This window comes from Prionailurus viverrinus, chromosome B4 (genome assembly GCF_022837055.1).
Source record: "Prionailurus viverrinus isolate Anna chromosome B4, UM_Priviv_1.0, whole genome shotgun sequence".
NCBI classification, from domain to species: Eukaryota; Metazoa; Chordata; class Mammalia; order Carnivora; family Felidae; genus Prionailurus; species Prionailurus viverrinus.
In genome coordinates, this window is record NC_062567.1 from 72,921,123 (window position 1) to 72,982,070 (window position 60,948).

General features: G+C 46.8%; 3 protein-coding genes across 6 annotated transcripts; 1 reads left to right on the plus strand and 2 right to left on the minus strand.

Moving 5' to 3' along the window:
- Window positions 1–18,816: 18,816 nt before the first annotated feature.
- On the plus strand, window positions 18,817–30,591 carry CCDC65 (coiled-coil domain containing 65). Its single transcript, XM_047865508.1, has 8 exons — window positions 18,817–19,158; window positions 19,987–20,154; window positions 26,274–26,443; window positions 27,119–27,257; window positions 28,194–28,391; window positions 28,587–28,805; window positions 29,923–30,075; window positions 30,191–30,591. Exons 1-8 carry the CDS (start codon window positions 19,027–19,029, stop codon window positions 30,506–30,508), a joined length of 1,497 nt encoding a protein of 498 aa, XP_047721464.1. The 5' UTR covers window positions 18,817–19,026; the 3' UTR covers window positions 30,509–30,591.
- Window positions 30,592–30,972: 381 nt separating this feature from the next.
- FKBP11 (FKBP prolyl isomerase 11) lies at window positions 30,973–34,234 on the minus strand. 2 transcript variants are annotated; one of them, XM_047865509.1, is made up of 6 exons: window positions 33,941–34,225; window positions 33,693–33,758; window positions 33,201–33,288; window positions 32,903–32,936; window positions 32,473–32,543; window positions 30,973–31,211 (listed from the first exon to the last, which is right to left on the minus strand). In XM_047865509.1, exons 1-6 carry the CDS (start codon window positions 34,070–34,072, stop codon window positions 30,994–30,996), a joined length of 609 nt encoding a protein of 202 aa, XP_047721465.1. In that variant the 5' UTR covers window positions 34,073–34,225; the 3' UTR covers window positions 30,973–30,993. The 2 variants fall into 2 exon arrangements, with proteins under 2 accessions (XP_047721465.1, XP_047721466.1); XM_047865510.1 differs by lacking the exon at window positions 30,973–31,211 and adding an exon at window positions 31,221–32,081 and having other exon boundaries at window positions 33,941–34,234.
- Window positions 34,235–41,499: 7,265 nt separating this feature from the next.
- On the minus strand, window positions 41,500–60,465 carry ARF3 (ADP ribosylation factor 3). 3 transcript variants are annotated; one of them, XM_047865513.1, is made up of 7 exons: window positions 60,261–60,465; window positions 59,009–59,051; window positions 50,541–50,624; window positions 46,302–46,542; window positions 45,380–45,490; window positions 45,014–45,138; window positions 41,500–44,459 (listed from the first exon to the last, which is right to left on the minus strand). In XM_047865513.1, exons 4-7 carry the CDS (start codon window positions 46,447–46,449, stop codon window positions 44,298–44,300), a joined length of 546 nt encoding a protein of 181 aa, XP_047721469.1. In that variant the 5' UTR covers window positions 46,450–46,542; window positions 50,541–50,624; window positions 59,009–59,051; window positions 60,261–60,465; the 3' UTR covers window positions 41,500–44,297. The 3 variants fall into 3 exon arrangements, with proteins under 3 accessions (XP_047721469.1, XP_047721467.1, XP_047721468.1); XM_047865511.1 differs by lacking the exon at window positions 50,541–50,624; XM_047865512.1 differs by lacking the exons at window positions 50,541–50,624; window positions 59,009–59,051.
- Between the last annotated feature and the right edge of the window lie 483 nt (window positions 60,466–60,948).

Sequence of the window (60,948 nt, forward strand, 5' to 3'; positions counted from 1 at the left end):
GGGGTGGGTGTTTATGTGTGCATGTCGGAGAAGTGTTCAGGGCAGAGGCAACAGCAAGTGAGAAGGCCCTGTGGCAGGAAAGAACAGTGGGGACAAAATTGTGAATGAGGGGAGAACGGGAAGAGATGAAGTTGACAAGGGAGGCAGGGGCTAGATCTCATAGACTACGGTAGGAGCTGCTATCTTACCCAGTCCCTTGACCTTGCCTCTTATCTGGTGCCTGCTCCTGCGTCTCCAGTCCTGGACCCCTAGGATTTGGTTTCTGGCAGCTCTCCCCAGCTGCAGAGCCTCACCATTCCCCATAGCGCCTCCCACTGCCCTGGGCCCTCCCACGTAGTGGTTGCTTCTAGTACTTTCTCAGTGTCCCAGGAGCTGCAATGGTGGAATTCTCATCTGTCTCATGTGGGAGGCCCAGATTCAATGCTTCACCCTTGCAACTGCCTTTCCTTTCACGAGGCAGCATAGTTTAGCGGTAAAGAGCGTAGACCCTGGAGCCAGCCTGACTGGGTTCAGATGGTGTCTCTGTCACTTCCCTGATCTTGCCAAGTTACTTAACTGCCTCAGTTTCTCCATGTGTGAAATGAGGATGATGGTCGTGCCTATCTCCTAGGAATGTTATGAGTTAATATTTATTAAGTGTTTAGGACAGTGCCTGGCAGGTAGTAAGTACAATATGAGTGTTTGTTAAATAAAATAAAATAAATCACTGGCAAGAAATCATTGCAACATCAGCTTCCCTGTCTCATCCTATGCTCTCCCAGTTCCCCACCCCTAGGCCTCCAACCAGGGGCCAAGCCTACTTCTCTCTCTCCTCTTCTGCTTTTCTGGCCATGGTTGCCTCTGCCCACAACTCTGTACTTTAAAAAGTAGGCAGAGCTGAGTTTACTGCAACCCAGCCCTGGTCACCCAAAGAATAAAAGGTCCTAATGGTAGGCTGCAGTCAAATCAAGGTACACTCGTGATACTTCCCCGCCTTTCCCCACCCAGCTGTTTTCAGAAGTTGAGGGTGTTCTGAGAACACTGAATATATCGCTGAGAGGCGCCTGGGTGGCTCATTTGGTTAAGCATCTGGCTCTTGATCTCAGCTCAGGTCTTGATCTCAGGGTGGTGAGTTCAAGCCCCACATTGGGCCGTGCTGGGAATAAAGCCTGTGTGTGTGTGTGTGTGTGTGTGTGTGTATCACTGAGCCCCATTTATTTCCTGGGCCCTGGGCCTGATCGCCAAGACTGAGTTTAAAGCTTCTCCCACCTGCTCCCCTATGACCCTATGCTCAATCCAGGCTCATTCCCTGCCAGCTTTCTTATCTGTGTCCTTGAGGGCAGCAACTGTCTCCCTGTTCTCTGTTGCATCCCAGGCCCTACCTAAACTGGCACTTATCCCTCCAGCCTCATTTCTTTTTGGTCCCCTTCCTGGCATCTCTGAGCCAGCCACACAGGCCTGCTGTCAGCTTCTCAGGATTGCTGTTTTCCCACCAGGGCCTTTCCATGTGCTCTTCTCCCAGCCCCAAGTCTTCTCCCTCAGGTCTTTGCCTGGCCGGCTCCTACTACTTCTTCAGGTCTCAGTTTATCCATCACTTCCTCCAGGAAGCCCTCTGTAAGGCCCCTGGTCTAGGCCAGTGGGTCTCCCAGCACCGGGATTTCCCTGCTGTATTTTAACCATCTCTTTACTTATCTGTATTTCCCATTAGATGTCAAACTCAGGCAGGGCAGAGATCATGTTTCTCTAGTTTGCTATTGGATCTTCAGTGCCCAGCACAGGGCCCATAATAGACAGAGTTTACACCCTGGGGCCCATGGATGAGCTTCCAGGGGTTCACAGGGCTCCCCAAATCATATGAAAATGTCTATAGATTTGTAGTGCATTCTTCCTGGGAGAGAGTCTGTATTTTTTATCATAATCTCACAGGATGTGTAACAACCCCTCCCGCCCGCGCCCCCCCTCCCCCAAAAGGTTAAGAACTTTTTAGGCATCAGTAAACACTAGTTTTTGGTTGGATTCATCCATCCATGAATATAGTTGTTGACGCTCAATGAACAGTTATTGAATGGATGACTATGACTCTTCCTCAGGGTTAGGATGTTTTTAATATTTTCAACGGATCGAGTAAAACGTCCGAAGAAACCTTTGCCAGTTCAGCCCCTAGCTCTGCGGCCTTAAATACCCCTCCCCCAGTGGGGCCCACAGCTTAAGACCAAAGCTTGAGCGCCTCCCAGAACCCCTGCCAGAACCCATCTCCAGTCCCGAAATCCACCTACTGCGCCTTTGCAGCCTGTCAACTGAAAATAATCCTGGTAAGAGCAGGGGTGGCGGAGCAGGAGTCCCGCAGAAGCTTTGAATGTGGGAGACTCTGCCCCCTGCTGGCTGCCTTGCTTTCCTTCAGCGCGCGCTCCAAGAATGAGGTCAGAGCAAGAAAGAGAGAGCCAGGTGAGTCAGGGGGCCTGGGCAGGGGGCGCCCCCCCCCCCGACCTTCTCCCCCCACCCCCAAACCCCGCGATGGGCAGTCCTTCCTGTCAAGATTAGGCTTCATTTTCAATCAAGTCAAGGGCGGTAGCTTCTGCTTTGGGGCCCCCACTGCTTCCCTTCCCAAGGGTCCTATCTTCTCCCAAATTAGAAGTTTAGGGAGGGCCGGGGGCGCAGTGGGGGTGGATGTTCCTCTGGAGCTCAAGGGAGGTCCAGTCACTCAGACTTGGCTTTCTCATGGATCCATCTCTTTTCCCGGAGCCTGGCTACTGCCGACACCTTTGGATCCTGAGCCAATTCTCTGCATCGCCTGCCTACACTTGGCTGGTGGTGTACCAGCCTCCCCACATCACCATGGAAACAGGAGCCTCTGCGTCCATCCCGGAGCTCATTTGTGAAGCTATGGGAAGAATCTGGATGCTGGGGTTGTGCTGGGGGTGCTGCTTAGGAAAGCCAAAGAGATAGCGTTCACAGAAATTGTGGAGAGAAGGAGAGACCTTGAGACACCAGGGTGGGGGAGGGATTGCTTTGTAAGGGTTATTGGAATAACTTGTATCTTGTGAAGACAGGTGGCTTCCTTGACAGGCCATACATAACTGCAGTTCTCTCCTGGATCACTGGTCAGTCCAAACTGACCAACCCCTCCCTCCCCACGGATGGCCCTTTGTAGCGCGGTAAACTTGCGGGACTTACTTGACCCCCAAGCACCACTCTTCTCATCTGTAAATGTAAAATAAAAATAACAGCAGCACTTACTTAACAGGGGTCTTGCAAGAATCCGATGAGGGGACGCGTATACAACACACAAAACAGTGCTCAGCACATGGTGAGTACTCAAAAATATTGTTATTGTTGTACATGCTGGCATTGCACATGTATCGGGACTTGTCATTTGTGTGTCTCTAGCTACACTGGCAGCCCTTCAGTAATAATACCCTAATACTTTACAGTTTGCAAAGTGCTTTCACACACGTTCTCTCAGTTGTCCCACCTCAGTCCTGAAAAATAGGGATTAGCCTCCCCACTTGGCAGACAAAGATGCAGATTCAGAGTTTAAGCCTGTCCAAAGGCTCAGCTCTCACCTGATGCTAAAACTCAGGGTTCTGTAAAGCCTGAGCGCTCTGCCCTATTCATTCATCTCCCTTCTGTGTGCCTCTGTGCCCAGCACTGCGCCACGGAAAGTCAGTATCTCATTGTTCAGTGACATCGATCCTGGAGCAGGAGTCTCAGGGAAGAGCTGATCCTGAAGTGTAGGCATTGAGTTGGACCGTGAAGGAAGCAGAAAAGTCTCGATTGAATCTGTAATTTAAAACATTCCCACAGAAGGGGAGTGACTGCTAATGGTTTGGGGTTCTTTTGGGGCTGGTGAAAATGTTCCAAAATTGATTGTGGTGATGATCGCACAACTCTGTGAATGTACTAAAAACCATTCGAATCGCACACTTTGAAGTGGTGGAATTGTATGGCATGTGAATTACATCTCAATAAAGCCCATATTTTTAAAATTCCCACAAATCAAATACCAGGCCCAGAGGTGGCCCCAAGGAAGTCCACCACATATTTAAGGAAAAAATAATGCCAATTGAATACAAATTCCTCCAAATAATAGAGAGAAAGGCTACTTCCTCCAACTCATTTTATAAGGCAAGCATAACCTTGATACCAAAACTGATAAAGACATTTTAAGAAAGGGAAATTAGATTCATGATCACAGATGCAAAGTTCTAGAAGCAAAGTCTAGACTATAAACAAATACTTATCTAGCCATTTACAAAAAGGATGATTTATCATGATGTTCACCTCAGCAAAAGGTTATTTTAACATCTGAAAAGCAGTGTAGTTCACTGTATGCACCAAACATTGAGAAAAATGAAATAATTTTGTCCACATATATGGACACTCGATTTGTGACAAAGGGGACAGTGCAGAGCAATAGAGGCAGAAAAGTGTTGGGTAAAATTCAACATCCATTCATGATTTAAAACAGTCAAATCTAGGGGCACTCAGTCAGTTAAGCATCTGACTCTTGGTTTCGGCTCAGGTCAGTTCATGAGATGGAGCCCCGGGAAGGGCTTTGCACTGACAGCACCGGGCCTGCTTGGGATTCTCTCTCTCACCCTCTCTCTGCTCCTCCCCTGTGCATGTATGTGCATACACATGCGCACACAATCTCTCTCTCTCTCTCAAAATAAATAAACTTAAAAAAAAAAATAAAACAGTCAAATCTAATAAACTAAGGAATTAGTGAAAACTTTCTTTTTTTTTTTTTAATTTTTTTTTCAACGTTTATTTATTTTTGGGACAGAGAGAGACAGAGCATGAACAGGGGAGGGGCAGAGAGAGAGGGAGACACAGAATCGGAAACAGGCTCCAGGCTCTGAGCCATCAGCCCAGAGCCTGACGCGGGGCTCGAACTCACGGACCGCGAGATCGTGACCTGGCTGAAGTCGGACGCTTAACCGACTGCGCCACCCAGGTGCCCCAGTGAAAACTTTCTTAATTTGATACAGAATAGCTTCAAAAATCCCTGTGACTAAACATCACACATACTTAGCAGTGAAATGCTGAAACTTTTCCCTTTGAGATCAACAACAAAATGCTCCCTATTATTTTTCTATTCAATTTTGTTTAACATTGTCCTGGAGGTCTTAACTAATGCAGGAGGGGGGGGGGGAAAGGAACAAAGGATTCAAGGAAAAGAAGAAATAAACTTGTCATTATTCACAAATGATATAATTGTGATACAGAAAATCGAGAGAAATCTGTAAATAAATTATAAGAATTAAGAGGGCAGTTAAGCAATATTGCAGAATACAAGATCAATTTTCAAAAATAAATGTTTCATATAAATCAATGTCAGCAACAAGCAGAAAAAGTAAGTTATAAAATATACCATTCACATTTGAATAAAAAATATCAAATATCTAAGAATAATTCTAACAAAATATGTTGAAGACCTCTAATAGGAAACCTATATAATAATATTAAGGGAGATTAGGGGCACCTGGGTGGCTCAGTCAGTTAAACATCTAACTCTTGATTTCAGCTCAGGTCATGATCTCAAGGTTGTGGGATCAAGCCCTGCATTGGGCTCTGTGTTGACAGTACAGAGCGTGCTTGGGATTCTCTCTCTCCCTCTCTCTCTGCCCGTCCCCTGTTTGCACATGAATGAAGGCATGTGCACACACTCTCTCTCTCAAAAATAAATGAATAACCTTAAAAAATTTTTGTAATCTTTATTTATTTTTGAAAGAGAGAGAGTGAGAGCAGGGGAGGAACAGAAAGAGAGGGAGACACAGAATCCGAAGCAGGCTCCAGGCTCCAAGCTGTCAGCACAGAGCCTGACACGGGGCTCGAACTCACGAGCCATGAGATCATGACCTGAGCTGAAGTCGGACACTTAACCTACTGAGCCACCCAGGTGCCGCTGAATAAACTTTTTAAAAAGAGAGAAATTAAAGAAGACCTAAATAAATAGAGAGATATACCATGAACATGGGTTGGAAGACAGTATTATAAAATGGCAATTCTCCCCCAACTTATCTAGAGATTCACTGCAATCCCCCATAAAATCCCAACAGGGTTTTTTAAGAACGGAAGCTAACAAGCTGATTTATACATTTATAGAGAGATTCAAAGGGCCAAGAATAACTGAGACACTCTTCAAGAAGAAGAAGATGTGAGTCTTTGGTCTAGCATATATAAAGACTTATAATAAAGCTATAAGGATTAAGACAATGTGATATTGGTAAAAGAACAGAGAAACTGGCCAACAAAATAGAATAAATAACTGAAACACAAACCCACATGTGTATGTACCTTTGGTTTATGACAAAGGGGATAGTGAAGAGTGGTGAGGAAATATCCCCAAGGCTTATATAACATTACAATATACAAAAATCAACTGGGGGTGGCTGGCTGGCTCAGTCGGTGGAGCATAGGACTCTTGATTTCAGGGTTGTGAGTTTGAAGCCCATGTTGGACATAGAGATTACTCAAAAATAAAATCTTAAAATTTTTTTAATTAAAAAAATCAACTTCAGGTGAATCATAGATATAAATGTAAAAGGCAGAACAATAAAGCCTCTAGAAAATAACGCAGGAAACTATTCTCATGATGTTAGAATAGGCAAAGACATCTTAAACAGTATACAAAAGGAAACAGTAAGCCTATGGAAGAAGACTGACACATTTGCCTACACTAAATTTTTAAAATATTCCGTGGGTTATACAAGCAAAACATAATTAAAAGGCGAAAAGGGAAAGGGTTAATAATATAGTATGTGAATTAAGTTTTATAAAAAAGAAAGTGCACTGAGAGATGTATAGAACTGTTGAATCAGTATATTGTACACCCAAAACTATTATATAACACAGTATGTTAATTACATTTGAATGAAAAAAAAAAAGGAAAAGAAAGTGAAAAGTTAAGCCGCAAAGTAGGAGAACAAATCTGGAACACATAGACTGACAAGCGACCTACACTCAGCCCATAAAATGAAGTATCACAAATCAATAAGACAAAGACATAAAACCTAATAGAAAAATGAGCAAGAAATTCAAATAGATACACCACAAAATAGGAAGCCCAAATGGCAAATAAACCTTGGAGAGGGTGTTTGACTTCATTAATCATCAAGAAAATACACACCCACTGACAACACTCAAAGTAAAAAGTCTGAAAATATCAAGTGGTGGGGAGGATGTGAAGCCACAAGGGTTCTCATACACTGCGGGTAGGGGTGTGAACTAACACAGACGCTTTGGAGAACAGCTCAGTTCTATTCTGATAAAGTTTAAGATTTGCATAGTCTGGGGGTGCCTGGGCGGCTCAGTTGGTTGAGTGACCGACTTCAACTCGGGTCATGATCTCGCAGTTCGTGAGTTCGAGCCCCGTGTCGGGCTCTGTGCTGACAGCTCGGAGCCTGGAGCCTGCTTCCCATTCTGTGTCTCCTCCTCTCTCTGCCCCTCCCCTGCTCATGCTCTGTGTGTGTCTCTCTCTCTCAATAATAAATACACGTTAAAAAAAAAAAAAAGATTGCATAGTCTGTGAACTGCTACTTGTACACACCCATAGAAATACACGCACATGTGCCCCCGAGGAACAAGTACAAGAATTCTCACTGCCCCATTTTTCCTGATAGCGCTAAACTGGAAACAATGGAAATGTCCACTGACAGAATAGAAGTAATATACAAGTAATACAAGCTTATTGATTTTATTTATATACATTTCAATAAAAGGCAATACCAGGGGTGCCTGGGTGGCTCAGTCGGTTGAGTGTCCGACTTCGGCTCAGGTCATGATCTCGCAGTTCGTGAGTTCGAGCCCCGCGTCGGGCTCTGTGCTGACAGCTCAGAGCCTGGAGCCTGCTTCCCATTCTGTGTCTCCCTCTCTCTGCCCCTCCCCCGCTCGCATTCTGTCCCTCTCTCAAAAATAAATAAACATTAAAAAAAAATTTTTTTTTAAAGGCAATACCAAACTGCAGTTTGTTGACCACAGATCCTGGGACTTCTCAGCCTCCATAATCACGTGAGTCAATTTCCTATAATAAATCTATCTATCTATCATCTATCTATCTATCTATCTAATCAATCTATCTCTTATTGGTTCTGTTTCTCTGGAGACCTGACTAATACAGATTTTTGTCAGTACTGAGAGTGGTTCTAGATAAACAGAACTTTAAAGTTTATTTATTTATATTGGGAGGGAGAGAGATGGGGGGGCGGGCAGAGAGAGAGAGAAAATCCCAAGGAAGTTCCACACCGTCAGCATAGAGCCTGACTTGGGCCTCGAACCCATGAACTGTGATATCATGATCTGAGCCAAAAATCAAGAATTGGACATTTAACTGACTGAGCCACCCAGGTGCCCCTAGATAAACAGAACTTTAAAACTGAGGGACGCCTGGGTGGCTCAGTCAGTTAAGCGTCTGACTTTGCCTCAGGTCATGATCTCACAGATGGTGAGTCCAAGCCCCATGTTGGGCTCTGTGCTGACAGCTCAGAGTCTGGAGCCTGCTTTGGATTCTGTGTCTCCATCCCTCTCTCTCCCTCCCCCACTCATGCTCTGTCTCTGTCTCTGTCTCTCTCTCTCAAAAAAAAAAAAAAAGATGAATTTTCTGGTGGACACCTGGGTGGTTCAGTCAGTTAAGCAAGCGCCCAATTCTTGATTTCCGCTCAGGTCAGCTTGGGATTCTCTCTCTCCTATTCTCTCTGCCCCTACCACTCTGTCTCTCTGTCTCCCTCTCTCTCAAAATAAATAAATAAACTTTTTTTTTTGTTTTTAAAGATGAGTTTTCTGAACTGGTTCTGGGGTTTCTGGAACTGACTCTATAATCTGATTAGATATAAAGACACTAATAATTCTATTTCCAGTAGTAGAGAGAGCACTGATTGTCCATGGCATGATCTGGCGACAGAGATATGCAAAATATCACCATTGGATATTCCTTTTTTATTAACTAATTTATTTATTTATTTATTTATTGAGAGAGAGTCCTGTGCAAGCAGGGAAAGGGCAGAGAAAGAAGGAGAGAGAGAATCCCAAGCAGGCTCTGTGCTGTTAGCACAGAGCCCCGCTGAGGGCTTGATCTTACAACTGTGAGATCATGACCTGAGCCAAAGTCAGATGCTTAACGATGGAGCCACTCAGGCGCCCCCACCTTGGCTGTTCTTTTTTTTTTTTTTTAATGTTTATTTTATTTTTGAGAGACAGAGAGAGAGTGCAAATGGGAGAGGGGCAGAGAGAGGGAGACACAGAATCAGAAGCAGGCTCCAGGCTCTGAGCTGACAGCACAGAGCCCGACGCGGGGCTTGAACTCAACTGTGAGATCATGACCTGAGCCAAAGTTGGACGCTTAACCGACTGAGCCACCCAGGCGCCCCTTAATCAACCACTTATAAGAAGCAAGGACGTGGGTGATTGTGTATATGCTACTCTAACATTTTTGGTAAATTAACAAGAACAAAGAAATTAGCTTCTTATTCCTATTGTTACTGTATGAAATGAGGAAAGAAAAGGAAGAGTTTAGAGATTCAAATTCTAAACTCAAGTGCCACATAAATGACCTGAAAGGTACTTATGTGTGTCCTCAAAGAGACCTATGTCTTCCAGCTGCCAGGTGGACATTGCTGAAACTCAAACACAGAATCTCATCCTGCTGAACTACCACACAAGTTGAAATCCCAGCCTCACAGGGTGTCTGCTGTTAAAGCAAGGGCATTGGTTTAGGAAGGAATGGGATCTTAAAAGTGGGAGTGGGGATGGCTTCCCTACCCCGATCTGAGTTAATTAACCTCGCATTGCCTGGGGAAATAGTAATGGCCTCCCCTGAGGTAGTGGCCATGCAAGACAAGGTCTATCCTCCTCAGGACCCACACCCACAACCCCTCTCTGCTTTAGATTTATAACTAGACTCAAGTCCCAGCAGGCCCCTAAAGGTGAGGTACAAAGAGTGACCTATGAGGAGGTATATTATACTCCAAAAGAACTACTTGGCTGTTCTAACTTACGCTGACAGAAATTTAGAGAACATGTGTGAAATGGATAGTAAGGGCGTGGGATGATGATGGAAGGAACATAAAATCCGACCTAGCTGAACTTGCTGATATGAGCTCATTAAGCACAGATTCTGCTGCTGCTTTTTTTTTTTTTTTAAAGTAGGCTTCATGCCCCGTGCAGGGCCCAATGAACTCACCACCCTGAGATCAAGACCTGAGCTAAGATCAAGAGTAGGACACTTAACCAACTGAGCCATTCAGGCGCCCCTCAGCTTCTGCATTTAATGTTGCACCCTAGCGGGTTACACAGGATTTTAACAGTGTGATTCGTTGCCTGAAACATGGACCAAAAGGTGACCCACACTGAGCAAGTTGGAAATGCCAGACCTGCCTTGGTTTAAGGTAGAGGAAGGGATTCAAAGGGTTAGGGGAACTGGGATGTCATTTAAGATCTACTCACACACACTGGGAGGTTTCGGATGGAAAACAAAAAACAAAAAAACAAAAACCAACCTGTGAGGAGAGCTTTGCGATTGTTCTTCTCTGTCTGTAAGACCAGACCTTACGGAGGACACTGCAGTCTCTGAATTGGTAAAACTAAATGCAAAGGGAGTAATTGGATCCTGGGGTGGCAGGAGCCAGGTGGTTGCACTCAACCACCCAAAAGCAAGGTGGGAGTAGTTACCATAATGAACAGCAGAGCCAAACCAGAAATTAGAACAGTCTGACCTGGGGTGCTTTGCCGGCTCAGTTGGAAAAGCATGGAAATCTTGATGTCAGGATTGTGAGTTCAAACCCCATGTTGGGTGTAGAGACTACTAAATAATTTAATAGGGCCGCCTGGCTGGCTCAGTTGGTAAAGCATGCGACTTTTGGTCTTGGGGTTGTGTACGGACTACTTGAAAATAAAATCAATCGGGACCTGGGTGGCTCAGCGAGTTAAGCACCTGACCTGAGCTCAGGTTATGGTTTCACGGTTCATGAGTTTGAGCCCTGCATCGGGTGAGCTCAAGGCCTACTCTGGGTGAGCTTGAGCCCCAGTTCTCTCTCTCTCCCTCTCTCTCTGCCTCTCATGGGATTCTCTCTCTCTGCCCCTTGCTCACTTGTGCTCTCTCAAAAAACAAAAAATAAGTAAAATCAAATCAACCAATCAATCAACTTAAAAAAAAACCCACAACAGTCTGACTTACAAAGAATTATGGCATTGGCCAGTCGATCATGGTGAGATGTAAGAGAGAGAGGTAAGAAGCCTAATAAATTCTCATATAAACAGAAAAGTTCTAGGTCAAGAGAACAAAATTCTAAAAATAGAATTTTTAGAAATAGAATAGAATTTTTTCTGAATCATAAAAATAGACTTTCCAGACTTGAGCCAGTTTACAGACCGGTACCCCCTGAATGAAGGGGAAGGTGGATCCTCCCTCAAGAAGAGTACACTGCCCAAAATGCATACTGTTAATCTTTCTCCTAGCCTTCCCTCCCCAAACCAATGGCCTTTTATCAGGGTAACTGTGCACTGGGGGAAAGGAAGCCATCAGGGACTACTGGCCACTGGCTGTGAACTGAAACTAATTCCAGGAGACCCAAAATGTCACTGTGGCCCACCAGTCGGAGTAGGAGCTTATGGAGGTCAGGTAATCACGGAGTTTTAGCTCAGGTCTGTCTCACCGTGGGCCAGTGGGCCCTTGAACCCGTCTTATGGCTAATTTCCCAGTTCTGGTTACGTAACTGGAATAGATGCACCCGGCGGCTCCCGGAATCCCCACACTGGTTCCCTGACCTAGGAGTGGAGGGATAGACCAAGTGGAAGTGACTACACCAGCCTCTTCCTAGGAAAATCATAAACTAAAAGCAATCCCTGGCGGGATTGCAGAAATTAGTGCCATCAAGGACTTGAAAGATGCAGGGGTGGTGATTCCTACCACATTCCTACCACATTCAACTCATCCATTTGGTTTGTGCAGAAGACAAAGGGATCTTGGAGAAGGACAGTGCATTATCACAAGCTTAACCGGGTGGTGACTCCTTTTGCAGCTGCTGTGCCAGATGTGGTTTCATTGCTTGAACAAATTAACCTGTCCTCTGGTACCTGGTGTGCAGCTGTTGATCTGGCAAATGCGTTTTTCTCCATCCTTATCATTAAGGACCACGAGAAGTCATTTGCTTTCAGCTGGCAAGGCCAGCAATGCGCCTTCTCTGTCTTACCTCTGGGGTATATCAACTCTCCAGCCCTATATCATAATTTACTTCACAGAATCTTGATCACCTTTTGTTGGAAAAGACAATCTCATGCCGGCGGTCTTTCCACCCCTGTTTGGCCACATAAGAATGGATCTTGGGCCAGAATCTCTTTCTTTTTTTAAATGTTTGTTTATTTATTTTGAGAGAAAGAGAAATAGAGAGTGAGCAGGGGAGGGGCAGAGAGAGAGGGAGGCAGAGGAGCCCCACGTGGGGCTCGAACTCATGAACTGTGAGATCATAACCTGAGCTGAAATCAACAGTTGGATGTTTGGGGCACCTGGGTGGCTCAGCCGGTTGAGCGTCCAACTTTGGCTCAAGTCATGATCTTATGGTTCGTGAGTTCGAGCCCCGCATCAGGCTCTCTCTCTGCTGTCAGTGCAGAGCCTGCTTCAGATCCTCTGTCCCCCTCTCTCTGCCCTTCTCCCCCTCGCTCTTTCTTCCTCAAAAATAAAGAAACGTTGAAAAAAGAGAGAGAGTTGGATGCTGAACTGACTGAGCCACCCAGGCGCCCCTGGGACATTTCTTACTAAGAGATAAAGAGCCCACACAGCCTGTACTGGGCTTATCACCTTGGGTGAAAGTATCTTTGCATGTTTCATGCTCAATGTGTACTCCTTTGGTCTGCTTAAGTGTGAGCATCGATAGCTCTCAGGCATGCCCCTGGCTATTTCAGGCTCCATGGGTGAGGGGGAGATGTCCTTCTGTGCACCAGAGGGGTGCATGTCGGTCAATTGCCCTGCATTGGCTGCCAGGAGGCACCTGCTGGCCATGGGGGACCAATGCCCCATAAAGCTGAATGAAGCTGATCTTGTTCTATCTCTTCTCTGTGCAAATAAAGCGTTGTTTCATCCAGTGCTTGACTGCATTGTGTCTTCCTGGTTGACTCTGACACCCAGATGCAGTGGGCAGAAGTGTTTGGATTTCTGCCAGTTGACTGCACTGTGGCGATCTTTGCTATCCTCCATGTAGCTGGAGCCTTCCCTTAACACTGGTAACAAGTGCATGAGGTTCTGCTTAACAACTGTCCCTTCCGCAAGATAGCACACGCTTGTCTTTTACATTGGGGACATTACGCGGATTGGTTCTAGTGAGCAAGAAGTAGCAATTACTGTAGATTTAATGGTGAGACATTGGTATGTCAGAGGGTGGTAAATGCATCCAACCAAAGTTCACGGTCCTGCTAGCTCAGTGAGATTTCTGGGGGTCTAACGGTGCAGGGCATGCTGAGCTAGCCCTTTGAGGTGAAGGGTAGCTTATTGCATCTGGCCCCTTCTATAAAAAGAGGCACAACATCTTCCTGGGCCTCTTTGAATTTTGGAGGCAACATATTCCCCATTTGGTTGTATTATTCTGGCCCATTTACCAAGTGACCTGAAAAGCTGCTGATTTTGAATGGGGCCCAGAACAGGAGAGGGCTGTGCCTCAGCCAGCCTGCCGTGCAAGCCGCTCTGCCACTTGTGTCACGTGATCTAGTAGATTTCAGGTGCTTGAAGTAGCAGCGTCAGGCAAGGATGCTGTTCAAAGACTTTGTCAGACCCCTCTAGGTGAACTGAGGCACAGGCCCTCAGGATTTTGGAGCAAAGCCTTGCCATCCTCCACAGATAACTACTCTTCTTTTTCAAAACAGCTCTTGGCTTGCTGCTGGGCCTCCGTAGGGACTGAGTGCTTAACAAAGGACCAAGTTACTTTGCGACCTGAGCTGTCCATCATGAACCGGGTGTTGTCTGACCTACCAAGCCATGATGTTGGGCAAGCAAAAGAGCATTCCATCAGCACGTGAAATTGGAATAGACGAGACTGGGTCCAAACAGGCCCTGGTGTCATAAGTGAGTCACGTGAAGACGTGGCCCAAATGCCATGGTTCCCCACTACCTTTTCTCTTCCCTCAGGTGCAGTTCCCTCTGATCACTTGACAGAGGCAGAAAAAACTCAGGCCTGGTTTCTAGATGATTCTGCACATATGCAGGCACCACCCAAAAGTGAACAGCTACAGTAGAACAGCCACTTTCAGGGCCATCCCTGAAGGACAATGGTGAAGGGAAGTCCCCCCAGTGGGCAGAACTTTGAGCAGTGTACCTGGTTGTTCACTTTGCCTGGAAGGAGAAATGGCCAAATGTGTGATTAGACACTGATACACAGGCTATGGCCAAGGTTTAGCTGGATCGTCAGGGACTTGGAAGACACACGGCTGGAAAATAGGTGACAAGAACATTTGAGAAGGTATGTGGATAGACTTCTCTAAATGGGCAAAAAAACAAAATAAAACAAAACAAAACAAAACCCAAAAAAACCCCATGAAGATATCGTGTCTCATGTGAATGATTACCAAGGGCAACCTCAGCAGAAGAAGATTTTAATAATTAAGTGGATAGGATGATGCATACTGTGGATACCAGTAAGAGTTTTTTCCCACCCACTCCTGTCATCACCCAATAGGCTCATGAACAAAGTGGGCTCGTGAACATGGTGGCAAGGATGGAGGTTATGCATAGGCTCGGCAACATGGACTTTCACGCACTAAGGCCAACCTGGCTGTGGCAATCTCCTAGTGCTCAATCTGCCAGCAGCAAAGACCAGCACTGGGCCTCTGACATAGTATTCCCTTGGCTTAATGGGTTGATTACACTGGACCACTTCCGTCATGGAGGGGGCAGTGTTCTGTTCTTACTGGAATATTTACTCTGGATACAGATTTGCCTTCTCTGCATGCAATGTTTCTTACCAAAACTGTCATTCATAGGCCTACAGAATGCCTTATCCACTGTCATGGTATTCCCGACACAGCATTGTGTCTGGTCAGGGAAGTTGCTTCATAGCAAATGAAGCGTGGCAATGGGTATGCTCGTGGAATTCACTGGTCTTCCCATGTTCCCTACCATCCTGAAGCAGCTGGTTTGACAGAAGACTCAGTTAGAGTCCCAGCTATGTGGCAATACCTTGCAGAGCTGGGGCGACATTCTCCAGAAGGCTGTAAGTGCTCTGAATCAGCACCCAATATATGGTGCTATTTCTCCAGTAGCCAGGATTCACAGGTCCAGGAATCAAGGGGTGGAAATGGGAGTGGCACCAATCACTATTATCCACTAACAATTTTTTGCCTTTGTTGCTGCAACCTTATGTGCTGCTGGCCTAGAGGTCTTAGCTCCAAAGGAGGAATACTTCCACCAGGTGACACAATAATGATTCCATTGAACCGGAAGTTGAGACTGTCATCCAGCCACTTAGGACTCCTATCCGTCTGAATCAAAAAGCAAAGAAGGGAGTCACTGTGCTGGCTGGGACTGATCCTGACTACCAAGGGGGAAATTGAACTACCGCTCCACAATGGAAGTAAGGAAAAGAATGTCTGGGATACAGGAGATCCCTCAGAGTGTCTCTTAGTATTACTATGCCCCACGATTGGGTCAGTGGAAAACTATAACAGCCCAATTCGGGCGGGACTACCAATGGCCCAGACCTGTCAGGAATGAGAGTTTGAGAACAATGACCAGTGGAGGGGCCTGCTGAAGGCAAACAGAATACAGAATGGATAGTGGAAGAAGATAGCTGTAAATTGACACCTACAACCACATGACCAGTTACAGAAATGCAATTTCTGTAATTACAGAACTGTAATTGTCCTAACAGTTTCTCCCTGTTTTGCTATGAATACATGTGTGTATAAAAATAAAATCTTGGGGTGCCTGGGTGGCTCAGTCGGTTAAGCGGCCGACTTCGGCTCAGGTCACGATCTCGTGGTCCGTGAGTTCGAGCCCCGCGTGGGGCTCTGTGTTGACAGCTCAGAGCCTGGAGCCTGTTTCAGATTCTGTGTCTCCCTCTCTCTCTGACCCTCCCCCGTTCATGCTCTGTCTCTCTCTGTCTCAAAAATAAATAAACGTTAAAAAAAATTTTTTTAATAAAAATAAATAAATAAATAAATAAATAAATAAATAAATAAATAAAAATAAATAAAATCTTTGGGGGCACCTGGGTGGCTCAGTCAGTTAAGCCTCCAACTCTTAATTTTGGCAGGTTGGGGTCATGATCTCACAGTGGTGGGATCCAGCCCCTGCCTCCCCCACGCCACCACACGCATCAGGCCAGACTGACAGCATTGAGTCTGCTTGGGATGCTCTCTCTCTCCCTCTCTCTCTCTGCCCCTCCCCAGCTTGTGTGGGTGTGCTCTCACTCTCAAAATAAATAAATAAGCATTAAAAAAATATTTTAAAATGGGGCGCCATGGCTCAGTCAGTTAAGCGTCCTACTTCAGCTCAGGTCATGAACTCGTGGTTTGTGGGTTCGAGCCCTGCGTTGGGCTCTGCGCTGACAGCTCAGAGCCTGGAGCCTGCTTCAGATTCTGTGTCTCCCTCTCTCTCTGTTCCACCCCCCCCACCCCCCCGCTCACACGCTCTCTCTCTGTCCCTCAAAAATAAATAAAGATTAAAAAAAAATTTTTTAATATTTAAGAATACGGAGCACCTGGTGACTCAGTTGGTTGAGCATCTGATTCTTGGTTTTGACTCAGGTCATGATCTTGCGGTTTTGTGAGTTTGAGCCTTGCATTGGGCTTGGGCTTTCACACTGACCGTGTGCAGAGCCTGCTTGGGATTCTCTCTCTCCCCTCTCTCTCTGCCCCTTCCCCACTCACACGCTCTCTGTCTTACTCAAAATAAATAAACTTAAAAAAAAAAAGAAAAAATATTTAAAAATACAAATAAATAAAATATCTTTGTCTTCTTTCCTATCGCCTTATCATGTAACATAAGATGTATTGACCTTATATCATTGTATTTAAAGATTATATCTTGTTATTATCTTTACTTGGAGATTAAATATGGTTTAAGGACATGTGAATAGACAATAGGTAGACTTGTGATGCTTAATTTTATATGTAAACTTGACTGAGCCACAAGATATCCAGACATTTGGTCAAACATTATTCTGGGTATATCTGTGAAGGTATGTATTTCCGGATGAGATTAACATTGGAATCAGTAGACTGTGTAAAGAAAGGAGATTGCCCTCTCTACTGGGGGTGGGTCTCATCCAAACAGTTGAAGGCCTGAATAGAAAAAAAATGGCTGAGCTAGATGGAACTCCTCCTGCTTGACTGCTGAACTAGAACACAGGTCTTTTCTGGCCTTTGGACTCAGACTGAAACATCAGATGTATGTACACACATACACACACACACACACACACCCTATTGATTCTGTTTCTCTGGAGAATTCTAATAAAAGCGTTATACCTCACGTTTGAAACAACTTTATTGAGGCACATTTTGCATATTAACTAATTTGCCCCATTCAAGTATACAATTCAATGATTAAAAAAATTTTTTTAATGTTTATTTATTTTTGAGAGAAACAGAGCACACGTGGGGGAGGGGCAGAGAGAGATGGAGATACAGAATCGGAAGCAGGCTTGAGGCTCTGAGCTGTCAGCACAGAGCCCGACCTGGGGTTTCGAACTCCTAAACCATGAGATCATGACCTGAGCAGAAGTCAGACATTTAACCAACTGAGCCACTCAGGCACCCCAGCAATTCAATGATTTTTTAAACCAAATTTATCAAGTTGTCCAACATAAATCAATTTTATTTATTTTTTTTAAAATTAGGTGTTGTTTTTTTTTTGTTTGTTTTTGTTTTTTTATCTTAGAAGGAGAGAGAGCACAGGGGAAAGGGCCAAGGGCAGGGTGGGGGGGGGGGGCAAGAGAGAGCATTCAAGCAGGCTCCACAGTCAGCACAGAGCCCATCATGGGTCTTGATCCCACAATCCTGGGATCATGACCTGAGCTAAAACCAAGAGTTGGGCACTCAACTGACTGAGCCACCCAGCCACCCCCAACATGAGTCAATTTCGGAACATTTTCATCAACCCAATATGATCTCTCATGCAGATTTAATATTAATCTCCCCTCTCCCTCGTCCAAGCAATTTGTAGTCTACTTTCTGATGTTCTAGCTTTGCCTTTTCTGGATATTTCATATAATTGGAAACTTACAATATGTAGTCTCTTATGTCTGGCCCCTTTCACTGACCATTTTTTGTAGTTCATCCACATGGTAGTATGCATCCGTAATTTGTTTATTTTTATTGTTGAATAGTATTCCATTGTATGAAAAGAGCATATTTTGTCTATCATTCACATGTCAGTGGACATTTGGGTTATTTCCGATGAGGTTATTATGAGTATTGCTGCTAAGAACATTTCTGTGCAAGTCTTTGTGTGGATACATTCCCACTTCTCTTAGATTGATAGGTAAGAGTGAAATTTCTGGATCACACAGTAAATTTATGTTTAACATTTTAAGAAATTGCCAAACCGTTTTCCAACGCGGCTGCACTGTTTTACATTCCTACCAGCAATGTACAAGGGTATCTCCACATTCTCTCCAAAATGTGTTATTATCTGTATGCTAAAATATGGCCATTCTATGAAAAACAACCCCCCCCCCCCACCAACGTTTTAAAAGGCTTAAAAACTTTCAGTGAGGAGGCCACGGCTTTTGATAAGTAAAACAACCATCTCTCAAAAACTGACCGCGGTCCTCCAGCCAGCAGACGGCGCTCCACCAGGGTCCCTACTCCTAGCCTTTCACAACGCCATCTTAGTGACAGCCCCGTTGCTAGGAAACGGATATGCGTCTTTTGGCTCCAGATCCCAGCCTCACCAAGATCCCAGGCGCTCTCTCTCTTGCGGAAAGACTGAGATCTAAGGTCCCCGCTACCATGCAGGGGTAGTTCAGAAGGCCCTGTCCTGGGGTACTTTCCTCCTACCTCCTGTAAAGCTCTCCAAAGCAGACCGAGGATCGTTGCTTAGACACGGTCCCCCGCCCAGCTATGTCTAAGAAAGGGAAAAAGGCCAAGATGCCCCTGTCGGATGAGGAGCAGCTGCTTCTGTTTCAGCAGAAGTTGCTGGCAGAGGAGGAGATGGCCAAGAAGAAAGAGAGGCTCCTGAGCCAGTTCTTGAAGGTGATGGCTTCATGCATTACTCTCTGCCCAACCCCACCCACTCCCTACACCAGCCCTGTTGCCTTGATCCTCTCGTTGCGGCAGCCTCATTTTCATGCTGGCCTCCTCTCCTCCGGAAACCTTGAGAACCAAATATACTTAGATTTCTGGCAACATTGTCGGGGAAGGAACCAGTTCTTTGTGAAGTACAGAGGGGTCAAAGGGTAAGGAGGTTAATGGCACAACTGGGCCCCAGACCAGGACAGTAGGTGTTATTAGCTGTCCGAGCTTGTCTGAAATTCTGATATACTCCCCGGAGATATGTCATTACAAACAACATCCTGCTTTGATGTCTTCACCTGAAGGAAATTCACCCTTGCCCTCCCTAAAGTGCCATCAGGCTGTTCCTGTCTTACTTCAGACTATCCCCAAAAAGAGAATGGGAATTCCCTGAGTGTTAGTCATCAGGAAATTTGGTCCCTTAGAAAAAGACAAAAGGCAAGGTGTCGGTTGACAAACTGTGATCTTGTTCGTTTTTTCAAAGTTTATTTATTTTTTTTTGGGGGGGGGGGTTGAGTGGGGGAAGGACAGAGAGAGCAAGAGGGAGACAGAGAATCCCAAGCAGGTTCCGAGCTCCACCATGAGCCCTATTCAGGGATCCAACCCATGAACCTTGAGATGACCTGAGCCGAAATTAAGAGTCAGATGCTTAACCGACTGAGTCACCCAGGCGCCCCTTTTTAATTAATTAATTAATTAATTAATTAAAAAGTAAGTAATCTTGTTCATTTTACTGTAACAGGGCTTTAGGCCCTGACCTCCTGGGGGTGTATTTATTCCTTCACACAGGACAAGCTGGCCAAGGAGGAGCACAACAGTGCTCTGAACCTTTACAAGATTAACACACAGTGGAGAACTGTCCTTAGGGAAGTCAAGACCAGAGAGCTGCATAAGGACATTGAGATCCTCAGCCAAACGTTTGAACGAGTGGTGGACTGCAAGGACAGTGTCATCAAGGTAGGCACTCTTCCCAAGGAAACACTTGAACCTGGCTGCCCTGACCTCTTAATACAATGGGCCTACTGAATTCATTTGTCCATCTTTTATTTATTTTTTTTTCAACATTTATTTATTTTTGGGACAGAGAGAGACAGAGCATGAACGGGCGAGGGGCAGAGAGAGAGGGAGACACAGAAACGGAAACAGGCTCCAGGCTCTGAGCCATCAGCCCAGAGCCCGACGCGGGGCTCAAACTCCCGGACCGCGAGATCGTGACCTGGCTGAAGTCGGACGCTTAACCCACTACGCCACCCAGGCGCCCCTGTCCATCTTTTATTTTAATAGTTTTTTAAATTTTTATTTATTTGGAGAGAGAGGGGGAGAGAGAATCCCAAGCCGACTCCTCACTGTCAGTGCAGAGCCCAGCCCAGAACCCCATCTCACCAACCATGATCCTTGTGAGATCGTGACCTGAGCTGATATCCAGAATCAGTTGCTTAACCGAACCGACTGAGTCACCCAGGCCCCCCCATTTATTTTTCAGTCTTAAAGCCCTTACAAGATGCAGGCCGTGATGAAGCCGGCTATTGGTAATACCAGTTTTCACTGAAATGAAAAATAGAATACTGGGCTGTCATCCCTCTCCCCACCCCTCAGCATAGCCATTTTCTTTGGTTATCTACTGCCTAAAAACAGCACTATACAATATTAGAGTTGTAAGGCACAGCAGACATCACCCAATGACTTAAACTTAGTCCCGTGTCTTCATTTCAATGTGAGAAGCCTCAATTCCAGAGAAGGGAACTGACTTGCCCAAGGTGACACAGCTAGTCAGTGAGAGAGCTGGAACCAGAGCATGAGTTTCTTGATTCCCACTCCAGTGCTTTATTTAACCGAATTCTGTTGGGCCTCTTTGATTCAAGTTCAATGGCCTTGGATGAGATTGAGATCCCCATGGGTAAGAGTAGTTGTGGATCTCTAAGCAACTCAATCAACCATCCTTATGCTCTTGGACGATTCTTGAGTTGAGTCCATATCATCTTTTTTCTTTTTAATTTTATTTCTTTATTTTTGAGAGAGAGAAAGACAACATCTGCATTGAGCGAGTGGGGTAGGGGCAGAGGGAGAGGGAGAGAGAGTCCCAAGCAGGCTCCATGCTGTCAGCAGAGAGCCCCACAGGGGGCTCGAACCCACAAACCATGAGATCATGACCTCAGCCAAAATCAAGAGTCAGACATTTAACCGACTGAGCCACCCAGGCGCCCCACATACCATCCTTTTTTCTAAGGGATTTTGCTCTATCCCTTCTTTTATCCTATTTTTAACCTCTGTTTACTGACTCTTACTTAGACTTTTCTATCTGAAAACAACAACAGAAATCCCACATAAGAGCAAAATATACATTGTCAGCCTGGCATGCCCCCTCTTGCAAACACACATCTCTCCTTCACAGCCTAACTCTTGGGGGAAAAAAAAAATTAGTAGGCCTGGGCAAGCTTCAAGCGATACATATTAGGAGTCTCCAGATTTATAAAAACCATTATACATTAGAATTCCTCACCCCACCAGTTATACCTTATGGCCTTCTTTTAAATGTTTATTTATTTTTGAGGGTGGGGAGGGGAAAAGAGAGGGGGACAGAAGATCTGAAGCAGGCTCTGTGCTGACAGCAGAGAGCCCATGCAGGGCTCAAACTCGTGAACTGCGAGATCATGACCTGAACCAAAGTCGGACACTTAACTGACTGAGCCACCCAGGCGCCCCCACCTTGTGGCTTTTTACGTGACTTCTTCCGACACTTACTGGGAGTTATCAAATACCTGCTGAGAGGAGAACCAGCAGGGTTCATTTAGGGATGCTGAGCAGTGGCCAGGCTCCCCCTTCCATCAGTTAGCTTCCAGCTTTGTAGCAAACGATTACAGTCCTTGACTTAGGTAAATCACATATTGCTAATATTATGCACCTTCGGGGTCATTCCTGAATAACCGAACCTACACATGTTAAATGTGCAAATGTTAGTGATCCTCACCTGCTATCTCCACTTCACTTTTCATTTATCCGGCATCCCACATCTGATTTCCATCCTTCCCTAGGAAGCTGCTCTTGTAAAGACTACCAGGCCCAAATCATGGCCACTGTTCATCATTTCGTCATCTCCTAACCTGACTTCTCTGTAGCGCTGATACTCTTGGTCATGCCTTCCTTCTTGAAACTCCCCTTTGGTTTCCATGACACCATTCTCTCATGGTTTCTCTCCTGCTTCTGGGATATATACATCCAGTCCCCTTGGTGAGTTTATCTTCCTCTCTCCATCTCCTGAACTTGAGCATCTCCCAGGTTTCTGAGTCTGGCCATCTCACCCTTTAACCGGGTATCTAAGGTCTAGAGAGTTGTACACAATACCCTGGTTTTATTTATTTTTATTTTTATTTTTTAATTTTTTTAACGTTTATTTATTTTTGAGACAGAGAGAGACAGAGCATGAACAGGGGAGGGTCAGAGAGGAAGACACAGAATCTGAAACAGGCTCCAGGCTCTGAGCTGTCAGCACAGAGCCCCACGCGGGGCTCGAACCCACGGACCGCGAGATCATGACCTGAGCCGAAGTCGGCCGCTTAACCGACTGAGCCACCCAGGCGCCCCAATACCCTGGTTTTAAATACAACTTTTATGTCAGTGACTTCCTGGTCTGTAACACCAGTCTGGATTTCTTTCATGAATTCCACATCCTTCTATTCAAGATTCCTAGATATCCGTTCCTGGTTGGTGCATTGTCCTCACAACTGAACTAAGGAGTTCCCCCTTCCCTGGGCAGGCCCAGAGCAATTTTTCCACAATCTGGTCTTCCTTACTCTCTATTCAGGTGGTCCCTGCCATTCACCAGACCACTCAACAGAGAAATCCGGGAATCATCCTAGGGTTTGCCTCCATCCCTGACTTCTTTCACTAAGTTTTGTATAAACCTTCTGCTGAAGTACTTTTCAAAGCCACATCCTGCTCTCCTTCCCCCCTGTCCTGCTGCAGTTGAGACCTGGGCACTTTCTCTCATATGGACTGTTGCACTAGGCCCCTATCTTCCAGCCTTTCATGCCCAGCCACCTCCAGGTGACTGTCTACACAACTACCAGGATTATCTTTTTATTTATTTTTTTTAATGTTCATTTATTTTTGAGAAAGAGCACAAGTGAGGGACGGGCAGAGATAGGGGGACAGAGGATCTGAAGCGGGCTCTGCGCTGACAGCAGTGAACCTGATGTGGGGATCGAACTCACGAACTGCAAGATCATAACCTGAGCCAAAGTCTGACGCTCAACCAACTGAGCTGCCCAGGTGCCCCGGGATTATCTTTTTGAAACAAAAATCCGATCCTGGTACTCCACTGCTTAAATTTTAGTGGCTTCTTTCTTCCACAGAAAAAAATCCAAACTCCAGGGAAAAAAACATCAAAGCCCTACATGTTCTGGCCTCTGCCCGTACTTTTCCTTGTTTCTTACCTGTGATTTTGCACATGCTGTTCCCTCTATTTGGAATTCTCTTTTCCCCATCTCTTCAGTCTTCCTGGCAAACTCTCACTCCTCCTTCAGGAGTGATACAAATGACATGTGTCCTGTGAAGCCTCCCCCTGTGCTCTTAGACACAGGCACTCAGCCTTTTATATCCCACTGTCACAGGTACATCATTGACCTCGTAGCAATTTCCATGTTACACTGTAATTTTCTGTTTATCTAACACCTTTCCTACTACACGACTGCAAGCTCCTTTGGGGGCAATATGCATGTCTTTTCATCCCTGAATCCTTGGCCTCCAGCACGGTGCCGGTACATGACAGGTTCAGCAATCATCTGTTGAGTGAGTGAAGAGGCCTCCATTATCAGCACCTATTCCATAAGATCCTTTCTCATCCCAAACATACAAGGTAAGAGCCAGCTTTGCATAGAGGCTGTGGCAGCTTACAATGCATGGCTCAAGGTGCCTGGATCATGTGGGCACTTACTAAATCCTTTTTGTGTTTCATTCACTTTAATTGTAATTTGTTTTACTTTTTCGAATAGGCATTTCACTCATTATTCAAAATTCAAAAGATAAAGTGAAAGAGAGAAAAGTCCCCTCCCACCAGTGACTTCAGCCACCTAGTGCCTTAATCATTTTAATTTCATGAGTAAACCTTTTTTTTTTTTTTTATGTTTATTTTTGACAGAGAGAGAGAGGGAGGGAGGGGCAGAGAGAGAGGGAGACACAGAATCTGAAGCAGGCTCCAGGCTCTGAGCTGTCAGCACGAAGCCCAGTGTGGGGCTCAAACTCACGAACCACAAGATCATGACCCGAGCTGAAGTCAGATGCTTACCGAATGAGCCACCCAGGCGCCCCACAAGTAAACTTTTTTTTTGTACAAATTATAGTCCTACATCCTGTTTTTCCCCTTTTTCACTGAGCAATATATCCTAGGGACTATTCCACATTAGTCCATAAAGAGCTTCTCTCTCTCTCTCTTTTCTTAAAACAACTGCATAGTATTCTGTATTATAAAATGTTACTTTGTTTTCTGTATTTCCTGTATCTTGTAATTAGATCTAGTTTAGAGGTGTTGTATTCTTCCATCCAGGAAGCACATGCATCTGGTAATCTCTTCTTGTGATTTTTAAAAAATTTTTATTTGAGAGAGAGAGGGCGCATGCGCATGTGAGCGGAGGGGCAGAGAGAGAGAATCCCAAACAGACTTGCACTGTCAGCGCAGAGCCCAACGCAGGGCTCGATCTCACGAACCGTGACCTGAGCCAAAATCAAGAGTCGGGTGCTTGATGGACTGAGCCACCCAGGCGCCCCTCTTTTTGTGAAGTTAGCATTTGTTGTTTCTCTTTTAATTCACTGGGGGTTACAAAATGCTGATTTTCTAATAATGTCATTCCTTTTTCATTTATTAGCTTGAATACTTCTATAAAGAGATACCTTGGTCATTTACCATTCAGTGACCAAGAGGTACAGCTTATATAATAAAGGTAGCATAAATGCTTAATTCTTTCTCTGCCCTTTAAATGCCATTAAAAAAATTAAAAAAGGAATGAGTTGTCTGGTATCCTCCAAAGGTAACCATTTTTTTAAGTATGCTTATGAATTCATAATCAAAGATAATTGATATCTTTTCAGTTCATCATAGTTTTTATCCTTATTGATGCTCACACTGTCCCCTTTCTCGCCAGTGGAAGTGTTCCAGCTATCTATTACTACATAACAAACCACTCCTAAATCAGTGACTTAGAACAATTTCTTTTATTATTTCTCACGATCCGTCGACTTCGTTCACCCAGGTGGTTCCTGCTCAGTATGTCCCCTACAGTTTTCAGTCAGATGTCGGTTGGGGCTACAATCTTCTGAAGGCTGGACTGGGCTGGATGTCTAAGGTGGCTGGCGGTTGATTCAGAGAGTCAGCTGGGAGCTCAGCTGAACTGCTGACCAGAATGCCTTAACATGGCCCCTTCCCGGGCACTGCCCTTCTCACAACGTAATGGCCGGGTCCCTGGAGGGAGTGTCCCAAGAACAAGCATTCCAAGCGGCAGGAAGCAGAAGCTGCCGGGCCATGTAAGGGCTATGCCTGGAACTGGCGCAGTGTCATTTCCACTATGTTCTCATGGTCCAAGTAGTGACGGTGTCTGCCCAAATTCAAGGAGATGGAAGAAGGTAATACCTCCTGCTGGAGGAGTGGCAAGGTCACATTGCAGATTGTAGGATAGGAGATATTGCTGTGCGGATCTTTAGAAGACGTCCTCTGCCACAGGGAGCCACTTCTGTCGGGCTCCTGAATCCCTTTGACGTGACCCTATTGGTCTTCCATAGCTGCTTTGCTATGTTGTATGACAAGATACCCTTGGTTCTACTTGTTTCTCTTCTGCCTCACATCTTGGAGCCTCACTGTAAATGTCTTTTGTCCCTAGGACACTGGCAGGCTACCTGGGGTTCCCGGATGTCACTCTTACTTTCTATTCATGAGTGGGAGAACAGCACCCTTGGCGCCAAAGAGCTGGCGTCAGGAGCTAGGGGAAAATGCCGTTCGTGCCATCCAGCTGACCAGCTGAATACATTTTTATTTTCTCACACGGATGCCATTCAGCCAAAAAGGTAACTCCCTGTTTCCTACCCAGTCTTTAGCCACGGACCTGTCAGAAGCCGAGGAGCAGTACGCCCATGCCCTGCGCAGCCACCTGCACAGCATCGATCAGCTTTTAGCCCTGCAGAGAAGCCGGCTCAACCTCCTAGAGGAAAGTTACAACATGGAACTGGAGGCCCTAACCAAAGAGTTTGAGACAGAAAGGTATGGGGGCCTAAGAGGACTGAGGGATTGAGTCCAGGAGAGTATGCAGAGCCTGTGTCAAGGAGCTATCTATAAGCCAGCACCATGGAGCATCCCACCTTGCTTATGATATGACCCCAGCAGAGAAGATCCTGAGTCCCTTCTTTTTCTTTTTTTTTTTTTAAGTAGGTTTCACCCCCAGTGCGGAGCCCAGCGTGGGGCTTGAACTCACAACCCTGAGATCAAGACCTGAGCTGAGATCAAGAGTCAGACAGTTAGCCGACTGAGCCACCTAGGTGCCCCTCTCCTGAGTTCCTTCTAAACTAACATGTGTTTAAGCTTGTGGATTTAGCTTCCCTACAGCCATGCCAGGTCCCTATCTGTAACACCCTCACCACCTACTTTCAGCTATCAAGATCCAACCCATCTGGTAGGGATCAGGGATGGGATGGAGACTTCTCACTGAAATCTTTTGTACTTTTTCACTTGTTGTATCATATAAATGGACTGCCTGCTCAAAAATCAAAACAATCTTATTCATTCTTTCTGATCCCAAAAAGAATAGGGCCCACCCTCTCTCTGTTTACCTAGGAATTTATACTATTTGTACAGTTTTACCACATACTGCTTTGAGTTGTCATTATTGGTCCATATGCTTTATCCCTCAGTGCAGGGACAGTGTCTTGTCTCCCACAGGAAGACAATCATTGACCAGCATGAAAAGGAGATTCACTACCTACAAGATGTCTTCATGGCCATGGAGCAGAACTATATAGATTCTGAGTATGAAAGTAAGCTGGAGTTCCAGAGCATGTGGGATGATCTCAAAAACAAGGTATGGAGGGAGAGCAGCTGGGCAAGAGCTGGGAGAGAAGGGAGAAAAAATGCTCAAGGCCACTGGAGCTCGTAGAGACCCCTAATCAACACAGTCAAGAGAGAAATCACAGGGGTGATCTGTGAAAGAAACTGAGGCCCAAAGAAGTAAAATGACCCACCAAGGTTATGCTGCTGCTTTGTGGTACAGCCAGGAGGAGAATCCAGTTCTGCCCTTGGCCCCAAAGTGCTTTCCACCATCCTGGAGGCTACAAAGTTAGCTATCCTGCAGACCTGGGTTTGGGCATGGGGTTCTTTGTTTTTATTTTGCCCCACAATGTTTTGTAAATTAAAAAAAAAGTTTTTTAATGTTTATTGAGAGAGAGAGAGAGAGAGAGAGAGAGAGAGAGACAGTGTGTGAGTCAGGGAGGGGCAGAGAGAGAGGGAGACACAAAATCCAAAGCAGGCTCCAGGCTCTGAGCTATCAGCACAGAGCCCGATGCGGGGCTTGGACCCACAAGCCACGAGATCATGACATGAGCTGAAGTCGGACACTCAACTGACTGAGCCACCCAGGTGCCCCTTGTAAATTTTAAAATAAGCTTCCTACATTTAAAAATTGAAAGGTTTCACATAAAAATCCTAAATTTAGCTCGCCTTGAGAAAAGATCTGGTAACACTGGGCCACGTTTCCAAATGGGGACATTCATGGGAAGCCGGGCAGATAGGCCACTACTCCCAACCCCCCGTGGAGCATTTCCTCTCTGGTTCACCACAGGCCTCATCTAGCATACAGCACGTATTTATAACATCTGCCTGGTCTTTGTAGGCATTTTCATTGGCGACCTCTGCACCCTACTATGTTACAAACAGTTGAAGAGGATGAGGTTGCTGGAGGCAGTAAAAGGGCACTAATAGGGTAATTCCAAGCACTGGCTATTTTGGCACCACTTCCTAGAATTTAGAAGAGAAGCATTTTCTAAGACTGCACCTGGAGAATACAGTAGAAGATCTGTGGAGAAGGTTCCAGGATGCACTCAAGAATTATACTGATGCCACAGAGGATCAAAAGATTGCCTTTGAGACTCTGAAGGTGAAAGATGAAAGAAGCTCCAAAGAGATTGAAGCACAGATGAAAAAAATACAGAAATTACAGGTTAGTGCAGCCAACTGGAAATACTCACTGCTTTCACTGCTCCGTTATCCCCTATTCATCCCCCAATTTCTACTGGACCCCTGGCTGGGGAAAGGTGATATCCCTGGATTTCAGTCCCCGGATGGTCCTTTTGCCTGTCTCGTTGTAGACCTTCAGCCAGGCAAGAGTTTACTCTAATCTATTCTGTTCCTCCAGGACTCCATAATTATTTTAAGAGGCAAGATCATGGCGCACAGCCATGAGAATGAAGACCGGAACCAGTACATTCGTAAGGACAAGGAGCTGGTCCTTGCACAACTGCGAAAACTTAAGGCCCAAAGGAGTCACGCCCGGGAAATATCACAGGAAAACTTGGTCAAACTTACTTTGGAAAGTAATGCCACCCTCAAGGCCCTGAGAAAGATTGTTGATAAGGTAACGAAGGGGAAAGGGCAGTCAAAACAAAACCAAGAAACTTGGCTCCTGCGAAGTGAAACGGGTTTGAGAAAGGTAGAGGGCTTTCTCCTGCTTCCTGCCTGAGTACCTTTTTTATTCCATGTTTCCTCCCCTCTCACATTTTATTTTACCTTATTTTATTTTTAAAGCTTATTTATTTATTTTGACAGAGACACAGAGAGAGCACAAGCAGGGGAGGGGCAGAGGAGGGTGGAGAACAGGGGGCCAAAGCAGGTTCTGTGCTGACAGTCCAATGTGGGGCTCAAACTCATGAACCACGAGGTCATGACCGGACCCAAAGTCAGAAACTTAACCAACTGAGCCACCCAGGTGCCCCCCCTCACATTTTAAGTTAAATGAATTAAGGGGTGCCTGGGTGGCTCAGTTAGTTAAGCGTCCGACTCTTAATTTCGGCTCACGTCATGATCTCAGTCAGGAGATTGAGCCCCACATTGGGCTCATGCTGGGCATGGAACCTGATTAAGATTCTTTCTTTCCCTCTCCCTCTGGCCCTCCACTGCTTGCTCTCTCAAAAAAAAAAAAAAAAAAAAATACAGGGGCGCCTGGGTGGCGCAGTCGGTTAAGCGTCCGACTTCAGCCAGGTCACGATCTCGCGGTCCGTGAGTTCGAGCCCCGCGTCAGGCTCTGGGCTGATGGCTCGGAGCCTGGAGCCTGTTTCCGATTCTGTGTCTCCCTCTCTCTCTGCCCCTCCCCCATTCATGCTCTGTCTCTCTCTGTCCCAAAAATAAATAAACGTTGAAAAAAAAATACATATATATGTGTGTGTGTATATATATATATATATATATACACACATACATATATATACACACATACATATATATACACACATATTTATGTATACACACACACACACACACACACATATATATATGTGTATATGTGTATATATATTCCAAGTATATAAATACTTGGAATAGTGCTTGGCACCTAGTGAAGAGCCTGTTAGATGTATTTATTACTCTCATGTCACATTTGGATGCATACTTCCCTGGGTTCAAGCAGGGGAACCAACTCCACTATTTCCCCTCCCCACCCCCTTTCCTAATAAAAGGTCTCTTCATGCTTCCGATAGGGTGAAAAGATCCTGAAACTTGCTGAAATATGTAGGAAATTTGAAACAGAGGAAGAAAAAGTGCTACCTTTCTATTCGTCAGTATTGACTCCCAAGGAGCAGGCGGAGATAGAAGAAATTTACCGAGAGGAGCTTACTGAGGAGCTCTCAAAGGTAAAGTTCCTAGGGCCCCAGAGGCCATCACCCAAGGTTGGAGATGATGGGCCACTGGGCTTACATTTGCTAATGGGCCCCACCACGTACCTTGTCCCTTTAACTCAACTCCCAGGTGATCGTGAACTATACAGGGATGGAGAATTTCTGGAAAAGGTACAACAAAGTGAAACTGGAACAACTGAGCCTCCAGCAGAGACGCGCCCAGTTGTTAGAAATCAACGGCAAGTTGCGAGAGATGCTGAAGCAGTACTTGGATGGCATCTCGGTGAGTGATGAAGTGCTGAGCCAGCTCAACCCACTCTTTATCGTCAACCATCGAAGCAACTTACCCCAGCTGTTGTCCACACCGACCACCCAGCCAGGTGACAAGCAACCTCCAACCACTTACAACATCATTGAGGCAGCCCACGTGATCTCCCATATCCTGTGATACAAGGAGTAAATCTCTTTTCAAATCCCAAATGATTTTTTGAGAGACCCAAGGACTTTGCTATTAAAATTTTCCATGGGGTTTGTGAGCTCTTTATATTTTCCCCATATTGAACAGAGCAGTCTCACTGGAAGACACTAGGAATACAGTGGCCCCACAGAGTGGAGCTAATAGCTAGGCAAACATCAGAGGCTCATTGCTCCAGGAAGCATTGCTTCTTGGAAGTCTGGGCACTGTGGGGGCCAACACCCATACCTTCGGGAGGTACAGATCCTATGGGAAGACTCAAGAGCAGGTCCTTGGCAGGAAGTTAGGACGGGAGGAAGAGGCAAAGGCAGAGGTGATCCAAAGCCTTCAAACACCCCATCAGGCAAGATCCAACTCAGAATGCCTTTTTCCCCAGCCCTTTTCCTCATTCCCACTTACAGAAGTAGCCCCAGAAAGTATCAGGTGAAGAATACAAAGAAATTTTTAAAAATTATTTATTATTTCTTTTTGCTCTTGTTTCGTTTCTCTTCCTTGAGCTTCTTTTTGGAGACTTTAGGTCTGGTGGCCTTTTTGTATAGGTGATACCCAATGAGGCCCAGGAGGGCTGGCACCATGGCCATGCCTACCAGAGGCAAAATGCCCTTCACCAGCTTTTGCCAGTAGTTGGCTCGGATCAGTGCAATCAGCTCCACATCAAACTGCAGCACTGCATCCGCTGGAGGCAGAGAGGAGGTGAGGGTTAGAATCTCTGCATTTTATCCAGGGCTCAGAATCTAAATGAAAGCAGGGGAAGGGCAGGCCACACCAGAGCAACAACTATGAAGCTGGCAAGATTTAAATGTGTTGAGTTCCTTTAGACAAAAGTAGAGAAGAGTTATGAACAGAGTCTATTGGTAGTTATGTTCGCCCCAAATCTACAAGTGTGGCTTGTGTTCACGGACAGGTTTTTGATAGCACAGGGAAACTTCCCACAGGGTGTTCTCCATTTATAAGTGAGAGAACCTCTATACTAATGACTCCATTTCCAAACAGCCACATCGATAGAATCTTTGCAGGCCTGAAATTAATTGAATTTAACCTAGATGTTTTAAAATTGCACCAACCAATGAGCACACTGATGTGACTGTTACTAAGAAAACATAGATGTTTCAACATAAGAGCTGGAGAGGAAGAAGGAGGTGGCTTAAGAAGTAAGGAGCCAGGGAATGAACAGGGGTGAGTCAGGGGAGAAATACAAACACTGGAAATGGGGAGATTAAAGAGCTTCGGGTAAAAGAGTTTCTCTTTAGTTCCATGACCCTCTTTCCGGTTTTCCCTCTCAGTTGTAACTGGGATAAGAACTTTTATACTAATACTCTGAAGGACAAAACCTTTTAGCCAACAGAGCATTTGTTATAACCCAAAGCAAGAGATCTGCATCTTAGGAAATCTGTCCAGCCTCAGATCTTCAAGTATAGATATCAGCAGTGACCTGTGACAGCTTTTGAAGTTATAGGGTAGGCTTGCCTTTTACAAGTTGTTTTTTGTTTTGCTTTGTCTTGAATTACTTGACTGATAATTTTTACTGTCTCTTTCCTGATGGAGGCTGAAAGGAAGGGTAGAGGTGTGGTGAGAAGCCATGCCAGCTGCACAAACGACACAGGTTGGAGTTGTGGAGAAGCGGCAGGAGAAAGGTCTAGAGTTCTGAAAGGGGTAGCACAGGCAACAGACCCAAGTGGTTCAAGCAGGTGTCTCCTCCCTATAAAGTTGCTGTCTGCTAGAGGGCAAGCCAGGTGGCCTAACAGGTTATATGTCTCTAGTCCCTGTTGGTGACCTGAAGAGGAAAACAGTGGCCCTGCAGGAGTCCCTGGCCGCCCCTGTCCTTTTCAGCAAACTGGGTTTAGACCTTCTCAAGCTCCAGACAAAGTGTACAGCTCCTTGTAGCTCTGAGGGACTGGGTATTTGGATTACCTGAGAGAGAGGCCTAGTCAGATTACCTGGGATGGACGGTGGAAATCCCCTTTTTCCATAGGCCAAGTGAGAAGGAATGGTTGCCCTTCGCTTCTCTCTGATGGAAGGAATGTGAATCACAGCTAGAGGTGGGACCAGGTGGGCCAGTGGCCTCAATCCATCTGAAGCCCCACCAGCAAAACTCTCTGGATATTCACCCCAAAACATGAACTTTCCCACTGAGCACTCAGTAGGTTGACCAGGAAAGGTCCCCCACATGCCTCAACTCCTCCAACAAAACCCACAGCCAGATAGGCAAAATGGCTTTGGATGCCCTTAGGGGTCCCAATGACCTGGACCCGCCCAGTGCAAAGCCTTTATCCACATTCTTCTGCCCCCTCTAAGAACAAGAATAGCAAAGTAAACCTCCACCCATGCTAGGGGGGTACCCAAGCCCGCCCCTGCCCAGATACTCACCCCACACACATGTCTAGAAGGCTCTGCTCCAGACCTTGAGGAAGAAGACACAACTGAACAGGAAGCTACCTACATTCCCCAAATCCCAAGGCTCCCTTTGACCCTCAACTGAGCTCCCCCTTTCTCAACTGCCTGGTTGCCAGTGGGGTGTGAGGCAAAAGCAGTGTTAGAAGTGGGGTTTGAACCTGAGGACGTGACTGGGAGAGTCGTGGGGGCACTTCCAAGGTAACTTAGAGATCGAAGAGGCTAAGGAAAGCTTAAGTTAGGAGACGTAAAATGGGAGGCGCAGGTCACATACCTGGGATCACCTGCTTTTGGCCAAGTTCTATAACCAGAGGATCTCTGGTCAGGGAAGTGTCAATAATGCGTCCATCTACCAAGCTGCCCTGGGGGGAGACAGCAGCAAGAGCGCACACCTAGTACCTCTCTCTCAGCAGGCGCACACCACACACACCTGCGCCCCTGGGCAGCGGCGGCCAGGCGGCAACCCCCTGGCAGCTGCAGCCCAGCATTCCCCTCAGGGCAGAAAGCAACAGGAAGCCCCGAAGGGCTGGCACTTCTCGGAGATCTCCCCACCCTACTCTTCCCCACACCGGGACGGAACTGGCGGAAGAGCTGGGAGGGGAAATGGGCCGGGAAGAAGAGCGCCCCTCCCCCCGCCACGTGCTCGACGACCCCAGAGCCCCAACTTACTCCCGAACCGCTTGCCACGTGTCCCAGCCAACGCTGACGTGTTCCAGCAGGGCGCCGCCCCCTCCCAGGCCCCGCCCCGGCCCCCCAGATCCCTCACCGTGTAGTGTATGTGCAGCGTGTCTCCAAAGGCAGCGGGCTCCGCGCAAGGCTCAGGGGGCTCCACCTATGATCGGACTACAGGAGTCACGCAGGATCCTCCAAAGGTCCGTTCCTGTCCCTAGACCCGGTACCCACCCCCCAACTCAGTTCCCACACTTGCTCGCCTACCCGCTCCCAGGTTCGTTTAGACCCCTTCATTCCCTCCCCAGGCCCAGCTACCGCAGCCCCAGGACACTCTCTCCTCACCAGGGTCTCCACTTGGAGGGTCCGGACGGGACTTTCGGTTTCGAACCCAGCCTCAGCCCAGCACACCGCCCCACTGAGCAGCAGCAGCAGCAGCAGCAGACGGAGCGGGAGTAGCGAGGGGCGCAGGGTCATGACTGGACGCGGGGCAGGGCACGGGGCACCAGGACAGGCTGTTCGGGTGGCGGCGGCTAGGACAGCGGTTCCCTCGGCGCCCAGGCTGTACTGGACGGGACGGGGCGGGTAGCAACGCGCCAGCTCCTCCTCCAGCAGCCCTTCCTCCACCTTGTCCCCACCTCCTGGAGGGAGGAGGCCGCTGGGAGCCCTCCCTACCCTCTAAGATCGTGAGGTTGCGGATTTTGACCCCTCCGTTTGCCGTTCTGTCCCTTAGTGAGAGGCTGGATCACTGAATAGCACCCACTTATGATGACCTATTGTGTGCCAGTCACTTGTCTGTAATTCTCAAAACCACCCTGAAAGGTAGGCATAATTGTTTCCATTTTACAGACGAGGAGCTGGGTGCTCAGGTTAAGTAACTTGCCCAAGGTCTTCTAGCTAGGTGGCGACAGAGACAAGATTCAAACCCATTATTGCCTGAGTCCAGCGTGTTTGTTCTCTGCCCTTTACTCTTAAGATAGGTCTCTTCACACCTGTCCTGGCAGTGTCTGGCTGCCCCCCATCCCCCCAGCAGTTGTTAGAGATGGCATCCCTCTCCCACTTCCAGCCCTTCAGCTTGAATTTCTGGAGGTCATATATCCAAAAGGAGACAGGTAGCTAGCTGTACCATCTCCCTGTCCTTTGGAAAGTTAATTTCAGAGTCAGGAGGTATTTTCCTGTAAGGATAGGGTGAATCCCTGATCATTTCCTGACACCAACATCTCCTTCCTCCCTTCATCAACAAGTTTGTCAAAAGGGCAGCTCCCTTTTGTTTATGCAAAGACCTCAGTTTTTATTTTTATTTATCTTGCCCAATGTGGGGCTTGAACTCAACTCCAATACCAGCCAGTCAGGCACCCCAAGGGACTTCAGTTTTTAAGAGGGGTTTTAAATTATTTCGGGCAATGCAATCAGTCCCCTTCTGCATGATTCAAACCCTCACTGCCCACTCAGGCCTTGGCATCTGAATTCTGCTCCCTCAAAAAGTTATCAGTGAGCTCAAAGTCACCAAATTCTTGGGTCATTTCTTGGTCCCTTGTCTTACTTCTTTAATGTTTGAGAGAGAGAGAGCAAGAGTACGGGATGGGGAGAGAGGGAGAGAGGGAGAGAGAGAATCCCAAGCAGGCTCTGGGCTGTTAGCACAGAGCCCGACGTGGGACTCAATCTCACGTGAGATCATGACCTGAGCCAAAATCAGAAGTGTGGACGATTAACCAACTGAGCCACCCAGGCGTCTTTCCATTGTCCTCTTTAGCATCTCTCTGGTATTTGATGCAGTTGAGCTCTGAATGCCCTCACAAACTCTAGATACAACTGCCTACTTGGTATCTCCACCTACATGTTTGACCAGCACCTCAGATCAACACACCCAATACTGTACTCATTCCTTTTTTTCCTTCCATCCCATCGGTAACAACCCAGACTTCTCTCCCAATCTTGTTTTAGTGGCTCTGCTATTAGCATTCTTCTAGATTCTCATCTCCCACACCTAATGATTCTCCTTTGGACTCTCCTTCCACTGCCTCTCCATGCCTTCTTTCCATTCCCAAGGCTACTACCCTATTTAAGCTCTCATTAGCTCTCTCTTTGGGGTTGTTTAAAAAGAAAAAGCCCCCTCAGGGTGCCTGGGTGTCTCAGTCCATTAAGCACCCAACTCTTGATTTTGGCTCAGGTCATGATCTCACAGTTCATGAGTTCGAGCCCCGCGTCAGGCTTTGCACTGGCAGCACAGAGCCTGCTTGGGATTCTTTCTCTTTACCCCTCTCTCACTCTACCCCTCCCCTGCTCATGCTCGCTCTTTCAAAATAAACATCAAAAACATTTTTTTAAGACCCCCTCAGGAAGGAATTTCTAGGGATGATAGAAAGCTCTATATCTTGATAGGGATGTGGGTTATATGGTATGTACATTTGTCAGGACTTCTCAAACTATAGAAGAGTTGTGCCTTGCACTGCATGCAGATTATACCTTAAATGAAAAAAAAAAATCTACAAAACTACATTTCCAAGTCTTCCTTAAAGCTGGATAAGGCCATGTGACTAAGTTCTGGCCAGTAAGTCATAACAGAAGTGTTGGAAATCTTATCCTGGACTTCCAGCAAGGCCCTTAGTGGGAATTAGCTAAGAAGTGTGTCATTGTGTGCTCCTCTTCCTCCCCCCAGGCTCCTTCCCCCTTCCTTTTTTCTGCTGTCTGGAATGTAGCTGAGATGAATTACACTCTAGCAGCCACATTAGAGCATGAGGTGACCATGAGGAGGAAGCTATGTGTGAGGCTGGTGAAGCAAAAAGAAGTCTCAGCCCTGATAACTGTAAAGCCACCACACCTGGACTGCCTACCACCAGATACTTTTCAATTGAGGTAGAAGTGAAATTTGTCTTGTTTTTAAAAAAAGAAAGGAAGAACATTCTAAGCCCCTCATCCCCAGCCTACTTTAGCCCATTCTGTGCACTGCTGCGGTCTGCTCGGCTTGTCATGGAGCCTACAGCCTCACATGGCCCCATGAATCAAATTGAGATTCCATGACATGCCAGTTGAAAGCTTTCACTATCTGGTCCTTATCTGCCTTTCCAAACCTGGCTTTTATTCCACTAAACTAAATGCCTTTTAAAGACTGCAACCTCATCTTTCTCATTTCTGTGTTCCATTGCCTCGCCTCGTATGGTGTTTGACACATAGATGCTCATTAAACACCTATGAATTGAACCAAATCCCCTTCCTGCTCATGGAATGTGGTCTGGCATCAGATCAACCTTCATCATGTGTTTCCATCTCTGTGCCCTGGCTCATGCTCTTCCTTCACCTGTCAAGCTTCCTCCAAACCAAGTTCAAATATCACTTCCTCTGTAAAGTCCTGATTCCCTTAGCTAGAAGTTACTTATTTCTGAACTTCCAGCATACACTCAGGGATGTTATTTTCTGTTGTGTTGCAATTATTTATGTGTGCCTCACTTCTCCCTTTCTCTCAAGAGCCATCTCACTGATGGCAAGGACAAGGTTGTGATCATGTCTGGAGTCCCCCAGGTACTAGCTGTACAGTACCCCCCATATAACAGATTCTAGACAAATGTGTTTTATTTTGAATAAATATTATGCTATGCAATACTTTTAATACAATTAAAAATATCTATGCTAATTTGGAAAAACTTCAAGACAAATGTATATACCCTTATGTTAAAAAAAGCAAGAGGGTGGCTCAGTCCGTTAAGTGTCTGACTTCAGCTCAGGTCAGGATCTCACAGTCCGTGAGTTCGAGCCTCGCGTTGGGCTTTGTGCTGACAGCTCAGAGCCTGGAGCCTGCTTGGGATTCTGTGTCTCCCTCTCTCTCTGCCCCTCCCCTGCTCATGCTCTCTCTCTCTCTCTCAAAAATGAATAAAACATTAAAAATGAGAAAAGCAAAAATAATAAATGTGATATGAGTCCATTTATGTTTTAGCCCTTCCCCAAATGTGTGGAGCTACATATATTTAGAAAAGAGACTACCAGAAGGAGGCACACCAAATAGCTGAGGGTGGTTACATTGAGAAAAACAGAGGCAAACAGGTTTCACATGTTGCTCTGTACATTTATGTATTGTTTGGATGTTTTGCAATGAAGATTACTTTGGTTACAAAAATAAATTTCCAAATTAAATATTAAATGAATGAACATGACATATAACAATATAAGGGAAGGTGTGAGAGATGTTGAATGAATTATGCTAATAGAACTAAAGGAGCCAGCAAGGGGGGGAAAAAGGAATCCTTGGGATTAGAGAGGTCATGGGCAGCTTTGTAGATCTTAAAGAAAAGTATTTTTAAACAAGTGAGAAAGGGGATAAAGGCAGTAGGCCGGATATTTGGGAAAAACTAGTATACCAGTTTGGCTAAAGTAATGGATTCAAGCAGAAGAGTAGAAAGAGGTAGCTGGGGAGAAAAGCAAGAGCTGGTTGTGGAGAGATTCGATGTCAGACTAAGGCAGTGGGAATCCACTGAAGGTTTTGGAGCAAAGCGGTGAGAGCCCATACTGCACTTCCGCATGGGCTGACTGGAATGGTTTCATGAAAATGGAGGGCTGCTGCCCGGTCCAGGTCCAGGACTCTGAATGGAAAGGGGAAGTGAGGATGGAGTGGGGGTGGGGGGCAGGAGTGAGACTAGGGCAAAACTAAGGCAACAAGATCACCCACAGAGGGCAGCACAAGCCCACCTGGACCCAGAAGGGAACAGAGAGGAAGAAGCTCTCTCCTTGGGTGAAGTTAGGAGAACAGAGAAAGGTGAGATGGTTCTGGGAAAGGTAGAGGAGCTGGCACAACCCTGACTGGAGGCACAACTTTGAAATCAGAGGGCCACTCCTGGAAAGGCCTCCACCCTTCAAAGGGTCTCTGTCAGTGAGTACTAGAAACTCTACCACAGCCCCCTGAACTCATGCGGGGCCCACCAGGCGGCCCAGTTTGGTTATGGACAGTTATGTTTATTCACTCATCAAAGCTGAATGCCTATTATGTGCCAGATAGTAAGCAGGGCACTGCTTTTTAAATGTTTTTAATATGTTTGTTTTTAAGACTGTTAATAAATAAAAAGCCTGTGAGTCAGCATATGTAAATCTGGATTCAAAAGCTAATGCCATATTTTCAAGGGTATGCATACCCTGGATGATAAAATGTTTTTTTAGGTATGGTTATGCACTCGCTCATCCAAAACAAGCAGTACTGCTCCCCACTCCCCCCATGGCTGTTCATCCCATCAGTATGTTTTTCCCTAAGGCATAGGCAAAAACTGAGATTCTCCATCTCTTATCACCTAAAGCCAAGAAAGCACCTCTTTCTACATTAAGAATGCAGAAAGAAGCTAACATCTAAATCCCTGTGGTTCAGAGCCCCAAGCTAAGTCCTCCAACCCTTAAAAGGTCTTGTACTCAATTCTGTTCTAGGAGGACTCTCAACAATGTGTGTGATGAAGGGGTGGATGTTGGGGGGGCCGGGGGGGGGGGGGGGGGGGACAGGGTGCCAGGTGGACAAGTTCATTCTCAAACCTCCTGCCAGGCCCAGACTGACTGTCCAGACCTCTTCAGAGACAGCTTTCAACGTGCCTGGTTAGGAGTAAGGGTGGTGGGAGGAAGCGTGCATAGGTAGCACTGGTTGGCTCTGGGCCTAGAGAGCCAAAGTTCTGGCTTGAGTGTCATCCTCTCTACTCCACGATGTTCAGTTCGGAAACCAGATTTGTTCCTAAACTAGAGCCCAGATCCTCTCTTCTGTAGCTGATGGCCAAAGTGACACACATAAGCAGACACTCACCTTCAAGCCATGATGGTCGTCAGTCCTGACACAAGTTCGTCACTTCCAGACCTCCAGCCACTGCCTTCAGTGGCCTTGCTCCCTTTCATAAGGTTTGGATTTCCTCAGACTTAACCTCCTCTTCCCTTTGCTCAGGAATTCAGGGTCATTTCTTACCCAACCCCAGCAATCAGGGCCAGGAAACCCAATTAGAATGAAAAACCTGTAGAGGAAGGAAGGCCACTGGATCCTATCTTTCCCCAGCGACCAGCAGGAAACTCTATCCCTCCAGGTACCAGGTTAGAAAGTAGAGAGATGGACTTTGACCCTCCTAATTCCACACCCTTCAGAACTGGAAGCATTCTTAGTACTATGACTGCCTGCCCAAAGACACCACTCTGTGCACCAAGCAGTAGCAAAGGGGTATCCCCCAGTTATTCCCCAACTCTCACTACCCCAATGTACTGCACTATGGATATCCCAAAGGATTTCAAAGCGTCCCAGAAATGGATTCCCAGGTCTATCCAGTGGTTTGACTTCCTTCTTAGCACAGGTCTGGAACCCTCAAAAGTACTCAGTAAATACCTGTCAATGTTCTGCTCTGACCAATCTAGGCACTTGAACTGGAAGTGATAGCAGCGAATCCCCAGAGCCTTCAAACCTTATACCTCTAGTCTGAGAAACTCACACATACCCACACTCATTTTCCCTGCCACTGACCCCAAACTCTGTAACGAGGAGGACAGTTCTGTCTACGGCAGCCTGACCAATCCAAAGCCTTCCACTGACTTTCTCCAAGCTCATGTTGGAAGCTCCGTTACCCAGATTATTCTGAGGTAGACCCTGGGCCCAAGTCTGCCAAGCCATGACTGAAGAGCTATTCAAGTTCTGGGCAGATAAGGTTGCTATCTGTCCTAAGAGCTGGATGCTAAACACTTACTTTCCAGGTTAAGTCTCTCCCTCTTCCCCCCCAACCCCTCTTGAAAGAAGCTGGAAGGTTTAAGCAACTGACACAAGAGGGTTCCCCCGCACCTCCCTTCTGGAATCTTAAATAGAGTACTGAGGGACAAAACGGATCAGGTCGTCCTCTTCAGGGGTCAAAAGACACCCACTGGCCTGCCATCCAGCTAAAGTCCTATTATCACGATCTTATGAGGGGTTGTTCTAGAAGGAACATACTTATAAATGTACAAATAAAGCACTTGGGAAAGGTGCTCTTATCAGTAACATTGGTCACCAGGCAGAGCTTTTGAGGACCAGGGAGGTAACTGAATACAAATGATTTACTTCACACCGGCACTCGGGGCTCTCAAACTTACTATATGCCTAAAACCTGTCCCTTTCCCACAACACTTAAGAAAGTGGCAAGAGTGGGGATGGCCTGCCTAGCTCACCCAGATCTCACCCCCTAAAGAAAGGGGAGCACTATCTCTTTCTTTGCCTGGAGCCAGACAGTATTAGCAGGAGAGGAAGGGAGTAGTGACAGGAGTGGGTTGGGAGGGCGGAGGCTTGTCCTTTCCCTCAAGACATTTGTGGAATCTCTGGATGAGGTTTTTGGCATCCTGACAACGGGGAACCACATGCCTGAAGCAGTGGTGATACAGGGCCACAGTTGTAAAGAGGATCAAGTTCATTACACTATCCAGGCCTTTATCCTTCATGCTTACTCACTGCCAAAATCCAAAATCAGACGAGAGAGGGGACTCCAGTCTATGGATGAGGGGACCCTGTTCCAACTACAAGCACCTGATGCACAGGGCTCAGGAGATCTGAGAATGGAGGCAGTCTGGGTCACTCCGAGTTCAGGGTCCTCTAGCCACTCAAGTCTCTAGTGTCTACCAGCAGGTGATAAATAAAGCAAAGTACAGGATTAAACCCTTTACAACTAAGGAGCAAAGTCACAAAGGCACACTCTGGTGCCCAATTCATTTATGCTCCTCTCTGGAATATGATGGGAAGTAGTAAGCAGTGTAGAGATAAGCCTAAATTCCTCAATAATCTCACTCTCCCCCAGCCCCATCCCTGTCAAGTGTACCCTTTACCCCTTTGCTGAGAGAAGGAGCAGTCTACAGAGAGGGACCAAAGACAGAAGTACCCTCACCATTAAACTACTGTCCCATGGCTGCTGCACATCAAGGATGAAGGTCTGCTCCAAAGCTGCATAAAACAAGTTTAATTTCCAACCAGGGTCACAGTCATCGCGTATCCCACATTTTGAGCAAGGAGAGAGAAGGTGAGTTATTAAACATATACAGTCTACATTCCAGAGGAGGAAAAAAGAAGAGAAAAACCAGTTCAGAACTGCAGTTACCACCATAACACCACAAAACAAACTTTGGGGGGGAGGGGAATTCTCCAGGGGGGAAGAGGCTGTAACAAAGGAAAGCATAAAATTAAATCTCCCAGAGAAGAGTGTGGAAGGGAGCAAGCAAAAATGGAATGAAAAACCCAATCCAAAAAGAGCTTTTAGGTGAATGGGAATGTTGAAGAGACCACCCCTGCCAAGGGCCTGGCAGCCAGGGACACTACCAAGATCACTTACTGCCCCCTGCTGGATACATCCTTGAGCAGCACCAAGGCAACCTCCAAGGCTGCTTCCTAACGCTCAGGCCCGCTGGTCTCTGGAGCTCCCCAAAGCAAGGTAGGGGTGGGCCTAAAATGAGAAAAACCTATTTGGGACTGACATCTAACTAGGGAGAGTCAGACTGGGAGGCAGGAGAAGAGGCAAAATTCTCACCTACCGCAAAGATCAAGAGTGGGGAATCCTAAGTAGGAATGAAACAAGGAAAGGGGAGACGACAGCAGGCAACAGCAGTGAATGAGTTGAGAAGGCCAAGGAAAGAGTTCAGGAAGGGAGAGGAAACAGGAGCAGGAGCAAAAACATGAGGAAACTGAGGCAGAAGCAAAGAAAAGGGGTGGAGAGAAGCATCCATGGGGTTCATGGGAGTGAATATACATTAAAATGAAATAGAAGCTCCAGCACCCCTCTCCCCTCACCCCGCCACCAAACACACACACACACACACACACACACACACACACACACGCACACACACAGGCCTAGAGATCAAGAGACCTGCACACACCACACCCACTGCATCTTGGGTAAATAGTACATCACTAAGGAACTGGCACTGAGGGAGACACCCCTGGAACCTCTCTTTCACAGTTCAACCTGGGTCAGGGTGGGGATACTGATCTGCCTGTTGTAGACAAAGGTGGCAGGAAGCCTGGCCCCATGGGGTGGGGCTTGGGACACTCCTTCTGGGAAGGGGTCCCTCAGCCATGCTTGTCAGGGGGCCTGGGCCCTGACCTTAGCAGAAAGATTATGGGTGGCTGTTCAGGAGCTCAGGGCGCAGCCAGCACACACAGGAGCCCACAGAAAAGCCACGGCTTCACAGAAACCGCAAAGTCAGGACCCAGGCCAGGACGTCAGGGACAAGCGCCCCCTGTACACAGAGAGACGCAGTAGCAGCAGCAGCTTCTGAACAACTACATAATTATGGTGGGAGGACTCTGAAGACCACTGCATCCCACCAGCACCAACAACTACTTCAGAGTTCTGTTTCCTCCACTCCGACCCTCAAATTGATTTATGGGAAGTGGGTGAAATGGGCAGGGAAAAACTGTTGGGATGGGAGTCAGGAGGGACAGCAGGATAGCCTGAGGGTCTAGAAACAGAATAGAAAATTTTCAGCCTTCAGCACATCCTGGACTAAAAAAAGAGTGAAGTGGAGAGAAGGGGAATTGAAACTGAGGTCTGCTATGTCACCCCCACTCCCTTGCTTCCCATTAAACCACCCAGCCAGCCCTGGTCAGGCCAGCAGGACTACTAAAGTGAGGAAACTTCTGACAAAGGATAGATGAACCACCCGATCCCCAAGATCAGAAGATAAGGAAGGGGGGGGGGCACATGGGAAGGCAGGAACAGGACTGATCCATGCCTCACCTCGTAACAACACAAAAGTATGAAGATGAAAAACCTGAGGCCCACCCCCCCAGTGCCCTTGGTCCCAAACACACCCCCATGGTCTTGCTCTCCCTATCTTCCCCACAAGCTCCTGAGGAACAGATCTAAGGATGAGGAGGAGGACCAGTTGAACACTGGGCTGGTAAGAGTGAGTGGGCTCCTCTCTTCTCCCCACTAACAAGGCAGGGCAGAATGGTATCTCCTTGGGAACAGTCATCTAGAGATAAACACCACCCCCCTGCCCTAAGCAGGAGAGAGAGGTACACAGGAAGATGGTGGTGGAAAATCCACCATCCATCCTATCATCCAGAAAAACCCACCTGCAGAGAAGAGAGGAACCACTGCAAGTGGGACAGCCTTCCCTCTACCTTTTTCCCTTTATCTCATCAACATGGGAGAGGCAGATGATAGGCTAGGGCGGGCAGTGTCCTGGCTCCCAGCCTCGAGCTGCACTCCACCCCTCCACCCTTCCCCCGGCCCCTGCATATATATCTCTCTATACATGTATATACACGCGCACACATGCACGCACACACAGAGAGGCCCGTGCAATTTCCATGTAGAACGGGGAGAGGGTGGCAAAGGAAAGGAAGACGGGGAATAGGAGAAGGACCTGTGGGGAAAGGGAAGGGACTCAGATGCCAAGAGCACAGCAACCAGAGCCAAACGAAGCGAACGAAGAGAATACCCCACCCCACCTCCCAAACCCAAGGATGAGGGGGGCCACCCCATGAAACCATAACAACCTTGTTTTTGTTTTAAATCCGATAAATTGGAATGATTCATCATCAGGACAACAACCGGGGACTGGTCATGGACAGGGAAGAGGAGGGGAGGCAGGGGAGGCAAGGCTCTTGTTGGGCATGCGGACATGATACCCAGGGCCCTGGCCACACTGGCAACGGGAAGGAAGGGGCAGGACTGGGGTAGGGAGACAGTAGGTGTGTCAGGGGTGGGTGGGGTGGTCGAATAGGGCTGCCTGGCTCTCACTTCTTGTTTTTGAGCTGATTGGCCAGCCAGTCCAGGCCTTCGTACAGCCCGTCCCCGCTGGTGGCACAGGTGGCCTGAATGTACCAGTTGCGGTGACGCAGGGAATGCAGGCCCAACTTGTCTGTGATCTCGGCAGCGTTCATAGCATTAGGCAAATCCTGGAGCGCGAGGAAGACACACAAAAAGGAGCCTCAGGATCTTTCAAAGGCTTCTAGAGCACCCATCTACCAAAGAGATGTGTACCAGCACCCTCTCCTCCTCCTCCACTGTAGGAGCCAGAACAAGGTCCTAAGGAGCAGCTTTGGATTTAGTCATCCTAGAGCCACAGATTCAAGGCACTAAAGGTCATTCCACTGGGGAGCTGCAAACCAAATATGGGGTTGGTAGGGAAGTGGAGAGGTGATTCAGACTGGGCAAAGAATCATGTCTGTCTGACTGCAGGAGTGAGGGCAGTTCCACTAAAGTAGACATCAGGGAAGATGAAGGAGGGATTTGAGGTGATGTATCTACCACACCAAATCTCTGAGGACAGAAATGTTGCTAATTAAAGCTGGGTGGGGGACAAGAAGAGGAACATAAAGAAGCCAGCTAATCGTATTTCCCACACTTCCAAAATTGAGAACACAGGGCTTCCCCTACAATAAGCCCCAAGGCTCATGATTTCTACAGCCAGGTTGTCATCTCTCAAATCCAGGGGTGGGGAAAGTCTCACCTGTTTATTTGCAAAGACAAGGAGCACTGCATCCCGGAGTTCATCCTCTGCCAGCATCCTCATCAGTTCCTCCCGGGCCTCATTTACTCGCTCCCGATCATTGCTGTCGACCACAAATATCAACCCTAGGGAGGCAGAGCATGGGCTGCACAAGACAGCAGATGAACTCCCCCTCCCCGCACACACACCACCAAAAGACAACACCCTCCACATGCCCTCCAAATATTTGCTCCCTTTCCTCCTTTGTTCCCACCCCTAGGAGTTGAAGCCGGGCAAGAACTGGCTGCCCATAACCAAAAATGAAGGTCATTCCTTCTGCTCATACCCAACCAACCCGTGCCAACCTGGGCAATTCATATTCCATACCTTGGGTGTTCTGGAAGTAGTGTCTCCAGAGAGGCCGAATCTTGTCCTGGCCACCCACATCCCAAACTGTGAAGCTGATATTCTTGTACTCCACTGTTTCCACGTTGAACCCTTTGGAAAAAACAATGGCCACTAGGCCTCAAACACCAGGCCTGCGAACAATACCCAGGTGGGTTCATTTCTGTTTCCCCCAGCCTGGCTATGATCCTAGCAAAGGAAACTAAGGCTTCCTCAGGCCTGGCATTCCCTGACCTAGTAGCCTAAAGGCCAAAAAGAGAAAAAGAGGAAGAGAATGAGAAGGGCCAGTCAGGAGGTTCACAATCGCCTGGGTAACATGAGCTAACCTTCTCCACTCATTCTCTTCAGTCTTTGCCTCTCCCTCCTGCAAAGAAATGACTCAGCTCCATTCCTGTACCTCAGCCACCAGAGTCTGCCACAGCTAAGAAGTAGGGCCTGGGAAACACGGTGAAGAAAAAGTGAGCTATAGTCCTGGAGCCCCAAACGCAGAACCAATGGACAATGATGATCTGGAGCCCCATCAATAAGGCAAATTCTCTCCCTCCCACAGGCAGGTCTTAACCAGGATCAGGGCCACTGAGGATCTAAACCGAACCAACTCCTGGCCCCTGGCAGGAACATCAAAGCCTTTCACCCGCTTTCCAAACAACACAAAGAATAAACCAGCTCAGTGCCTCAGGGCGACTGTTCAGTGCCAGGCTTCGGAAGTTCCCGCATCAGAGAGGACCAGGGTAGGTGGGCAAACGGCAGCCCCAGCACCTGCTAGTAAGCTAAATAACCATCCTTCCCTGAATCCCCCCAAGTTGCATGGACTTGCCTGGTGGCCAGGTGGGGGATCTAGGAACAGGCCCCCTGCCTGGCTCAGCTGTTGGCATGAAAGCCTACATCTAAGCTGTACCCTTACCGATGGTGGGGATGGTAGTGACGATCTCCCCCAGTTTCAGCTTATACAGGATGGTGGTCTTTCCTGCGGCATCCAGGCCCACCATCAGGATACGCATCTCCTTCTTCCCAATCAGGCTCTTGAGAAGGTTTCCAAAGATATTACCCATGATCACAGCAACCACTTTCTGAGGACAGGCGGGCTCAAGTGGGGGCAGTGGCAGTCTGGTTTTGGCCTGGCCCCTGGTATGGAGAACTTGATCCTAGGCAAAGAAACATAAACTCATTACCACCATCTGCTAGTCAGGATCTCGTGCGAATGGGATTTGCCAAAGTCATGGCTGGAGTTCATGCCAAACTGAGAGCCTGAGAGGACTAGGAAGATCAAGTCCTACTCAGACACATCCTGAGTCTTTGGGAGCAGAGAGACAAAGCACTGAACACTCAGGACCCCTGCTCTGCTAGTAATATACCCATGTGACTTTGGACAAGTTATTTCACCCATCCATATCTGCCCCTATAAATGGAGGGGGTTGAACTAGATGACTTCTAGAGTCCCTTGAGTTCTGACACTCTATACCATATAAGGTCTTGAGACCATGAATGCCCCTCCCTCCCTCAGCCTTACCCTGAGACTCCCAGAAAGGCTGGGAGAGGAGGGAGTGGAATGAGGAGTGGTTCTTTGTGACTCCTGACAAGGTTTGGGCTTGCCAGGTTCCCAAGGTCTAGGCTCTCTGTTCAAATCAAGGGACTCTACTTCTTCCCTTTCTCTACTTCTATAATTCTACCTTCCTTCCACACACCAAAATCAATGAGGAAGAAATAAGAAAGTAACACTCCCTAAAAGAGGCTGATCCTTTCCACTTTGTGAAGTGCCAGCTGCTCAAGTTGTTCTCGTTCATACAACCGTACACCAAGCTGGAAGACGGGGTGGGGAGAGGCTCCCCCTCAATTCTCAGCCATTCCTAGGCTCCCCCTCATTCCTAGGCTCACTGTGGCCCATCAAAGGACAGCTTTTCTACATTCTCACCTGCAATGAGGCAGTCACCTCATTCCCTGCCTCTTCCCCCCACCCCCTTCAGTCTATTCTCCACATAGCCAGACTGCTTTTAAAACCAAAATCAGGTCATGCTGCTTCTCGGTTCAACCCTCTCTTGGCTTCGTATCTCCTTTTCAGTAAAACCCAAAGCCATACCGTGGCTTACAAGGTCCTGCATGATCTGCATTCCCCTGCTTCTGTTGTTAGATCCTCTACTGCTCTCCCTTTGGCTCACTCCACTTCAATTCCCCAACAACTTCTTGTCTCAAAGCTTTTGTACTTGCTCTTCACTCTGCCCTGAGTTAACCTTCCCAGAGTACTCCCTCACTTCCTTCAGGCATCCATTTGAGTATCACCTTATCAAAGAGGCCTTCTACAACCACCAAAACATACACACATCACTCTCTACCCCATTTATCCCACTTCACTGTTCTTCATAGCATTTCTCAGCATCAGACACATCACACATTTGTTTCTTGCTGTTGTGTTTTTCTCCTTCTACAATGTCGGCTCTTTATTTTGTTCACTGCTGTGTTCCCGGTACCTTGACTAGTGCCTGGCACATAGCAGTGGAACAAATGAACTAAAATAGTAAGGTCTATAACTGGCCTTACTAGCAGCTCACTCAGATTGGAAGCTTATGCTTGGTACATACTAGGAACTTAACAAATACCTGCTAAAAAAGTGAAGACGACAGCAGTTAAGAACCACTATGAAGGTACAAAATGCCCATCCTCCCACCCTACTACCTATTGCCCCCAAAGACAAAATCAGAGTCACTCATTTTCTCTTCTTCCCTCCCTTCTCTATGGAACAGGACAGCCACAGAAATGCATCTTTGAAACAACAATGAAACAGGGGTTCAGAATCGCCCATGCCAGCCAGTTCTCTGTGCCTGCAGGAGACATGCGTCAGCAGGCAGCTTATTCAGCAATCACCATATGCCAGCTGCTGGCATTCTCTATAGAGTCTGGGAACCAGAGGCGCACACACACACACCCCAAACCCAGCAGGCGAAGGAACAGGTCAAGACAGAGTGCACCCAAACCCAAGAATGTGAAAGGTGGATGGGTAGGAATCCTATTTACAAGCTAAAGCATGGGGGGTTTAGTGGGAGTTTAGCTGTTTTCTCAAAAACTATTTCAGTTCTGTTTGTTTCCTACTCTCCTCAGTTTGGAGCAAATTCCAGACTAGCACAAAGGAGCCAGATCAACAGCCCCTGGAGACCAAAGTACTAGTTTGTCCAAAAAACAGAAACAATGAGTGCTTACGGAGTGTTTCATCTTCAAAGGCCTTCTCAGACATCCACTAATGAGCCAGGCGTGGTGCTCCTGGTAGGTTCCTCAGATGAGCCCTGCCCCTGACCCAAAGGGCTCACACCCCAGAGAGAGGACCTGGCTCAACCTTAGGGCTCAACTTCAGCCAAGTCGCCCACTAGCCATCGTCCCTGCCCATCCTGCCTCAACCCACCCAGGCAGACAGATCCCAGAGGATCCCTGAGGCAGGAGGGGACATCTGCCCAACTAATAAGATTAGATTCCATCGACCCCAGCAATCTGTAGTAGTCAGATTTCCGGTCCTGCCACCATCACCTACAGAAATTTAAATCTTCCCCAAGTCTTCCTACTTTTATATCTTGTCTCCTGCTCAGGTGTCCTTTTCTCCAGCTCCAGATGATACTTTCCTTTAAGACTTTGGTAATAGGCTTCGGCCCAGATTCTGTATTAAATTTATGCCACACATTTATCTTGCTGTCCTTCGAGAATGAAATTATTGCTGAGTAAATGATTATCAACTGTGAGTACAGCAGTGACTGAAAAATACCCCTTGCCCCCAAACATGCAAACCTTGTACTTTGGTTTGCTTCTTTGCTAAGCTAGCATGCCAATGTCTTGGTTCAAAAGCTAATCCCAGTGTTACACTTATTTCTATTTCCTGGTATGTCCCTGAATCATCTGAACCACTCAAGTGGCACTTACTAACTTGTGGAGTTTTTTCCTCTTTATAAGTCTGTATATTTACCATCTCTCCAGCTTCACTGTATTCTCCATGGGCAGGGACTATGCCTTTTATTTTGGATCCGTCCCACTCCCAGTGCCAATTCCACTATACGAGTTCAATCAAGCACATGGGCCAATTTAAGCCTCATCTGAGGTTGTTCTTATATCATTTCTTCTGCCCCAGCAGCACTTGGTATCTTTGTGTAATGCACCAATGGTTTCTTAGATATCCTGTCAATTCTTGGCCATTCTCCACACATACCTGACCCAAAGACTGGTTTGGAAACACCCCAAAAGGACTAGAAGACTAAAATTGGTGGAATTTTCTCTTGCCGCTTAATACACAATGTGGCAGATGGATAACTGATGAAATGCCCAAGGAGTTACCACATGTCCTCTGGGGGGAAGCCCAGGGCCTTGACATTAGTGGAAATTATGGCTCCTCTTTAATATAATCAAGAGCTTGACTCAGATGAGCATTCCAAAGTGGGTATTGGTTTTCTTGATCTGTCCCTATTACCAGACAGCTTGATGCCCCTACCATGAGGATGGTGGCAACTTTCAGCTTTGTGCCATGAACACAAATCTTGGTCTCTACAGCTGATTCTCACTTTCACCATAATGCATTCCTAGAAAAAGCTCTGGGAGGCAGAATGGCAAAAAAGAAAAAAACAAAAAACAAAAAACAAACCATAAACCCTGGATTGTTTCCCTATGTACTCTGCAGCCTATAGTTACTCTCTTTTACCACAGATGGCACTCCTGTGTTCACAGGGCAAAATGCCAGGGTTCCATGGGCTGTTAGAAACCAGGAATCAGCAGTTAAAACTAAAGGTGAGTGGCTTAGGATAAAAAATGGAATACAGTAATATCTCTAGTATTAAAAAGTTTATCTCAACATTCTATTTTACAATCACAAACTTTGTTATCAGTGGTACAAACGACAAGAAGAGCTCTAAAAAAATGTGTTCCAGGACAATCTGTCTGGGACACTGCAGGAGTTCAATCAAGCACACTGCCTGATTTAAGCCTCATTTGAGGATGTCCTCACTGAGGGCTACTTACCGCCCCCAAGCCCATCCTTCCACCCCCCCAGGAGAGGCAGGCTGTTGCTGAAACTGCTCAGCCATCTTGGCTTGTGTGTGTTGCAGGAACATTCTTGCCTCACTCTCCAAGTGATACTGAGAGTCACAGCTCGGTCTGCCGCACACACTCCCCTCACCTGACTCCTGTGGCTGACTCAGGCTTGCGTCGTAAGACACCTCCGAGGGGACTTCTGATCTGGCACCACCTCCTCCTCTTCAGGCTACATGATGGGTCCGAGGAAAAGAAAACCAAAGTCTGCTGCCAAGCAGGGTGCACTAAAAGCAGCTTTGCTCCCAGACGGTTTTCACATTGAGATATCACTAATAGAGATGCTATTTTTAGCAAAGCCAATGGAGCAGACCAATAAAATTTAAGGAAACAAAAGCAGGGTCCGCCTGTATTTAGCTTCCTTAGCACAGCTGGCTTGTGACCTCTATAAGCTTTCCAAGTTTTTGTCTCAAGAGCACTATAATCACAAGTACACAAGAACTCCTAGATTAGTATCTCAATGACTTCTACTGGACTCAGAGATTTCCCAAAGCCAAGAAACAGCTTCAGATGTCAGCTTCCATCCATTCATTAAGCATTTATTGAGTATATGGAACTAGGGATACAGAGAGGAAGACAGCTTCTGCATTCATGAAACTGTCATGGGAGAGGAAAACTAGCAAACCCAGGATTACAAAACAGCATGAGGGTAAGAATGAGATAAGCACATAGTATTATGGGGACAGAAAGCTGGAGCAGCTAATCAAAACAGGGGTAAAGGGCGATTCTCTGATTCTCAGGTCACACCTGAGCTGACTCCTAAAGGAAGAATAGGAAGTAATTAAACAATAAAAAGGGAGAGGGAACAGCACGTCAAAGACATAAAGACTTGAGTTAGAGACAGCACTTTTTACTAGACAAAGCCAGGTGCATCTGAGAGGCAGATTATTTGGATATCTCATAGTGGGTAGAAGAAAGTGATGACTCTGGAGGTAAGCAGGGGCTAGATCATGAAGGGCCTTAAAGGCCATATTGAATAACATGATCAAGTATATGCTTTAAAAAGACCATTCTGGGTGTGCCTGGCTCAGTCAGCAGAGGATGCAACTCTTGATCTCAGGGTCAGGAGTTCAAGCCCCATGTTAGATGTAAAGCTTACTTTCCAAAAAAAAAAAAAAAACAAAAAAAAGACCATTCTGGCAATAGTTTAGGGTATAAATTAAAAAGAGAAAAGACTTGGGGCGTCTGGGTGGCTCAGTCAGTTAAGCATCCGACTTCGACTCAGCTCATGATCTCACAGTTTGTGAGTTCGAGCTCCGCGTCGGGCTCTGTGCTGACAGCTCAGAGCCTGGAGCCTGCTTTGGATTCTGTGTCTCCTCCTCTCTCTGCCCCTCCCATGCTCATGCTCTGTCTTTCAATAATAAATTTAAAAAAAGTTAAAAAATAGAGAAAAGACTTGAGACAGAAAGACCATGTGGGAGGTACAGTAATACCGTTGACAAATCAAAAGTTCTGAACCAGAGGTGGCAATAAAAAGGAGAGGACAGATTTGAAACATCAAAATCGTAGAATCCACAGGATTTAATGACTGATTATTAAATGACTGGGTGATCTGGTGGGACTTCTTCAGACAAGAAATACAAGAGAAACAGATCTGAGATTGAAGGTGTTTTTAGAATAAAGTTTGATTTTGAGGTGCTAAGTTGATTTGCAGGAGAAAAGTTAGGCTGAGTATTTGAGAATCATCTGCAGAGATGGTAACTGAAGCCATAAGAGAAACTAAGATCCAGGATGACAGGAGTTATTGGCTATCTACCCAAACAGTTATTCTTCCTCTTCTTTCTTCTAACAGAAGACCTAATTTGTTCAGATGTTGGGGTTGGGGGTATAAAGATACCTTTCCCCAACTCTAGGGTAGGAAAAGTGATCAGCCTAAGGGATATAGGCATTTCATTTCCCCTGCCAGTGACTGAGTCACGAACGGTTATATGCTAATTCTAGCCAATAAGGCATGGGGAATGTCTGCTGGGAGCATCCAGGAAAGTTTTCCTCAATCTTAAAAAAAAAAGACATATGCTTGGGGCACCTATGTGGCTCAGTCAGTTAAGCGTCCAATTCTCGATTTCAGCTCAAATCATGATCTCACAGTTTGTGAGTTCAAGCCCCGCATCAGGCTCTGCGCTGGTGGTTGGAGCCTGCCTGGGATTCTCTATCTCCCTCCCTGGCTTGTGTTTGTCTCTGTCTCTGTCTCTGTCTCTGTCTCTCTCTCTCTCTCTCTCTCTTCCCCCCTTCCTCCCTCCCTCCAAATAAATAAATAGACTTTATTTAAAAAAAAAAAAACAAAAAAACAAAAACATATGGCAACATTCTCTTCTCCAGCCTTTAGGCTCCAGACTCTGAGCTGTCAGCACAGAGCCTGACGCAGGGCTCGAACTCACGAACTGTGAGATCATGACCTCAGCTGAAGTTGGATGCTTAACTGACTGAGCCACCCAGGCGCCCCAATCTAGCCTATAGATGTTGACATAGAAGGATGAGATGCTGAGAACACGAAGGCACAGACATAAGAACTCTAGGCTGTCAGAGCAGAAAAATGAAGAAAATCTGCATTCTTTTTTTTTTTTAACGTTTATTTATTTTTGGGACAGAGAGAGACAGAGCATGAACGGGGCAGGGGCAGAGAGAGGGGGAGACACAGAATCGGAAACAGGCTCCAGGCTCTGAGCCATCAGCCCAGAGCCTGACGCGGGGCTCGAACTCACGGACCACGAGATCGTGACCTGAGCTGAAGTCGGACGCTTAACCGACTGCACCACCCAGGCGCCCCAGAAAATCTGCATTCTTAATGACCCTGCCAAGCTGGTAGATTAAAAAGAAAAGTGTTGTAACCCTACATTTCTTTGTGTGTGTATAGAGAGCAATACACATAACACAATTTACCATTTTGACCATTTTTAAGTGCACAGTTCAATGGCATTAAATACATTCACACTGTTGTGCACCACCACCTATCTTCAGAACATTTTCATATTCCCAAATTTAAGCTCTGTAACTTAAATAATAACCGCCACTTCCCCTACCTCCAGCTCCTGGCAACCACCATTCTACGTCTGTCTATGGATTTGACTATTCTAGATGCTTCATACACATAGAATCATACACTTTTATTCCTTTGTGTCTGGTTTATTTCACCTAGACTTCAAGATATATGCTTTAATAAATTCACTTACTGTTTACGCCACACGTGTGTGTTCTGTCTTTTGCAACTGATGCTACTCTAACTGTATATCTAGGGAGAGTGTGTACAGTGGGACAGGAAAAAAAGGCCAAAGGCAAAAACCTGGGGCATGTCAACATTTAAAGCACTGGGCAAAAACAGAAGCCAGGAAAGAGAGTAAGAAGGTACCAGAGGGGCCCAAAGGAAGTCAAGACAGTAAAAAACGTTTTAAAAAAAGGAAGGAGGGTCAAAGGCTTTAGAAATGTCAAATTAAGATAAGGCCTGAAAGATACCTATTGAACTTAGCTATTAGGCAATTGATGATATTGTTACAAATTAAAACATACCTAACTAAAATTAGGTTCCACTTAACAGTGGTTTAGGCTCAGGCCGGAATCATTATGCCAGTTTCCCTTCTAGTCTGAGAAGACAACTCCAATATAGGAGAACCTGAAAGAAGGCCACATTATCAAGGAAAGATCCTAAATTGCCCCTGTCTGATTAGAAAGACCCAAACACCTGGGAAGGGCCTGGCTTTTCCCATGCACAAACCTCAGCAAGTCAGAACAGAGAATCAGGTCTGTTTCAGAATACATGACTTAGCCACATAAAACAGTGACCAGATGAAAACCAGACTCATTTGTTTCGTTGGAACATTCTGTGGCACTGCCCTCTAACCAAAGCTATCAGCTTGCCCTATTCTTCGAATCTGACCAGCTTACAACTGTTCCATCGCCTGATACTCCATGGCTGCTCCAATGCCTACATCTATACAATGCCTTAGCTATTCAGAACACTATGCTTTCTTAATTATAGCATCACTGAAATTCCATGAGTAGTCAGCCTAAAGCCCTAATAAACCTTTGCCCCAATTTGGTCCCATTTCACAAGTCAAAACGGAGCTGTTGTGAATAGATGAAACAGGAAGCCATGGTTTGACAAGGCCCATCATTACAGAGCAGTCTAAGGATTCAGAAAACAGGGAACAACTAGCTTGGGGAGTAAGAGCCATCTGATCCTTTAGCACCGCAAATGCATGTCTACTCTAGGACTTACCACAGTATGTTTTATTTACATTTGCCTATTTTGCTTTCCAGAGCTGGAAATAATGTGCCTTTAATGCATAACAGGTCTGCCATACATCCCATCAGACTGGATGGCTAGGCAGAGATTAAGATGGCTAGAATTTAAGGGCCAGTCACCTCAGCTTGTAAGCACCATGTCTCACTATTACCATTTTCTACGTATGCCATGATGAGAAAAGATTGGGGAAATATTTTACCAAACCAGGAGCCCCTTGCTAACAGAGACCATGTCTTATTCATGTTTCATGTCCCCAACACCATGATTAATCTGTGGCTAGTGACTAACATGCTTGCTTTTGAGGAGTCTGGTTCTAACGATGGTGGTGAAACATTTCTGAGGTTGAGGAAGACTATTCTATAGGTGATCCCTGATCCTCTTCCTGTATCTGACAAACTCGAGAAGTAGTTGCTACATTTTCAGAACCCTAAGGTTCCTTGGGTGGGATTCACAGGCTTCTGGGTGGGGGTGGGGGGAACCACATGAGAGGCTCTAATTATGCTCCATGACTCTACACCACCACCAGAGCAGCTCCATTTAAAAAAAAAATTCTTAATGTTTCTTATTTTTGAGAGAGAGAGAGAGAGAGAGAGAGAGAGCAAGCAGGGGAGGGGCAGAGAGAGAGGGAGACACAGAATCCGAAGCAGGCTCCAGGCTCTGAGCTGTCAGCACAGAGCCTGATGTGGGGCTCGAATTCAAGGACCACGAGATCATGACCTGAGCCGAAGTCGGCAGCCCAACCGACTGAGCCACCCAGGCGCTCCTAGAGCAGCTCCATTTTTATCCACTAAATGTATTAGACTTCAAGTAAGATTTTATACAAGGTAACATTCTATTGCTTTTAACAAAAAAAGAGGAAAGGGTCAAAAACCATCGCAATGAAGGGGCACCTGAGTGGCTCAGTTGGTTAAGGGTCCAGCTTCAGCTCAGGTCATGATCGCACAGTTAATGAGTTCGGGCCCAATGTCGGGCTCTGTTCTGACAGTTTGGAGCCTGGAGCCTGGTTCAGATTCTGTCTCCCTCTCTCTCTGCCCCTCCCCTGTTTGTGCTCTGTCTCTCTCTCTCTCAAAAATAAATAAACATGAAAAAAAATTGAGGAAAAAAAAAAACCATCGCAACGGAGAGCAAACGTTCTCCTGCAGCCTAAATTATGTTTCATTTCACATTTAAATTATTTAAGTTTAAACATCCATGCTTGGGGCACCTGGTGGCTCAGTTGGTTAGGCATCTAACTTTGGCTCAGGTCATGATCTCATAATTCATGAGCTCAAGCCCCGCATCGGACTCTGTGCTGACAGCTTGGAGTCTGGAGCCTGCTTTGGACTCTGTGTCTCCCTCTTTCTCTGCCCCTCCCCCACTCATACTCTCTTTTGCTCTCTAAAAAATAAACATTAAAAAATGTTTTAAACATCCACGCTTGACACTCACAAAGGAAGCGTCACACAAGGCTCTCATCAGTAACGGAAGAGCTAAAAGGTATGATGAGATATGCTACACCCCATCATCTCACCTTTCTTCAGGAATATGGTGATAATGGTAGAGCCCTGAAATCCTGAGCCATGTCCCTTCTGGTCCTTTGAGAAGTCCAATGCAAAGCTCTTACATGTTCACGGAATCCCTACCTCAGTCAGTTCCTACCTAGGCTATAATACAAACCTTCAAACATTTGTGGAACTCCTTCTAAATGTTCCCCATGTTTTTTCACTATCAAAAAGCTTTACTAGCACTCTACCTATAACTTCAACAGATGTTGAAAATGTATAGCAAATAGAATTACATAGGTATCACAACTGTGGACCTCCATACAGTACATTCTGAAACGTACTCAGAAGTAGACATTTAAATTTTTTTTTTCCAACGTTTATTTATTTTGGGGACAGAGAGAGACAGAGCATGAACGGGGGAGGGGCAGAGAGAGAGGGAGACACAGAATCAGAAACAGGCTCCAGGCTCTGAGCCATCAGCCCAGAGCCTGACGCGGGGCTCGAACTCCTGGACCGCGAGATCGTGACCTGGCTGAAGTCGGACGCTTAACCGACTGCGCCACCCAGGCGCCCCAGAAGTAGACATTTAAAGGAGACCCTGAAATGAATGGCCCAGGGGCGCCCGGGTGGCTCAGCAGGTTGAGTGTCTGACTTCCACTCAGGTCATGATCTCCTGGTTCGCAGGTTCAAGCCCCATGTTGGGCTCTGTGCTGACAGCTTGGAGCCTAGAGTCTGCTTCGAATTCTGTGTCTCCCTCTCTCTCTCTGTCCCTCTCCCGCTCACACTGTCTCTCAAAAATAAACATTAAAAAAAATTTTTAAAGAAAAAAGTGGCCCAGGAAATGGAGGATGCTGAAATACTGAGCCCTAAAATAAAGGGACCCTGAAATCTAAATCACTGACCTAGGTCAACGAGAGTGCTCTTTTATCAGAGTCGACCATTACTTCAATCATGCTTTTTTTTTTTTTTTTTAATGTTTATTTATTTTGAGAGAGAAGAGAACACTCAAGCGGGGAAGGACAGAAAGAGAGGGAGAGAGAGAATCCCAAGCAGGCTCCATAATAACAGTGCAAAGCCTGATGTGGGGCTCGATCTCACGAACTTTGTGATCATGACCTGAGTCGGACTCTTAACTGACTGAGCCACCCAGGCACCCCATGCTGACTTTTCTAACATGAACACTATTCTTGAGCCTCCACATCCTCACCCTGCATCCAAGTTGGTGGTTCAGGGCCCCTGCCTTGCTCCAGCTTCACCTCCCACTCGGGCAGCAGGAGCTGCCTGTGTAAGGCTGATGCTGAAAAAAGATTTTATTGCTCATAAGCCTACAACCAGCAAAGAAAGTCATGGTAACAATCATCCCTCTACACAGGCGGCAAGTTGTTCTTGTGTCAACCTTCTCTAAGGCAGCCCTGAGTGCTCATATTATTATTACTATTATGATGATGATTATTCGTAGCAACTAATATTTATTTGAAACTTACCATGCTTTGTATGAAACTGAGTGCTTTACACTCAGTTATCTCATTTAATTCTCATGCCTATATTATGAAGGTACTATCATTGTCATGCTCTTCACTGATGAGGAAAATGAGGAATAAGAAAGGACAAGTAATTTCACCGAAATTATATACAACTAGTAATTAGCAGAGGCAGGATTTGAACCCAATTTTGTCTAATTCCAAGGACCACACTCTCAATTACCACACCATTTTGCCTCTAAATTGACCTGCAACAAAAATGGTGAGGAGGAAAAAAAAAAAAAAAAATGGTGAGGAGAACCAAACACAGTGAGATGCTTTGAGTCTCCGGCTGCTTGGCAGCCATTTCTAAAGGTGTACAGAGAAGCAGATTCCACAATTTCCCTATTATTTACTCGGCTTTAACAAAACTGGTTTTAAAGAAGTTCCTCCTTTTAAGTAACAAATCCCACCCACTATCCTCTGAGTCCATTTCCTCTTGACTCAGTGGAAAAGAGAGTAGCAGAGATGAACACGCACAATATGACCCTCTGTGCACTTAAGACTTCACTTCCACTCTTTCCAGCCTGCTGTCCTCCCTCCTTTATACTTGCATTCAGTTTAATAATAGCAGCTACCATTCACTGGCACTTCTGTGCCAGGCACCACACCACAGATACTGGCTCCCTCCTCCATAATCTCCAGAATTCCAATTTTGACTTAACATTTAACGGAGACCCCTTTAGCCCACATAGAGAAGCAGGGGATCTGAGATTTCAGATAAATAATGACTTGGTGTTCTAGTAATATTTTTCTTTTTGGGTCTTAGTTTCCAGTATCCAGGCCTGTTTTGTGCCTCTTAGGAAAGTGGAGAGACTCAGACTTAATTACAATGGCTAAGGGCTTTTGTACCCTCACTCAGCTATCCCCAGGCACTCTCCCTGAGAGTCAAGTCATCTCTTTCTCTTTCCTTAAACTGTAATCAGAAAGCTTGTTGAGTTCTGTCCATTCACATCCCATATACATCATGAGTGTCTACTGTTTGCATGGGCATCGTGGGTGACACAACATGAGATCCCATCCCTGCAACTGAAATGTTTCTTCTCTTTGGAAAAACAAGACACACACAAAAATTTTGACGGTGCAAGGTAATAATTCTATGCTGGGAGGCAGGAGGCACGTAAATATGTGATACATGGGGGCCCTTCCCAGCTAAATCCAAGGTCATTGATTCATTCTGTGAAAAAGTGACCTCTGTGGATCAGCTTCTTTCTTAAAATGAGCTTTTAGAGACATGTTATTCAAACTCAGGTCTAATGGGCAATAACCAATTCACTGCTCCCTTCCAGTCATACCAAGTGGAGACACTTACCCCAAGAAGCTCAAGACAAAATGGCAGCAAAGCTGGTCACCACCTGATTAAGGAACAAGGGGAGAAAAGTAGGCAGAGACTAGATTCTGTCCTGTTGCACTGACCCACGCAATCAGACTCCTGCAGCAGATCTCCTACCAATAAAACTTTCATGCCATAGACCAGGGGTGACCCAATCCAACAGCAGCAGAGACAGGTTTTGAGTTACGCTTCTCCCTCAACCTCAACCGGATGACCTCACTATTTCTTCTCACTCCTGACCACATACCACACTCCTCCGGGCCTGGCCAGAATGAGACCGGCAGTAATACAACCCAAAAAGAAGGGAACTCCCCCAAGAGAGGAGCTACCACTTTGCTATTCAAGTGGCTAGGTTTAACAGGGAACTCCACCTCCCCCTCCTTCCCTCAAACATTGGTGTAAGCAATGGCTCCATTTTCTGTTCCGGGAATCCTGGTACTTCCTAAAGAAAGAAAGCGGATTGGAAGACACAAACTCAGAGCCAGCGACAAGCTGCTCCCTCCTCCTGTGAGACCGCCCCCGCTTTGCCTGGGGGAGGAAGGCACCACCTCTCCTCTCCAAGCAAGCTCAGATGCCCCCTCCCCCTTCTCCTGCCTCTTCTCCTCCCGCTCCCCACCTGCTGCCCTCTTCCCAACGTGCGGTTCCCAAGACCCAAAAGCGCAACCTTTAGCAGAATAGTGCCCCCGGGGTGCCCCAGTAGCTTGCCTTGTCACCTAATCCCTAAACCCCCTACGCACCCCTGCCCCATGATGGGAGTTGAGGGTGTCACCGCAGCAAGGCTCTGGTCTCCTAGTGCTAAGGTGGAGCGGGAGAGAAGATAGGAAAAAGAGGCATTCCCTAGCCCTTTTAAGAGAAAAAGGATACAAAACAGTCATCACCGCCCCCGCACCACCTCTTTATGGACTGTTTTCCTTCACCTCAACCCCGACCCCTCGTAAGCCCACCTCCTGAAGGCGAGGAGAACCTAACTGCAGCCCGGGTCGCCCCCGCGTGCGAGGCAGAGGCACAAATTCGTGTGCGCCCCCCACCCCCACCCCAGCTCCGCGTCCTTCAAATGCGGGGGCAGGCGAGAGACTGGCCCGGCGCCCCCTCTCCGAGCTCTCCGGTGGGAAAGACCACACCGCTCCTTGCCCGGCAATGCCTGGGGCGGGGGGAGGGGGGGTCTATCTCCTCAGCCCCCACCCCGAGCCTCTCCTCTACGGGGACCCGCCTTCCTTCCCCAGCCCCTCACCTGTTCCTGCTCCCAGCTCCGCCGCTGCGGCCGCCGCCTCCGCCCCCGCAGGTTCCGCTCGGCACTGGTTCCGCTCCCTTCGACTCCCCCAAGCCGATTTCGGCACCACTGCTCCCCTGGCCCCGCTCCCTGGCTCCCTCCTTCCTTTCCTCCACCTAGCACCGGAAGCCGCGACGGCGACGGGAGCTGTGCGGCGCACCCCCACCCCCAGACCGGGATACTTCCCACCTTCCCGATCGCGCGAGAACTGCGCGGTAGCGTGCGGCAGTTCTCGCGAGATCCATCACCATGGCAGCGGCTGCAGCAGAGGCAACCGGGTGCTGGAGCTGAACCTGGGCGGGGGCCGATGTGGGGGCTGCAGGCTGAGGGTGGCGGAGGCGGGAGCCGGGAAGTGGGGATGAGGCAGTGGGGACTGAGGTGAGAATCCCAAGTTCCAGGGCCATTCCTGGAATTTAAGGACTGGAGCGGCGTGCTGGCCACACTGGAGAGGGTTTGGGCGGAGAGGCATAGCCAGGAGCAGGGTATGAGTGAACAGTCCTTGTTATGGCTCACCTTACTCTTCTAGACAACATCTTTTTCCACACTTTTTTTTTTTTTTTCAATTCCGCTGCTCCAGAGTTCCCCCAGACCACATCTTTTATTTCTTAACCCTGGTTAGCTGCAACTACCTGAGAGCCCTCGCTGCATC

Excerpts from the sequence above, each read along its gene's own strand:
- CCDC65 (XM_047865508.1), top strand. The coding sequence starts at position 19,027 with ATGTCTAAGAAAGGGAAAAAGGCCAAGATGCCCCTGTCGGATGAGGAG. Across the intron at positions 19,159-19,986 it reads TCCTGAGCCAGTTCTTGAAG|GACAAGCTGGCCAAGGAGGA; the intron begins GTGATGGCTTCA and ends TCCTTCACACAG. Across the intron at positions 27,258-28,193 it reads GGGATGATCTCAAAAACAAG|AATTTAGAAGAGAAGCATTT; the intron begins GTATGGAGGGAG and ends ACCACTTCCTAG.
- FKBP11 (XM_047865509.1), bottom strand. The coding sequence starts at position 34,072 with ATGACCCTGCGCCCCTCGCTACTCCCGCTCCGTCTGCTGCTGCTGCTG. Across the intron at positions 33,759-33,940 it reads CCCTCCAAGTGGAGACCCTG|GTGGAGCCCCCTGAGCCTTG; the intron begins GTGAGGAGAGAG and ends GTCCGATCATAG. Across the intron at positions 32,937-33,200 it reads CCAAAAGCAGGTGATCCCAG|GTCTGGAGCAGAGCCTTCTA; the intron begins GTATGTGACCTG and ends TTCTTCCTCAAG.
- ARF3 (XM_047865512.1), bottom strand. The coding sequence starts at position 46,449 with ATGGGTAATATCTTTGGAAACCTTCTCAAGAGCCTGATTGGGAAGAAG. Across the intron at positions 45,491-46,301 it reads CACTACCATCCCCACCATCG|GGTTCAACGTGGAAACAGTG; the intron begins GTAAGGGTACAG and ends TTTTTTCCAAAG. Across the intron at positions 44,460-45,013 it reads TTGTCTTTGCAAATAAACAG|GATTTGCCTAATGCTATGAA; the intron begins GTGAGACTTTCC and ends CTCGCGCTCCAG.